Source organism: Adiantum capillus-veneris, chromosome 7 (genome assembly GCF_014529385.1).
Source record: "Adiantum capillus-veneris isolate H3 chromosome 7, ASM1452938v2, whole genome shotgun sequence".
Taxonomy (NCBI): domain Eukaryota; kingdom Viridiplantae; phylum Streptophyta; class Polypodiopsida; order Polypodiales; family Pteridaceae; genus Adiantum; species Adiantum capillus-veneris.
This window is the reverse complement of record NC_140937.1, coordinates 4,213,238-4,285,326: the sequence shown is the minus strand read 5'-3', so window position 1 is coordinate 4,285,326 and position 72,089 is coordinate 4,213,238. Positions and strand designations below refer to the sequence as shown.

At 44.6% G+C, this 72,089-nt stretch overlaps 1 protein-coding gene across 1 annotated transcript; it reads left to right on the top strand.

Moving 5' to 3' along the window:
• The first annotated feature begins 12,657 nt into the window (after window positions 1-12,657).
• LOC147453370 (uncharacterized) lies at window positions 12,658-65,608 on the top strand. The gene is made up of 5 exons (XM_086515567.1): window positions 12,658-12,814; window positions 13,181-14,018; window positions 14,129-14,834; window positions 14,981-16,946; window positions 65,282-65,608. The coding sequence occupies exons 2-5, from the start codon at window positions 13,229-13,231 to the stop codon at window positions 65,309-65,311; spliced, it is 3,492 nt and encodes a 1,163-aa protein (XP_086371693.1). The 5' UTR covers window positions 12,658-12,814; window positions 13,181-13,228; the 3' UTR covers window positions 65,312-65,608.
• Window positions 65,609-72,089: the final 6,481 nt, after the last annotated feature.

Sequence of the window (72,089 nt, the reverse complement as noted above, 5' to 3'; positions counted from 1 at the left end):
AAGCATACACACTTGCAATACACCCTTCTCTCAAGCTTGGGAATGTCCCTCAACTTCCATAAGCACATATCTGGTGGTTGCTCACCGATCTCAAGCTTCCACCGAAAGCAAGCTCACCATAGCCGAAAGCTCACTTCTCTGTAGCACTCCATCCGTCGCGAAGCCAAAGCTCTGATACCAGTTGAAGTGCACGAGCGGGAGCATGTGTGAGTGTGTGCAGCAATGGAGAACAGAGGAGAAGAGGAGACCTTGTGTTTGCAGGGGCTAAAACTCACTCTCTACATGTGAGCCCCCTTATTCTATTATGTACATAATGAATAAGTATAGTGGGCAGCTTCACCGGCCACATGGGGCTTTACCCCAACACTAATTAGACAAAAATTAAACCATGAGGGTCTCAATAATAGCAACCAAAGAGTGCACAAAAATATATTAGGCCAACATTCTCACTACTTAAGCATATGATCTTTGTAATCACACTAGCAGGGTAGTGACTCAAGGCATACACCAAGAACATGCCCAAAAACTAGTGTAATTAGCAAATAGATTAGCATTAAACTAAATAAATTTAATCAATTCATGAGAAAGAAGGAGACTCACAAAATCTAGCATAAACAAGATAAATAGATGTGGATCAATCAAAGGAATTAGGAAATGTTAATCACCCTAACGAGCTCTGATACCAATGAAAGGTTATGTTGGATAGGATAATGAACCATTCATGTTGATAACACGATTAAAAAACTAAGAATGTTATTCGCACTTAGATAATCAATACACACAAGAGCATAACATAGGCATACAATGATTATTGATTGATTGTTGAGTGTATACACAAACTCAATTTACAGCCTTGAACTAAGCAAATATGCACACAGAGGTGATGATTTCATAAGGATTGCCAAGTAGGTTGCACACTAGGATTCCACATAGGATTTATCACATGTCATAAGTTGACTAGGCATCCACGTGTAAGAGGGTGTTCACACACATCAAGTGCTACAAAACCCACACCCTAACATGCTATTTCAAAGGGAGTATAAAAATTCTCACTTACACAAGAGAGCAGTCAAACATAATGGCAAGTGTGTCTTGACATGAAAGGATCTTTAAAGTAACATTGTGTAGCCTTCAAGGCTCACTAAGGGTGTCAAGCTTCAACTTTTAAAGTCTTGATTAACAACCTACCGAAGGGTATACTCTCTTTCTCCCTCTATATCTATTATTTCATTACCAAAGGAGATTTTTTTGCATCCAAGAACAATTCTCGAAATGTACATATGTCAACTATAGGGATAATTTAATTATTGTGCTTTTGTAACGATGTAGACATTGAACTTCAAATACCTACAAGTGTTAAGATCCCTCTACTAGCATAGTGGGAAGAAAGGGGTTTGAGACATTCAATGGCAAGGGGTTTCATACGTGGCAAAAAAATCTATGAGGGCATCTCATGAAGAAAGAGTGATGGTCCATAGTTAAGCCAAGAGCACCAAGTAATCCTGAAGGCATTCAAACTAGAGCATAAACTGCACAAGCTCAAGCCAAGGATTGGCAAGCCTGAGTAGTAATTATCACAACATTTTGTGATAATTATCTGCACTTCATTGATTCTTGCACCACAACGGTACAAGCATAAGATATTCTAAAAGAAAAATTTGGTGTGCAAAGACTAAGCAAAGTAAAATCAATCTCAAGTAAAATTACACAAGTTAGATTTCCCTCATTGGGAGGATAATTCTAGTCTAGTCGATACACTAATGAGTACCATCACTAAACTCACCTTCATTGAGTGTGAGGTACTCAAAGAAGACAAGATATTTGAAAGGCCACCTACCTTTGGGGGTGATGAGAACTCCTCCCAACCAAACCCCCTAGCTTTATAGCCCTTGGTCTACGGAGAGCCCCCATGCAGTCATCCTGGGCCGTGCCCACTAGCCAAAACTCTTACTTGACAATACTCCCCCCTTATAGAAGAGTTTTCGTCCTCAAAAATGTCAAAAATAAAGGCATGGAACCGCTTCTTAAGCACACTAATGTTCTCCCAAGTGGAACCTTTGTAAGAAAATTCCAAAATTGATAGATGGTCTTCCCAATCTGTTTGCTCTTTACTCACATAAGCTATGAGCATAGCTTTTAGTACCTGATTTACTAGAGGATGATTAGTTGTACTCAAGTTAAGAGTAGTTTTGAGCTTACGGAATACTACTCTCCAAAATTGGCCATCAAATTTCATGTCTTTGTCGCTAGCAATATTGTACGCAAGGCCATATAAGTCATACACATTTTCCACAAATAGCCTTGACCATTGTTTTTTAAGGAATAAACCTATCCATCTTGGTCAAGCAGTTTGCATAATATGTCATAAGTAGACCAACAATAAAATCCATTGAGATGCTTCCCCATTTCTCGTTTGGCATCTCTAATGGCTATTAGAGCCTACCTACCTTGAGATGCTTAGCTTTTGTCACTTGACATTTTTGGCAATTCATCACGTACAGGGGTACATCCTTATGTAAAACTGGTTAGTAAAATTTCCTTCTAGCTAATGCATATATCTTCCAAATACCATGATGACCCACAGTTGGACTATCATGACACTCAAAAAGAATTTAGTGTGTACTGTTTAAGTCCCTAAGTACACATACTCTCCCCTTGTGGAGCAGATACCCATCCTTGATATAAAAATTAGAGTTAGTTGGTGCACTCACATTAGAGCACGAAGCGTCCCTTGTTTCTACATGATTCTACACCATACAGAAGTATCCATGTGTGGATGGTGCCGGTCTCACCTCCATCTTGTACTATGCTAGGTAGTTTTCATGCGCTGCCTCTCCTTGATATAACTCACCATGAAAGTTGTCAGAGAGAGAGCATGCACGCCATGCAAACCCCGTTCAAACTTCATGCAAACTCCAAACATCTCTCCCTCCTCCCAAACTTAACTTTCTCTAATACCAGTGAAAGGCCAATGGCCTTTGGGGTGATGAAGAGAGTTCCTCCCAACCCCCCCCCCCCCCCCCCCCACACACACACACAAATTTATAACCCTTGGCCTAGGGAGGGCGATTGAGCAGTCACCATGGGCCCTTCCCACTAGCCAGGAATCTTGTCCTGGAAATATCTGTTCTCTGAAGTGCCTTACCTCCATCATACCAAATTGTCACAATTTTGGAGAAGAAGAACCCTATGCCACCCTTGCAACATGGTGTTAGCTCATTGTAGGAGAAAGAGAGAAAGCAAATGAACAAGTTAGGATCAAGTGAAGGAGCTTCAACCGCACCTTCATCACCATCAAGTGCATTGTCATCTAGTTCAACCAATAAAAAGTTACAAGTGTGTTAAGCTTGGACACCACTTTGAGGATTATTATGAAAATAAATATTGTAGCAATTGCGGCAAAAAGGGACGTCCACCATTCAAGTGTCAAAGTAAAGGTAGCAACAACAATAACAAGAAGCTTAAGAAGAAAGGACATGTCAAATTTGGAGAGTGTAAGGAAGACAAAGACAAGGAGGAAGTAGGGAGCAATCTCCATGTCTACACCATGCATAGTGATTATAGTGACAATGATATATTGTAGCGGATCTGGGTGATCCTTAGCCTCTTCATTGAGTTTACTTTTTTGCAATAGCTTGATAGCTTTGTCTTAGGTGATTTAATGTTTGACAGGAGAAATGTTTATTGTATGTGATACCATGATCTATTGAGACTTCTTTAGTAGCATGTGTGGTGTAGTATGTGGGACTTTAGAAGCTTGTGTGGCATTATGGTATCTATGTAGTTTCTTCACTAGCCCAAAGCCCAAGTCGTAGTCTATGTGGCATCTTGGTCTCTATGCAGTTTCTTCACTAGCCCAAGGGGCGGTTTGTTGGACATCTGGTCTTTGAACTATGCACCAACATGTGGTGCATATCCTTTCTAGAATAGTCATTAGCCTATATGGCACCTTCCATGTGACCTTCATGTGAGTTGTTTGAGGTGTACATACTTCCGTGTGAGTTGTAAAAGCTTCCTTACTACTCTTCCTTAGCTTCATGGATCAATCTCCCTTTGTAGGGGATGATTTAGAGAGATTCTTGGAGCCATTTGCATTATACTACACCTTGCTACTTCTACTTAAGTTGCCTACTCTTGTACACACTTCTAGTGTGTTGTTTCATTATCAATAATCTAATTCATTTGATCTTGATTATCTATTGTGTATTGTGCCATTGGTTATTTATATAATCATCATCCTACATGCTTCATTAATAGGCTTCCTTACAACAACAATTACCTCATAGAAATTGTCACCTAGAGAGGCAGGTGAGTAGTTTTTACGACTATGACTAGGAGGCAACAAATTATATTTCTTAGCTACATTTCATAGGTTTCCCAACCATGAATAGAGATATATGCACTATATTTTATTACCATCAATTATTAAGAGAACTTATAGCTTTATTAGTTAGTTATATCAAAACTTATAGCTCTATAGCAACCTAGCTTGTTGTCCATAGGGTGAAAATAAGCTTTTGTTAGTAATTTGGATACTCTTTTTGAGTAGGTAGTGCCATTTTGATAGCTCATGTGTGTAAAACCACACATAGATAGCAAAATCGCATATATAATGCATAAAAATTGTTTAGGCATCTATATCGAAAATATTGTGTAGATACTAGTTGTGAGGAACTTTAAGTTTTTTGAAAGTTTGAGATTTAATCTTAGACATGTAACACTAGAACATAGATTGCCAAGTACCTGTATTTATGAGGACAAAAAGATTCCCTTGAAAGTGAGAAGAAAATGTAAATTCTTAACTCATCCCTAACTACCCACGGTATTCATACATAGCGGTGAGAGATCTTCAATCTTCATTGGATATCTCTGTATGCTACATGGCTTACCCATAGATGTGGCGGATGAGATACATAGAAAATTAATGCATACTTTCATGCAATGCTTGTGAATGCCATCGTAGTCTAACGGTCAACGATGTGTTTGTTCCTTGTTTGTTCAAGGATATATTCCTTTTCTTCTACATAAAGTTCTGTTATTTATTAAAGATTTTGTGTAGTTAAGATACATAAGGTAGAAAGAGCTCTCAAGTCCATTCATTGTTGCATAATAACAAGTTGATCAATAACTACTTTGTGAGAAGAATCTAGTTTCTTCGAAGGCCATGGAAGAGCTTGTTGAGCCCCCCCCCCCCCCCCCCCCCAATCCGCAATCCACATGAACCTTAAAGGATCCTTCACTATACTGATCATCATACAAGGCTAATATTCAACTTATGTGGAAGGGCATGAACCTTAAAGGATCCGTAACTATAGTGATCATCATACATGGCATGAGATTTAACTTATGTGGAAGGACATAAAAAGGAATGCATCTACTTGGGAACATTGTTATGCTATTGCCAAGAAATTTCCCTAATATGTTTTCGGGCACAAAAACTTATTTGAGGGGGGTAATGTCATGTAGGGCATAAAAATGCTCATGGACCACTCATAGCGGTGGTAGAGCTTGAGTAAGCACCAAGAGCATGCCACCAATGAATGGATATCAAAAGTGTCTAGGGTTCAAGGTTGCGGGCGTTGAAGGTCGTAGTGATCGTGTGTGGTTGGGCTAGTGTGAATAGGTAGGCCACCACTATATAGCTATGCTTTGAGGTGTTATTATCGTACCATAAGGAACATATCATGTGTGGTGCTTAGAGCACTCTCTATCCCTCTTCAGTTGGGTGGTGAACTTGGGCACTTTACTTCTACCTGGATCATGGTATAGCCCATGGTGGTGTTATGGCCATGCGAACAATCACCCAAGACACATTGTAGCCATATAAGCTCCTCACTTGCTTTTGTAGCTGCTGTACACTGCCTTTCTAGTGAATGCAACCCCATTTTGCGCTTAGAAATCAAGCTAACATAAGTATCACCAATCGTGAAGACCTAATCAGTGGTGGCTCCCCTACCATCAATATCTCTAGCCATGTTAGCATCAACATGTCCTAGCAAGGTAGTGTTAGTGCCACCATAACATAAGAATTTACCTGCCATCCCTTTCAAATACTTTGGAATCCATTTTATAGCATACTGTTAGGTAAAGGTGGTGTGCCTCACCGTGCTTTGCCCGTGTCCACCGGCTAGTAGTGTCTGGCCGTCCACATTTATCTCCTTATTCTTTATACATACAAAGAATAAAGAGCTCTCACTCATTCTCAAATTGTGCTCATACAGTGAGATTTGGGAGCTATACCCACATCTTGTGTACTCTCTCTCTCTCTCTCTCTCTCTCTCTCTCTCTCTCTCTCTCTCTCTCTCTCTCTCTCTCTCTCTCTCTCTCTCTCTCTCTCTCTCTCTCTCTCTCTCTCTCTCTCTCTCTCTGTGCGTTTGCCCTAGCTCTGTGTTTATCCGAACTCCCCACCAGGCTGCAAGGCAGCGCTTGGATGGGGGGGTTAATCTACAAGCTCTGCCTCCCTCTGCCAAGCACACTAAGGTCTCGTCAGATCTCGTCACCTGTGCCACTTGTGGCCCTACACCCTGCTGTCGACTTGCGACACCTGCGGCCCTGCGCACTGCTTAAGCCTGCCGAATCTGTGCTCTACTAACCCTGTTGAATCTGCGACCACACTGCAGGTGACCACGTTGCAGCAGGCGACTGTCCAACGTCCCACAGTAGAACCATGTCTAGTGTTTTTCTTTTTTGTCATTGAAAAGCTTGGACCGAGTCCCACAGTTGAAGGTTCCGAAGGTTCCGATGCCTTGCAAGGGACGGCCCCACAGTAAAAAATCTGACAGTCCCACAGAGAGTGCCATAATGCCCAAGGTCTCAAACCAACCTCAACGAGCCTCAGCCACACAACCCGCAGACAATATGTCCACCTTTGGCACGCCGACACCTCGCCCACGGATTTTCCTTGCTGCGGCTGTTGCCCCCCAGAAGGATCCCTCCGCCCGCCAAGAATCAAGAATCTCCACCCTCGAGGCTCAGGTCCAAGCCCTCATAGAGGAGAACGCAACTCTCAAACAACGGGTACACAAGCTCGAGAGCTTGCAAGAAACAGGGAGTCAAGCTATTCTCGCAAAGGCATGCGACGTTGAAGCCTCCCTCACCGAAGTCACACTTGCTCAAGAGAAAGTTCATGAGGTAATGCATGAGATCACAAAGAAGATCGACACCAAAATACAGGCAGCCTTTCAAGAACGCAAACTACGAGAATCTCTCAGTCTTAAAGTGAGAATTGGGGGACTTCCATCACCTTGGTGCACGGACGAGGACACACTAGAGGATGCGATCGCCAAGCTCAATGACACCCTCCAATCAATCACCATCGAACCCGACACAATATCTTGGATCAACGACACAAATAGACGCGTGACACTTGAGCACTGCGTCATCACCTTCAAGACAAAGGAGGAGCAAATGACGCTTTTGCGCCAATCCCGCCTCCTCAAGGGAACCAAGTTCTGGATAGCAAAGGAATTGACTACCAACCAGTTGAAAACTCAAAGCAAATGGGATCAAGAAGATACATGAAGCCCGCAAACAAGGTAAATGGGCGGTCTACCGAGATGGTAAAGCGGTCATCCAAGAGTTTCGGACTCCCAAACCGACACCTCCATCCCTTAACTCTCCTTAGTTTTAGTTCTAGTTGTGTTTTTCTTTTTTCATCTTCTTTTACTCTATCGATGGTCCCTCAGACCTTAACTGATATGTACCCCATACCTTCATGCGAGATTTACCTTGTATTGTTTTTGCTTTGGTCCCAGAGGTCATATCTGATCTCTCTCTCTCTCTCTCTCTCTGCACACGCACTCACAATTGGTATCAGAGCTCAGGGATTAGGAGCACCATTGGAGCTCAGCGGGAAAGTAAGCGGAGAAGCAGCAAAAACTGCAGCACATTTTTTGCAGATCTGTTTTGACCTATCGAAACGTCTTCATTCATGCCGATTTTCTAGAGAGCTGACCCATTTTTCATCCTCTTCAACTTTGTAGAAGAAAGTTTTCTCAAAATCTTTACCAATTTTGGGATACGTCACTCAGACTACCTGCACGTCTAGGGTACACAGTTGCAAATTTTTATAGATCTATTTGGCTTGTAAAAACAACACATTTTAGGTCCATTTTCACATAGTCTACAACTTTGTAGAAGGAAGTTTTTGCAAATTTTGAACGGTTTGGGAGATATGGATTGACTGGCTGCAAGGTATTCGGAAAGTTGAGGATATAATGTATGCCTTATGTGGTTTGATGCTCATGGAGAGTCATGTGATTGCAGTAGCTCGACAATGTATGCCTCGAGTATGTTTTTTGGCAGTCACAGGTAGAGCAAGTATTTGTGTACTAGATTTGCAGGTGTTTGAATGATGTATGCAAAGTGTGGAGATTGGTGCATACATTTGGAGTGCGGTTTGATGCGCTTTGTTTGCTCATGGTTTTGAGCATGCAGTCACTTTGGTTACTAGTTTTGTAGCCGTTTTGCTGACAAAACTCTGGTGACATTTTCCCAACAGTTTTATGCGCATCGTTGGTGCGATCAATATTGCGATTGCTTGTAGCACTCAGGATTTGCGTGTAGTGTTTTCCCTTTTGGATGGTGCATCGCTAGCGTGTTTCGATCTGCATTTTTTTTTCTTGAGTTGTGAGTGCTCGACCATTTGGAGCTTCTAGTTTTGACTCCCAGCTACTACAGGTTGAGTCTAGGACTCCCACACGTGTTGCCATTTGCAGTTGAGGACATCTTCTGCAGTGTTTTGGCTTGCATACCGATTTCGACACAACAAGTGTCTTGAGATTTTGCTTTGTGTATGCTTTTGTGGGATAGTGGCTTGAGTTTACTCGCCATAGTTTGTGATCAAGCTTAGCTCTCACATTGACAGGTTTTGTCAGTTTGGACACGGTTTGGTGTTCTTGTACCCACTCTCATAGGAGTGAGGAGTTGTGTATGCTACGATTTTCTGGCACATTGTTCATTCATTGACACATTTTGGCAGCAATTTTTCACTCACATATGTATGTCATTTGTGGCACCGTTGAGTGATACTCTGGCTAGAGCGGTTTGGCTCTGTGTATGACTTTGTGAGAGGTGATTCCGGACGAGTACATTCCCAGATTGGCCATTTTAGCATTTGTTGTTGTCTCCATTGCGATTTACTGTTGAGTTTTTTGCTCCAGTTCAGGGGAGACTCTGCCGAAATTTTGCCAGAAATGTATGCCTATTGCAGAGGCTAGTGAACTTGATCGTTTGCTCACCTTTTTTGCTTGCTCTCGGGTGGGAGAGTCTTGTGATCTCGAGCATTGTTTGCCATAGTTTTGGCATGGATATGGAGACACTTCAGGTTAAAGGTGGTTCTCAATCACGATCGTGATTGACATGTTGGCACTGTGGCCACGATGGGCATATTAGGCGTCGTTGCTTTAGGCGTATGAGGCAATGGAAGAGGCAGATGCATGGTGCTACTATGAGGACAGATGCTAGAGAGTATGCATATGACGGGCATGTCACTTTTGAGTCTAGCTTGCCTTCAGACTACTTTGTGTCTTGGGATAGCACATTGTCTACGCGTTTTCTACTAGACGAGCATGCAGTTTTTCACGTGACGCCACGTCATGATTTGTTTTGCTCTTTCTCTAGTGGGAGATTTGGTTGTGTGAAGTTTGCTGATGGTTCAACATATGACATAGATGGTGCTGAAGATGTATGCATGTCTTTACCTAGCAGTGCATTGCTTACGCTATGAGATGTACGTTATGTACCAGGACTCATCGAGAGTCTCATTTCAGTGTGTCAGTTGTTGCAGAGTAGTGGACATTGTGTACTGCTCGGAGAGCCGTCATTTCAAAGGCATAGGGGATCACTGGTGATAGTCAGAGGTGCTCGGAGTGGTATGGTATACCCTTTGCATATTTTTGACACACGGGGTGGTGTAGTCTCTGTGTATTTGCAGCCACGTTTGGAGCGAGAGACAAGGCGTGTCTCTTTTGCGGATGTGCTGCATGGAGAGCAGGTTGTGCATTTGTCTTGTGGTGACGTTCACGCAGACAGTGGTATCTCTGGGGATGCACAACTTGGTCAGTCATCACTTGAGGTGACATCAATTGAGCCAAAGATCGATGCATTGTTCTATGATGTATTTGATACGTTTGAGGGCGACAGTGTCCTTCAGACAGCTATGTGTTGTTGTGGTGATGATTTTTTGATTTTGTAGTCATTCATAGCAGATATGCCTTTGCCAGACGATACTGACATGGTGATGCATAGTCAGGTGGTTCCTGATGATGATGCATATGGCACTGAGGTTACTGACAGGGATAGGTTGGCACACATAGTGCATGTTTTTTCAGCTTTCGAGTCTCTCATGTCTGACATTTTGGTCTCAAAACCTGATTTTGCTTTTGCGGTTGGTGCATTTGCAGTGGGAGTTGTCAGTCATGCGATGACTGATGCTGGCATTGTGCATTGTGGAGCCATACAGGTCGTCACTTGATACTTGCATCAGGAGTGTCATTGTAGCTCTAGCCCTAGTGGTATGCATGTTGCATCTACACTAGAGGGGTTACAGAGTGAGCCAATGGGCATAGGTTGAGAGCCGTCTTCTCTCACCTCTTGTATATACTAGTTGTAGGCTAGTCTTCTCGCCACTTATCGGCACACAACCTTTAGTGGGAGAATGTTAGGTAAAGGCGGTGTGCCTCAGTGTGCTTTTCCCGTGTGCGCCGACCAGTGTCCTCCGACTGCCAACATTTATCTCCTTATTCTTTATACATACAAAGAATAAGGAGCTCTCACTCATTCTCACATTGTGCTCATACAATGAGATTTGGGAGCTCCACCCACATCCCGTGTACTCTCTCTCTCTCTCTCCGCACACGCATCGCATTCGCGCACTCACACATACTAATGTGCCTTACCCAGATTGCTTATGAACGTGCTCACGATTCCTGCTACATGGGCAAGGTCATGCATAATGCATACCATAGCATACATAAGAGATCCAACAAAAGCAACATAATGCACATGTACCATGTGGTCCTTTTCTTCTTCTCCTTGCTTATCATGAATGATTGGACAAGGGGGTACTCATTGGCTTTCCATCTTGCATGTGGAACCTTTTCAACACTTTCTTGATCTGATCCTCTTGAGGAAGATTCAAGGTTTGATTCTTTCAAATTTGCATACGAACGATATGGTTTGCAAACCCAAGTCCTTCATTGCAAACGAGTTTGCAAGATTTTTCAGGAATTGAATATCGTGTATATTAGGTCCAACAACAAGCATGTCATCTACATAGAGCAACAAAATGATGTAACCCCCATTCAATTTGGATATTCTTTTGAAATAGACGTAGTAATCAACATAACACCTAATAAAGTCCTACTATACCAAGAACTTATCAAATTAAATACCATACAAGATTTTCTTTAGCATGCATACCATTTTCTTCTTATCTTTCTTACCTTGTAACCTTTTGGTTGTTCCATGTTGATCTCTTCCTTGAAGTCTCCATGAAGGAAGGTTAATTTACATATAGCCGTTTAAGATGCAAATCTTCAACTGCTACCAAGCTTCAAAACGTCCTTATTGAGGTCATTTGAACAATCAAGAATATATCTCATTGAAGTCAATTCCTTCTTTTATGCAAGTCTTTGGACAACTAACCTTGCTTTGTCCCCTTGTATGACAGTCTCCTTCATCCTTTAATTTGTACACCCAATTGCCTTTCAAAGCTTTCTTGTCCTTTGGAATCTCAGCAAGCTGCTATGTCTTGTTCTTAGCGAATGACCACATCTCATTATCCATGGCTTGCTCCCATCTCTTCTACCTCTTCATAACATTCTGTTGTACCATCATCAATTAAAAAAATAATACAATGGACAGTATCTTACGAGTGGTATACTCTCCCTTGTTGGCCTTTCTCAAAGCATGTGGAGACGTTTGAGGTACTTGCTCCTGTTGTAACCCTGGTTATTCATGTTGGTTGTGAACCTCATTTTTAGATTTTGCACTGATGCCCTCATCTAAGGACACATCCTCAAAGTCCTCTTGTCTACTTTCCCTTTTTGTATGCTGTCTATACATTACTCGCTCATTAAATGTGACATCCTCGCTTCTAACTATTTTGCTTCCAAAAAAGTCAGATAGTCGATAACCAAACTCACCCAAACCATAACCAATGGAGATACACTTGTTAGATATTGCTTCAATTTTGGTTCGTTTGTCCTTGTCAATGAGTGCACAACCAAACATTTCCATGCGGGGACACTTTACCTTCTTCTTTGTCTAAGCCTATTCCAGAATCTTGCCATCAAGTGTGTTGTTGAAGCTCATTTGTTTTAAAGTAAAGTGCCATATCTATCGCTTCAAGCTAGAGTTGTAGAGGTGAAATTGCATGTAGCCTCATACTCCTTGCATGATCCATAATGGTCATCCCATCGGAGGGTGCATGTTAGGGAGACGGGGCATCTCCCTTTTGTGGGAGGGTGCGAGCTATCAGTCTTCCACAGCTTTTGGGCGGGATCTCTCATCCTCGCTCTTCAAGTGCCCTTTTAATTTATGCTATAAGGGGAGTTTTTTAAATTTCAGGGATATTTTTGGGAATCCCCACCACATGAGGGGTATTTAGTTTAGTACTTTGGCCTTAAATTAAAAGGTTGTACCTCATCACGCTCTTAAGGTAATGAGCAATATAATTTGTCGCAGTTCTTAAGAGAGTGCAAGATATGGGCTAGTGCTTCTTTATCGCTGTCGGACCTTCTGAGACGAATGACGACGACATAGCTGCTGCGGAGAGGAGCTCACTTCTCACCACTGTCGATTCTGCTTTCAGGTTTTTCTTTCTGCTTCCTTCTTGTTTTTTCTGCGACTCTGGGCTCTTTTGATTTACGATTCCGGAATTAGCGCTTCTACCTGCACAGCTATCCAATGATTTGAGGATGCTGTACTGCGTCCTGTTGTTAAGATTTGGTCATCATCAATCAAATGAGCATAATCAATATACGCATTGCAAGGCCACTCGGCATGCCAAGCCTGCTGTGATCGCATTTTTTTTGTTAAGTTTTTTATTTGGGGGATTGGGTAGGTTTGCATCGTTGCCATCATCAGTATAGCAACCAGTTTTTGGCTCATGTTCCTTGTTTGAGGGTGAAAGCTTTAAAACCCTAGAAAGACATGTGATGTTTCTAAACTTGAACAGGGTCTCTTTGACTTCAACTGTTTGGGAAAGAGGTGTCTTTGGACTGAAATGTTGAGGCCCAGCAGAGACTATTCTCAATTTAGGCCAAGGCTACAACCTGCAGCCCCTCCGCCTTTGAATGGGCCAATGGGGGCAGGTATGAATGTGCCCCCAATGAATGCACCTGTGAATGTACCTATGAACATGCCCCCCCCACATTATGCTCCTCCTCCGGGTTTTATGAGGCCTCCTGTATCTGGAGGACATTTTTCATACCCCCCTCCCCCGCCCACTCCGGTTCCATCTCCTCATCTTGGCCCTTTCCTTCCCACACTACAAGCTCCACCCTTTATTCCCCCTCTTCCACCGACCCCCCCTGTAGAGGCCCCCCCCCCTCCACCGCCACCACCACCTCCTCCTCCTGCTTCTGAACACTCATCTCCTTTGCATTCACACCCAGAGCAAATAAATCCTTGTAAGCAAGCCACCCTGCCTCTCCCAGCCCAACCCTCAAAACCTCATGATCTTGAGATTCTTAAGAATATTGAGGGCATGGCAGAGTTTGTTGTGAAAAATGGTCCCAGGTATGAAAGCATGGCCCGCGCTAAACACGCTGGAGATCCGAAATTTGCCTTTCTGTTCGAGAATGATTCTGGCCCAGAGGCTGTTACCAATAGAGACTATTACGAATGGAAGAAGGAAGTTGTGAAACTGCAGTCGGAAGCAGCTTCTGAATCAAAGTCAATTGAGCTTTTAGATTCAGACAATGATCCTTCCTGGAATAGCCGGACAAGCTTAAAAGCTCGGCAGCGAGGAGAGGTTCCTGGGTCTCCATCAGTGTCAGATATGGAGATGGAAGGTGTGTATTTTGAAGAGTTTTATACTGGGCTTTGAGGATCTAGCTATAATAAAATTTATGTTCTTTGTTGGCACGTTTTGATTTTTCCTCGCTGTCCCATCTGTCAACAGATGATCTTGACGCACCATCTCCAAGAAGGGACTCAACAACATTGTTGTCAATGGCTTCAGGAGGGGAGCTAGCTAGAAAGCCATTAAGCCCACCAGATACATTGGAGAAAGAGGTTTTGCAGCCAGTGGAGCAGTCAGACAGTCTGAATAAGGGTAAGCAGGCACAGTGCAGGTTGACTGGTGATTATACGGGCGCTCTTATTGATAACTATATGAGTGATATCAGTGAAGATTCTGAGGATTTAGAATCATCGAGGGACGCAGGAATGACTGAGGGTAGAGAAGCCACCGCTCAAGCGAGCAAAGAGGAATTAAATTTGTCTGAACAGGAGTCTTCAGAGCCAATATGCCATCCTGAGGCAAGCTCCCCTGAAACTACTCAACATCTTAGTGTAAGTGAGGCTAGCGAACAGAAAGTTTTGGAGCCAGAAGGGAGTGAGGACAAATGTGAAAAGCAAGGTGACATGGGTCATGTGGGGAGCTTTGAGAAAGGTGTTCTTCCAAGCACATTCGTGGAGAATGAAGTTCAACAAAGCAGAAAGAGAAGCCGGAGTCGTAGTAGGAGCAGAAGCAAAAGTCCATCAAGAAGCCACAGTCAGAGTCCGAGGAGAATGAGAAGCAGCAGTAGGAGTGCAAGTCGGTCATATGAAGACAGAAGTAAAAGTCCTTCACCTGCAAGAAGCGCCCTGCACAACATGTTCAGCAGGTCAGTAAAACACAGTGATGCATATGAAGATTTATCTTGCAAAGTGCTGGATTTACTTCGTATGTTTTTGAGAAACATTACTTTTTACATTTGTCTACACACTTTTTATCGTTTTTGTTTTTTGATACTATCAACTCGACGACTAGGTCACCGCAAAACGATTTATCAAGTAAATATGCTGAAAGGGGTGACGTTGAACTTGCAACAAGACCAAAGAGAGGGGTAAAAGGAGGTGCCAACGTTTGCTTGAACTTCGTTAGAGGTAGATGCTTTCGTGGTGATTCATGCCGATTGCAGCATCAAAGTTCTGACAAACTGTTACAAGGGGTTGATAGAGTACTTGAGCCAGAAGAAAGCGACACTCCAATGCTTACGGCGTCCTCTCAGAATCTGGAAAAAGAGTCAGCACTGGAGGTGGCTAACAATGAGGGTCCCAGTGCGGAAGTGGCTGCTACTAAGAAGGTAAAACGCAAGGCTGCAGATGAGAAACTGGAATCAAGTCCAGAACGAGAGGAAGCCAAGAGATTGGAGTCAAAAAAAGAAACAGCTAAAATGTCTGGAGTGCCATCCCACAAAGATGGTACAGTAACACAAAACCTTACCATGCAATCAGATGCAGGACGGCTTTCTCCATCAGGTGAAGGTAGATCTGCAGCACATTCTACTCCAGTAGCTGACCCGCTACAACTTAAAGCATCTCATGCCTCTGAAGGAGTCCAGTCACCTCGCATGCCATCAGAAACAAGCGTGCAGGCAACTGGAAACTATGGATCTTCCAGTGAACCTTTTCGGTTTCACAATCATGGTGCTGTGCAATTTCCTGCATTTGCTGGAGTGAGTCCATCTCTGAGGCCATCTGTCACCACCCCTACTAGTAATGCTTACTTGAATAGTAACAGTGAGGCAGATAGAACCTATGGAAACAACTTTCCCGGGCGTCCAGGTCAGTTTTCCAGTTCAGCGCTTGGTGACAAAACAGGGTTTCATAATTCTTCTCATGGAAATCCAGGAATGATTCATTCAGCTCCTTCACGGAATCCGACGCATGAATATACTGACCTTGCCCGAAATTATACACCTTCATATTCTCAAGAGTATGGGTTGCCTATGCCAGTTCAGCCAGAAACCGCTCAAAATACACTAGGCCCTCCTCCTGTCTATCCTCCAATTAGGCAGCAGCATGACTTTTCAAGTGACACAGCAAGAGGATATACACCTCTGCAACATGGATATACCTCGCCTTTTGCCTTACCAGTACAACAACACGAGTCTCTTCGTCATCCTCCATTTCCTGGAGACTCATCACAACAGTCTGCTTTTCCAGATGTAGCCAGTCATGATCGGTATGGTATTTACCCCAGGTCTTCTTTTACGTTTACTTCTCAATCGAGTTACACACCATGGGTAACCTCAGGATCTTCAGGCATTTCTTCTTCCAAAGTTTCACAAGTGCAGTCTGTATTAGGGAAGTCCTCTTCATATTCGTATGCACTCACAACAATACCTCCTCTTCCAAGCATAATTGAGCTGCCTGGAGCTGCCAAGCCTTCAAATCCCAGTGATCAGTATGATCCTCTTTCAGATAGTCTTGAGCCCAGTGCGAGTGGTGGTTCAAAGTCAACCTCGTTTGGTGTCCTAAAGACTGTTGAAGATGGGAAATCGTTTGGTGCTTTTGCAAGCACACTAGCATCTCAGCTAGAGAATGTCAGTCCAGGATTTGATGTTGGGAAAGGGGACCCTGCTGAGGCCGCTGGAGACCCAGCAGTTGGTATAGTTGAGAATGTGAGTCCTCCTGAGGACAATAGGGACTGGAGTCCTGGGCAACCGGTGGAAGCCGTTGAGGCAAAGCAGGGTCAACTTCCCCTCAAGAACAAAAAGAACAATTCTCGTGGGTTAAAGTTGCTTAGGTCTGCAGTAGCAGATCATGTGAAGGAGGTACTAAAGCCAACTTGGAAAGAAGGTCATATGAGTAAGGATGCCTTCAAAAACATTGTAAAGAAGGCAGTAGACAAGGTTACTGCAGCTCTTCCTCCTCATCACATACCAAAATCTCAAGAAAAGGTTGACCAATTTATGTCCTCATCTCGATCCAAAATTTCCAAGCTTGTGCAGGTATTTTTAAACCTTTGTGCTATCTGGTTTGTTATTTGAAATCAGGATCATAACTATGGAAGTTTAAGTGGTACTGGCAAATTTTTTAATCAAAGCATATTTGAAGGATTCAATTCAAGTCGAGTTCACTTGAACAACCTTGTAAGGGGTCTTACTTGCCACAAGAAATCTAGAGAGAGTTTTAACAGTGAGGCTCCTACAATAAATCCATTAAAAGTGTGTTTTTAAACATATAAAATCTTTAATGCATTATTGTAAAATAATTATGCTTGTACTTTCATAGTGGTTAAGCTCAAAGGCATCCTTGGTGTTATCACCATAGTTACATGGAACGCAAAATCCGAATGAGGGACATGAACAGCCATGAACTGCATAACCTATGAACACGGACTCGCAATTGTGACATGGAGTAGGGACTGGAACAGGAAATGGAAATGGGGAACATGGAATGTGGACCCAAAAAATTGCCATTCCCAGTGACTATGCTTATCACTCTGAAATTGCGGGAGTGAGGCAGCATGAGAGAGAAGAGAAAGAAAAAGACAGAGTGTCAGATGCAGCGGAATTGAGATAATAGGTAGTGTTGAAAATTAACACTTCCACAATCCTTTATTTTTTCCTTGCGTTAGTGAATGCAAATTTGTGCTATTGATGGTTCGCTTTAGGTTTTTGAGAGAGACAGCCAGAGATGAGGTAGAGATGCAGTGAAATCGAGAGAGGAGAAAGATGCACTGATGGGGTTCTAACCAACCCTCTCAAGGTCCCCCCACACTGTTATCGATGTGGTATTTTCTTTAGCTTGCATAAATGGAATGTACATGATGCACTACTTCAATGTAAGACTCCACTCGACTTGAATGGACGATGAAGCTGCGAGAACTTTTCCATTTCTGGTGCTGATGTGATGGCAAATTGATGCAGCTTTGTGATTTGGCTCGAGGTGTGTTGTGGATGGCCACCACGATGAAGGTCTCCGGTTGATTTGCACTCCCGATCTGAAGGATTTAAGGGCTGAATGCTGGCTGCCAAAAATGCAGACCTGTGTCGCGAATAGGCTATATATCTCGTGAGGGAAACTGGCTGGGAAATCGCTGCGGATGTGGTGGCAAAAGATGGGCAGAAGGTGAGGCCCAACCCAAGGGCAGTGGGGCGCCAGGAGGGAGGGTTCGACGGCTGCCAACGTGCTTCAGAACTCCAGCAGTCGGGAGCTTTTAGTAGGCTGAAAATGCTGATGCACCAAGGGTCAGCGACCTAGAAAAAAAATGATGGCTAAGGGGTGGATCTTGCAATCTCAATAGGAGAACGCTAGAGAGAGATTGAGTGATCGTGTGCCCTTTATAATTCCCACCTATGCTAAGTACCTTTAAAGGCTGGGTCGGGCAAGTGACTTTGACATGACATTATTTATAAATATTGAAGTCATTTATTATTGTTTTATATGGAGGGAGAGTTTTTGGGTGAAATTGTTGCGCAACCCCAAACTCAGGAATATCGAGTGCCGCGGAAATTGGTAGGATAGGTTCCTCTAACTGAAATCTACATGTCCGTAATGTGAGATGCTCACCGAAGTGTAATAACATCTGTCAAACATGTGTACAAACCAGTTATGCAAGAAGGTTCCAAAATGAGAAAACCTAAGCTAATGGACTTGTCCGAGCGTCCAAGTCTTGCGAAGTTCAAAAGGCTCACAAAATTGCTGGTACTAAATCGCTAGGCTCTAAGACAATGCCATGGAGAGGATTGGCTTTGGAAGTCGATGTAGCATGTCTACGTGGCACACAGAGCCATGTGCATGTGACATCCCCTCCTGTTTAAAGTTGAGGTATGGGTATTGAGCTGCATGAGGCTAGCAAATCTGGGTAGTCGACGAAAAATTCCTCATCCACCCTAGCAACTACTCTTGTTTCTTCGCATCATAGTTGAATCGATGCAAGAGGATCTGTTCTGGCTTCATAACTTTGACTTTACAAACTATCTCTGGTGGCTTCTCTTCGTGAATGCTTCGTGGATGGTCATTTTGAAACAATCTAAGCCAAGAGTCATGTAAAACATTATGCATTGTCCCCTTTTGATGATTGGAAACGGACTGCATATACGAAAAGAGAGTTTTGGATGCTTCTAACCATTTTAAAAGAGACACCTTGACGATGCTTGCTAGCATGTCTTGAGTATCATCACTGCTAGTATGAGTTTTGAGCCTTACCGAGTTGAAGCTTAACACTCTCCGCATAGGCCTAACTAACAAGGTTAACATCATGAAATTTTGATATCGAAGTAGTCAAGAGAGATTGAAAAGGTGGACCAAAAGTTGCCTTGTAAGGAACACGAGCAATGGCTATTAAGAGTTTTGCCATCTCTCTGGATTCATCTAGTGGGTCGCAGTAAGGACAGGTGTTAGGGAGTGAGGGCTGTTTTGTGACTATGCCTGCAGTGTGAGGTTGTTTTAACTTTTTCATGTCGGGATGTGTTTAGCCATGTTTAGCTCAGGATTTTGGCTTGGTTCCAAGGTCATTAGGCGTAAGGTGCAGCGGAAGTGGATGTTGAACTTTGCTCAAGATGAGTGCTCCGAACTGTGCTCAAGGGTTCCTTTTACTTATGGAGAGGAGAGCCTTCCGTTCTTTTAGTGAGAGAGTGCAATGGACACAAACAAAGCGGTTGAATGAAGGTACTATAAGGTGTAGCGGAAGTGAATGTTGAACTTTGCTCAAGATGTGCTCCGACGTGTGCTCAAGGTTCCTTTTACTTACAGAAGGGAGAGCCTTCCGTTCCTTTAGTGTGAGAGTGCAATGGACACAAACAAAGTGAATGGACACTGTGAATGGAAGTGCATGAGACTGAGAGATAGAGAAGAGAATACGACACCAGAGACGTTGTAAACCCTCCTCCAAGGGCCCCATTCTCGATGGCGAGAGTGGTCTACTATTGATTGCACAATCTGATACAATGATGTTGATGAAAGTCTAATGGCTGTGTCGATGCCGACGGAGTGGACGATGACGACGAGACTAGGCTGAAATCTGAAAATAAATGACTGTTGTAATGGCTGAAAACTGATCACTGCAAGTCCGGTTACGGCAAGCTCTCACGGCGAGGATCTGTTGCGGGTTCGAGTCGGTTTGTAGAGGCTATATGCTGAATTCAGAAAACGCTGGCAGATTTGCGGGTAAATGCAAAAACGCTAGGGCTATCCGGGGGTTCTTCGCGATGGTACCGATGTGGCAGGGATCTGCATCAAAGGGGCAATCGCGGGCTGATCTGCAAGGCAGTATGGCTGAACCAAAAACGCCGGCAGCAGATTGTCTAAATGTGAAAACGCTAGCACAAATGCTGAGTGCAGGCCTTGGGAAAAACGCTAGGCTAAGGCTGATAAAAAACGCTGGTGTGTTACTGAAATTCGCCAAGGCTGAAGGTCTGAAAACGCTGATGCTTGCTCACCAAAACACTGATGGGTTATGGTTCAAAAATGCTGAAGCTACTGTCCTCTTGCTGGCTGAAATCGCCCAAGGCAATGGTGAGGGTCGTCTTGCTGAGAAGGGTCTCCAGAGGGCCTGCTGCACTTGAGTGCCCGATGCTCTCCTTCTTGTGCTAGATAGTGCTAGCTTTGGTTTGCTTATATATTATGCACTTAAACAAGTCAAGAACAAATAAATATCATATTATCGGGAATTCTAGTTCATAAAGTCATTACAACAGAATACTGTCAGCTCATAGTATCCCTGAAACTCAAAAGAGACATCAGTGACTTTAATATCAAAAATTGGGGCAATCTATTGACAAAGGAGTGGAGCGACTCCCCTCTTGTGCATACCCGTTGCACCAAATTCCGCCTAAGCTGAGTTTGGGGTTCGATTCGGAATAAACTATGCTAAACCAAATGCTTCAAGGTAAAGATTCACAATCTGAGGAGTATCTGCTAGGTCCTCCCCCTCCATCCACTTCGCATCCAATGCGGGATAGTTCTTGAATTTAACCAAGAACCTTCTTATCGCTTTACCCTTATCTTTCTGTCTTTATGTGCCAACATTTGTTCTGGTAGCAAAATTGCCCTACCTAGTTTCCAACAAAAGTCACTTAATAAATAAGTGAAAAATGTCAAAAATAGGGAAAATAGGTTTAATGCATTGGAAAATTCCCACGATGGATTCTGATGAATTCTGATGGGAATGCTGATGATCATGCTGTGCGCAACCGGAGGATATGCATCTAATCTAAGTGACTGGTCATGCACGGTCTGCGAACAGACTCACAAAAGTGCCAGATCACTTCCTATTCTAGACTGACTTGAGTGAACTGAACCCTGGTCATGCTATAGCTTGTCCACGGACACATAGGGTTGGATGTGTCACGTGACAGGTATTGAGATTGAGAGATAGAGAGAGAAGAATACGACACCAGAATGTTGTCGAACCCTCCTCCGAAGGCCCCACTCTCTATGGCGAGAGCGGTCTACTATTGATTGCACAAATCTCTACAATGCTTTGGACTTGCCGACGATGTCGATGACGATGAGGATGACGACGAGACGGGCTGAATTTGAAAACACTAAGGGTTGAAATCTGCAAATCTTTATCTGCTGAATTCTGACTGTATGTCGGTGACGATGTCGATGGCGATGATGTGACGACGACGCACTGAAAACGCAGATGCTGAAATCTGCGTTTTCCGGGCTGAAACTGCAAACTTTGCGGATCTGACCTTGCGGCGAGGAACTACTGCGGGAAGGTGAGATCTGCGAGGTTCGGGACTTCTTCAGTGGGTGCTAACTGCTGAAAACTGAAAACGTTGGTCTTCTTGTTGCCTTGTCACGCCGGAACTGCAAAAACGCTGAGGTCCACGCCGATCCAAAAACGCTACGGGCTGGTCTGGGTTCTTGTTGCAAAAACGCTGGGCATTTTGCTGTTCTGCTGCTGCCGGTGTTGGTGCAAGTGCAAAACGCTGGCTGGTTATGCTCTTGAAGAAAATGCTGGCTGGTTATGCTCTTGAAGAAAACGCTGGCTGGATCTGAGGTGAAAACACTGGCCTTGCTGTGGGAAGGAAACGCCAGGCTCTTGGGGGTAGTCTTGCTTGAGAAAGTGCCTGTTGAGCAATGCTCCTGCTGCCTCTTCTGCCAGAAAGTGCTAACTCTGGTTTGCTTATATATTATCTTAGCAAAATTGCCCTACCTATTTCCCAACAAAAGTCACTTAATAAATAAGTGAAAAATGTCAAAAATAGGGAAAATAGGTTTAATGCACTGGAAAATTCCCCTGATGGATTTTGATGGTAATGTTGATGATCATGCTGTGTGCAACCGGAGGATATGCATCTATCTAAGTGTCTGGACATGCACGGTTTGCGAACAAACTCACAAAAGTGCCAGAACACTTCCTATTCTAGACTGACTTGACTGAACCGAACCCTGGTCATGCTGTAGCTTGTCCACGGACACATAAGGTTGGATGTGTCACGTGACATCCCCTCCTTTTCAAAGTGAGGTACTGGTACCGAACTGTATGGCGTCGAGGGAGATCGCCAATAACATCCGGAATCCTGGAAAGGACTCTTCACTGGCCACTCTGATGTGTGGATCGTGCGATACTTGAACTTCATAAAGGTCTGCAACGCTTGCTTCTTTGGGCCGCGCCGAAAGCGACACAAAGTCATTGGTAGCTCCTTCAACGCTTCAACTTTGTCTATGGACGTAGGTCCACCTTCTTCAAGGATCTCCATGGCTAAAAATTCCTGAAACCACTTCCAACACAAACACATGAACATAGCTACTCCATGTAAAGTGACTGGAAAAAATCTCGTCTTCCTAAAAGACTGTGCATGCAATGTAGATGAACAAATAGACAGAGTGCCAAACCGTTCACCACACACACGCAAATAATGAGATTGAATCTTTCTCTTATGATCTAAATCAATCAACTGTGGCAATTCACAATGGAAATGCCCATGCTTGGTGCTCATACTTTCTTGTGCTCTTGCTACGAATGTGTCATGCCAAGGAAGAGACATGGAATGTGACTTCCTTGAATGAAAACAGTTCATCTTTTCATGAGAAATCCGCATACATCCGTGCTCATCCATGAGTGAAATGTGCTCAACGTACAATATGTCATGCCTAGGAGAAGGGATCACATAAAGACGCTGACTAAAATACAGGAAACGATCACGAATGAAACAGTCGAACAATGCGTGCTGACTAATCATGCGAACACATAATACTTCCTGTGAGGGTTCTTTGGACCTAAGCTCGAGAGCCAAGATCGGTTCTTCGGGTTTGATCGAATCTTCTTGTGGGGTTCTGTGGACCTCGACTCGAGAGCCAAGATCGGTTCGTCGTGATTGATCGAATCTGCAATGAGGTTAGTTCCACTAGAAACAGTATCAACCAACACATCATCGTTGTGAACAATCACATCTCTTCATGCAAATCATCATGCTTGTGAGAAATCACATCTTGATCATCGTGCTTGTCCTTATCATCCAAATCATCATGCTCATCATTATCATGCAAATCATCATGCTCATTATTATCATGCAAATCATGTGTGACATGCTTTGGAGAAGAAGAGACTGAGAGAGTCTCCTTTTCTCGAATCTCTTGCATCGGTGCCTGAACTTGAGAAAAGAGTCGCAACATTTCTTGCATTCTTGCTTTGTTCTCGTGATCAAATCTTGCTTCTCTTTCTTTGCTCTCATGTGCTATGGTTGCCATTCTGTCTTTGTATTTACGTTCTATGCTACCATTATTTCGTCGCTTTCCAACTTCCTGTCCATCATCCTCTTGACGAAAGCCTCCATAGGAGTTAGTGCAATCCTTGGCGTAGATGGGGAAGGGGGAGGATCGGAAAAACCTCCTGGTGGGGAAAACTCTTCTTCGCCACTCCCATGCTCACCACCTCCATGCGAAGTATCCATTCCGCGTCGGGTGATGACCATCCACTGAAGTCGTGGGTTCTTGTGGTCTTGGGTTCTTAAGTTCACGAGGAACTTGGGTTCCTTCGGGTCTTGGTTCTTGGGGTTCTTGAGGGTCTTGAGGTTCTTGAGGTTCTTGAGTTCTTGCGGTTCTTCTTTCGCTTGCAATTTGTGTTAGAGAAGGATTTTCTCTTTACCCGAATTCTGCTCTTTTCCGCGGGCGCACCCCTTGGCGGCCTTGCGCTCACACCAAGGTTGCTTTTTCCCACCTCACGTCGATTGGCCGTCCGCTAAGTGCACGGTCCGCTCTCAATGAGTGAAAAGAGGCACAAGGGGAGGCTGGACAAGCCCTTCTTTCTTGGGTTTCCTGTCACTCTTCAAAAACACGATTAGGAATCGACACGCCCAAGAGGACTTGGGTTACGTCCGACCACAAGAAGCAAAAAAATTCGTGTGGTTCTTTCTTGAGTGATACAGAACATTGCCAAAGCTCTGATACCAATGTAAGGTGCAGCGGAAGTGAATGTTGAACTTTGCTCAAGATGAGTGCACCAAACTGTGCTCAAGGGTTCCTTTTACTTACGGAAGGGAGAGCCTTTCGTTCCTATAGTGAGAGAGTGCAATGGACACAAACAAAGTGGTGGACACTGTGAATGAAGGTACTGAGACTGAGAGATAGAGAGAGAAGAATACGACACCAGAATGTTGTCGAACCCTCCTCCGAAGGCCCCACTCTCTATGGCGAGAGCGGTCTACTATTGATTGCACAAATCTCTACAATGCTTTGGACTTGCTGACGATGTCGATGACGATGAGGACCTCTGACAAGCTGGGAGTATTTTTCCTGGCCTTGCCGGTATTCTTTCCCTAGGGCCTAGAGGGCTTCTGGCACCTCTTTTCCTATTTTTTTGCTATTTATGAGGTCGTTGGGCTGGTGGACAGTTGCCCGACCTAGACTCTTGAGGGTATATAGGAGACGGTAGGGGTACTTGGAGAGAGCAGTGTGTGCACAGACCCTTGGGGGGTAGGGGTGTCACAAGTTGGTGATGTGGCATGCCCAAACCGAGAGGACGAGGCCGAGTTGAGGACAAGAACTGAATCCAAAAAGTGTGGCCGAGGGGCTTAAACTGAAGGGGTGAGGGTTAAAAAAAAGAAACCTAAGCCTATTGACTCATGGACACCGGCTCAGGGCCCTAAACCCTAAAAATGTCAAAAGTGAAGGGTTGGTTGAATTTTCGCATTTTGCGCTGACATGTTGACGTGGCAGGTTGTACAGATTTCCGCCAATTGCGCGGGTTGAGGCAGGGCAAGATTGAAATGAACACGTGGAGAGGATCTCTCGGCTACACGAATCGCCTATAGGCACGTCGGACAAACCATCTGACCATAGCCACCATCCGGTAGCACCCCTCGGGCTGGGGCCAGCGTCCAAGGACGTAGGCATGCACTTGTAAGACCGAGGGTCCCATACCACCCGGCCTCACCTCCTCAAGGTGACCTCGCGCACTCCTAGCCTCACAGGCTAACCATTGGCACTCTGCCAGTGGGGGTTGATAACTACAAATGAAACCTTGGCCTCCCTTTTATAATAATGACTGGCCACTGGCCGGTTTCACTCTACGTCCTCCCGGACACTACACGCCCATCCCGATGGCGTCTATGCTAGATCCCCTCTCTTGTAAGCGGGACATAACATACTTCCCCCCTTACCATTGATGTCCTCATCAGTGAAGTGGAGATACTGTGCTTTTAAAGCTCTACTTGATTCCCAAGCAGCAAACCTTTTCGGTTGACCCTTCCATTTAATTAAGTACTCATCATAAGCTTTTTGGCGCGAATGACGGGTAGGATGATCTAGAACAGCCTCTAGTTCTCGAGGAATATATTCAATTTGAATATCTTGCTATGCATTTTTCTCGATAGGCACAACAACGTTGGCTTTGCCTTATTTTTCTTTAAGGCAATTGACATGAAATATTGGATGTACACTAACATCCGAGGGAAGAGCTAATTTATAGGCAACTTGGCCAATTTTTATTGTGATCAAGAACGGACCACAATATCTAGCTGAAAGCTTATAATGCTTTCCAGTTCACATAGTCTTGGAATCCGTGGGTATCTTCAGATAGACCCATTGTCCCACCTGTAGTCCTTAGAGATTGTATGGTGCAGCGGAAGTGAATGTTGAAACTTTGCTCAAGATGAGTGCTCCGAACTGTGCTCAAGGTTCCTTTTACTTACGGAAGGGAGAGCTTTCCGTGCCTTTAATGAGAGAGTGCAAGTGATCACAAACAAAGTGGATAAACACTGTGAATGAAGGTGCTGAGACTGAGAGAGAAGAATCGGACACCAGACAAGTTGTCAAACCCTCTTCCAAGGGCCCCTCTCTCGATGGCGAGAGAGGTCTATGCTATTGATTGCACAAATCTGGTACAAGACACTGATGCAAGTCGTGAGGCTATGATGCAATGTGAATCTAAGTCTGTAGACAACGGTGACGACGAGAGCGGCTACGACAACTGTTGAAAATGCTATCTTCTGGCTGATCCTCTATCTGCGGAATTGCTCTTGGAATTGTTGAGTTCTGCTGCTGCTAAACGCCGAGTTCTGCTGCTGCAAAACGCTGGCCTTGCTGGTTTTAAAAACGCTGGTTTTGTTGGTTTAAAAACGCTGGTTTTGCTGGTTAAAAAACGCTGGTTTTGCTGGTTTAAAAACGCTGATCTGAGGGTCTTCAATCGTTGATCTCTGCTGGATATGAAAACGCTGATCTGCTGGGCTTGGAAACGCAGAGGTGCTGCCTTTACAAACGCTGGAAAGATGCCTTGAGCTGCCTTGAAACGCTGAAGTGCAGAAAACGCTGGTTTTAACTTGTTAGAAAAACGCCAGCCTTAAGGGATCTTGCTTGAGAGAGAAGAGAGACGCCTGCTGCAAATCACTTGCCTGTGCACTTCTTGCTCTTCTGCCAGATTGCACTAGCGCTAGGTTTTCTTTTATACTGCCTTGGCTCATTTGCCCTACCCAGTTCCCAACAAAAGTCACTTAAAAATAATAAGTGAAAAATGGCTAAAATAGGGAAAATAGGTTTAATGCATTGGAAAATGCTCCTGATGGATTTTGATGGTAATGCTGATCATCATGCTGTGTCCAACCAGAGGATATGCATCTACTCTAAGTGCCTAGGCATGCACGGTCTGCGAACAGACTCACGAAAGTGTCAGAACACTTCCTAAGCTACTTGTCATGAAGTAGCTTGTCCATGTACACATAGGGTTAGATGTGTCACGTGACATCCCCTCCTTTTTAAAGTGAGGTACTGGTACTGAGCTGCATGGCTTCCTTGTAGTCTGCCAACAACTCTGGGTAATCTTTGAAAAACTCTTCGTCGACCCACACTGCTTCGTGGGTTCCTCGATCTTTGAACTTCAAAAAGTATTGTCTCACTTGCTTCTTTGAACCATGTCGAAACCGATGCAACAACACTTGCTCCGGCTCCATGACTTCTGCTTCATCGATGATCTCTGGTTCCGAAATGTCCTTTGGAGGTGTTCCTTGAAACACTTTCAACCAAGAAACACGGAAAACGTTGTGCTTTGACCATGAGTTAGGCAATTGCAATTTGATTGAAACCTCATTTATCTTTTTAATGACAAGAAATGGACCATACATTCGAAAAGACAACTTGGGACACTTCTTTCCAACTTGCTTAAGACGTTGCTTCATGATTCTAAAATACACTCAGATCTCTTTCCTTGTTCGAAACATCCTGACGATGCTTATTAGCCTGCTGTGAGTAAGACTCCTAAGCCTTGCTTAGCCGAAGCTTCACACTCTCAGAAATCTCATCCAATGACTGACTTTCAGCATTGGCATCAGACATTTGACTGACCGAGCGAGTCAAAAGTGACCAGAACGGATGGCCAGAAGCTACCTCATACGGAGTTCGATCAATGGCAGAGGAAAAAGAGTCATTCAAAATAGCCTGCACCAATGGGAGATAGAGCTCCCAATGAGACTGCTGATCATGCACATATGACGTTAAAACATCAAAAGCCAACTGATTGTAAATCTCTGTCTGACCATCTGACTGTGGATGAAAAGCTGATGAAAAATTCAACTTAATGCCAAAATTTTCAAAGAGTGCATGTCAAAAATTGGATGCGAACTTAACATCCTATCTGAAACAATCGATTTTGGCAAACCAGAGGGGGTACCAATGCTTTATGAACAACTGTACCACATCTTGTACAGCGACCGTGGCCTTACAAGGAATTAACATGCAAAACTTGCTGAAACGATCAACAATTGTCAAACATTGAGTGTTCCTTGAATGCAAACTAGGTGGAAGGTTGGTCACAAAATCTATGGAAATATCTTGAAAAGGTCCATCGGGAATAGGCAGCAGAAGCAAGAGGCTTGGTTGCTTATCGTGAGGAGCTTTTACCTTTTGACATATAGTGCATTGTGTGACATAACGAAACACATCTTTTCGCATTTTAGGCCAATAAAAGAATCTTTCTATTTTTTCCAAAGTGGTGTTCATTCCCCTGTGCCCACCCGTGAGAGAATCATGTGCATCATGCAATATGGTTGGCCTGAGAGAGGGCAACACACATAGATGTTGACGAAAATACAACAAACCATCACGAATGAGATAGTTGCTTGGCCCTTGGGAAGTAGGAGCCTGCAACCATTACTTACCAAACTCGGAATCCGCATACTGGTTCTTCATGTTGTCGAAAGACACACCTTGAATAGAAACTGTGGATCTTGACTCAAGAGCCAAAATCTCTGCTTTGCGACTCAACGCATCTGCAATAGGGTTAGCTTTTCCAGACACATACTCATACCTCCAAATTGCTCAAAAAATTGTGACCATCGTGCTTGGCTATCACTCCAATGTGCACTAGGCATAGACTGGAGCCACTTGAGGGCTTGGTGATCTGTGCGAACTGTGAACTCTTTGCCATAAAGAAAGTGCTTCCAATGCTTAAGAGAGTGAATGACAAACAAAAGTTCTTTATCATAAACTGATTAGTTCTTTTCTGCACTATTGAGCTTCCGACTAAGGAAAGCTACGGGACGACCATGTTGCTGAAGCACAGCGCCTATGACGACATTGCTCGCATCCGTCCATACCTCAAAGGGGTCATCCCAAGAGGCAAGGATAAGACACGGTGCTTCTGTCACCGCAACCTTGAGAGTTGCGAAAGCCTCAACGACTGCTTCGGGCAAGTCTACGCGCTGACGGCGAGTCTTTACCCCTTTCAAAACATCATTCATAGGTGCGGCAATGCGTGCAAAATTCTCTATTTGCGAACTATATGCTTGACATAAACCAAGAAAAGAACGCACATCATATGCAGTTTTGGGCAAATCCCAATTATGTACCTGTTCCACCTTCGCGGGGTCTAGCTTGACGCCTTCTGCCGAAATGATATAACCTAGATAAGTAATTTTAGTGAGAAAAAACTCAGATTTCTTAGCTGCAATGTACGACCCTTATCCAAACGGGTTAGTACCCTTTCGACATCCTTTCATGTTGTTCCCACGATGCAGAAAAAATGAGAATATCATCAAGAAAGATGATCACACATACACCAACCATATCGCCGAAACGGCCTACTATGAGACGATTAAACGTACCCACAACACCTGTCAATCCATAAGGCATAACCATATATTCCCATTGCCCTCGCTCAGTGCGAAAAGTAGTTTTGAAGATGTCGTCTTTGAATACCCGTACCTGATGGTATCCACTCTTGAGATCGACCTTATTGAAAACCTTTGCCCCATTGAGCCTATCAAGGATATACTCTATGCGAGGCATCGGAAACTTGTTCTTGACGGTCATCTTGTTCAATGCCCTGTAATCAACACATAAACGAGACGAACCATCTTTCTTGCGGACAAACAAAATAGGAGCAACAAAAGGACTTACACTCGGACGTATGAATCCTCGAGCCACCAACTCTGTGAGTTGCCGCTCTAACTCTTCCTCGTGTGTCTTGTTCAAACGGTAGGGAGCCTTACTGACAGGCTGTGCCCCCTCCATAAGCTCGATGCGATGGTCCTCCGGCCGCTTGGGTGGGAGACAGGGTGGAAGATCATCCTGCAAAAAGAGATGCTTAAACTTGGTAAACAAAGATGAATACCTGTCTGGAGCCTGAATGCTCTAGGAAACTGGAGCAACATAGATGAATGTCGCTTGTGCTCCTCCTCGTAATTCACGCTTTACCTGCATATGAGAAATGAGAGGCAAAGAATGCAGACCCTACTCAACACGAATGATCATGGGAGAGTCACTCTTGGCATTTAATGTGAGAGTATTGGCCTCCCAATCAATGAGAGGGGTATGCTCCCAAAACCATCTAATGCCCAAAAGCATATCCCATCTTGAAAGAGGAGACACGAGAAATTTCCTACGAAAAGTGTCACAAAAATACGGAAGCGAAAACTGACTGTTAAATGCAATTTATATACTCAAGAGACTTTGGAGAGAAAGAGAGAAAGCTTGACACATCATTGGGGACCAGAAGATGGGCTGGTCCCCCCCCCATAAAGAGAATATCTTTATTACTAAGGGAGAATTCTTTACAAGCACAGGAACGGGGCGAAAGCCCGTCCTCTATTCTTTCTTGTCCTCCTTCTTCTTCTGACTGAGAGAGTAGAAGAACTGCTCTCTTGACTACTAAGAGGATCTTTCCTCTTCTGTGAGATTTTGGGAAGCTCTCGTAGATGAGAGTTTATCTTCCACAAAACTCATCGGAAGCTCTAAAAAACGAGAGTCTATCTTACGCTAACTATGTCTCTTCGGACATGATCATTCCTGCAGTCAACCCACGAAGGAAACATGCAAAATACACGCACACACGCTCGCTGTAATTTTCTGCACATAACCAGAAATTGTTACCTGAGCGCATTCCAATGCCGAAACGGAGGTCCTTTTCGCGACGGAAATGCTCCAAACTTTGTGTGTGTGTATAGTAGGTAGAGAGGAATAGTTTCCTACTAAAGCTTTGCTGAAATTCACCCTAATAGAGGTGATTAGGGGCTGAAAACATAGAATTTGCAGCAGCTAGTAGAGAGAGAAAAAGAGTTTTCTACTACTTTACGCGATGAAACTTCTCTCTATGACCATGAGAGGCCTTGTTCTAGGTGATGGGTGCACAGAGGCTCCACATACACCACAAGGTGCTGCTCTCAAGCTTCAATGGAGAGCTTCACTGCGTAGAGGACGTTCAACTTAGGGGGGGTAGTGCATTGCCAACCTGGCAAGAGGGGGAGAGGCTGCTCTCTTATAGCCTCCCAGAAGAGAGGGCGCTAGCATGAAGAGAGGGAGTGAGAGAGAGAGAGATTGCATGGGAAAGTGTGCCAAGTGGCACACTTACTTTAAAATTTAAAAACCATTCAACTTTTGACTTTAAAAATCCTATGCTAGTTAATGAAATGTGCAATTAAGTGCACAACTGCACACATAGATGCAACCAATTAAATTGTTAGCTGCTCCCCAGCGCAATGCCGTACCGACACTGCTCTGGCATTACCTGTTCACACTTGTCCGGCCATTTGGTCCAGCGCAAATCATTTAAGAATACTTTAACTAACTTATCCCAAGGCTGTAAAATAATCAGGCCTTAGGGTTATTATTCTAAGGACCCCATCTCATTCCTTTGCTTACACTAGCGCGCGTAATTTTCTGAGCTTGAAATCTGAGGCTACTATCTACCCCTTCATTGAAGACCCGATTTCCCAATCGCTAGGGCTTCAGGGTATTTTCTGCTAGGGTCTCCCTGAGGTGCACTGGCCCAAACTTGGGTGCACCTGAGGCCCCAGAACGGCTAAATCTATTCTGATGTGCACACAACTAATTAGATAATTCTTTTCTCGTAAATAAATTAATTATTTACAAAGTCTCACTTAGTTACAGAAAGCAGCCTGTTGAACTGTAAACAACACATCAAGGCACTCTTTTGTGATGAGAGAGTCCATACCAGGAGCGAAGCCAGAGACCTTGAGAGGAGATTTCTGACTAACCTATAGGCGGGCTCTCTCAACAAGAGAGGCACTAATCACATCATGCATACTGCCTGGATCAAACATTATGATAAAACGCTAACCCTTACATGACCATAACACTTCATGAGAGACTCATCAATGTGTGTCAGAGACATGAGAAGATTCACCTTGGTTTATTAAAGTGCTTGTGATTGCTGTGGGTGCCTTAGGTTCTTTAGGTGGGGCTGTCTTAGGACAAGCCTTCTTAATGTGACTCTTGAGGTGACATTGATAACATCTACCTTCCTTAGCATAAATCACTTGTTCTTCAACCGTTATGTATCTTGATTCTTCCTATAATTCCTTGTGCGGCTTTTTCATCCGGGGTTAGCTTAGGTTTTGCAGGTGCTTTAGCTTTACCCTTAGATTCATTTTGAGAGTTCTTTTCCAAAGGATTAGAGGAAGATGGGCTAGAAGAGTTACCATTCTTACCGTTCTGTGGGTTCTGAGAAGTCTCAGAGGTTCCTTGAGAAGTCTTGTTCTCCTTAGGCTTTCCCTTATTGTGCTTCATCTCCTGTGCGAGAGCAATTGCTACCGCTTTGTTGAGATTGATTGGATAAAGTACCTCCACATCAAACTTGATATACTCGTCCAATCCATAAAGGAATGTCTCTTTGCGCGCCGCATCTGATTTGCATAATTGAGTGCCGAGTTGCAAAACACGATTAGAGAAAGACATAACTGGCATACCATTTTGCTTGAGACCACACCAATCGTCCTTCAATCGTAAAGCGTGCCTTGAGCTTGTCTTGGAAGTCGGCCCAATTGAAAGAAAGGGGCACGCCGTCCTTGGTTTCCTCTAGGTGCGCGGTCAATTGTGTCACGTGACACATCCAACCCTATGTGTCCGTAGACAAGCTACAACATGATCAGGGTTCAGTCAGTCCAGTCAAGTCTAGACTAGCAGTGATCTGGCACTTTTGTGAGTCTATTCGTAGATCGTGCATGCCCAGTCACTTAGCAATAGATGCATATCCTCTGGTTGCACACAGCATGATCATCAATATTCCCTTCAGAATCCATCAGATTCAATCAGGGGAATTTTCCAGTGCATTTAGCCTATTTTTCCTATTTTTGGTATTTTTCACTTATTATTTTTAAGTGACTTTCCAACAAAAGTAGGCAGGGCAATTTTGCTAAGTTAATATGTAAGCAAACCCAAGTTAGCACTTTCTGGCAGAAGAGGCAGCAGGAGCACCGCTCAACAGGCACCTTCTCAGCAGGACCCCAAAGGCTTCTAGCGTTTTTGCTCCACAGCAGCTTGGCTAGCGTTTTTGGACAAGACACAGCAGATCAGCCAGCGTTTTGCCCTTGCAGATCCCTGGCGACAAGACCCCAGCAGATCAGCCTAGCGTTTTTGCATTTGCAGAACCGCGGCGACAGAACACCATTTTCAGCCCTAGCGTTTTTGCATCTGCCAGCAACCTCAGCGTTTTGCAGATCTATCGCGACAGAATCAGCCCTAGGACCGGCGTTTTCAGTTTTCAGCAGTTAGACATCGCAGATCAAGTCCCGAACCTCGTAGATCTCACCTTCCCGCAGCAGTTCCTCGCCGCACGGTCAGTTTCTGCAAGGTTTACAGCTTCAGCCCGGAAAACGCAGATTTCAGCATCTGCGTTTTCAGCGCGTCGTCGTCGCATCGTCGTCATCGACATCGTCACCGACATAGAGTCAGAATTCAGCAGATACAAGATTTGCAGATTTCAGCCCATAGCGTTTTTGGACAGCAGTAGAAAGATTGCAGATTTCAGCCTTAGGTCGACTTCGTCATCACCGTCGTCATCATCGACATAGCCTAGACTTGCATCAGTCTCATACATCACCATTGTACCACTTTGTGCAATCATAAGTAGACCACTCTCGCCGACGAGAGTGGGGCCTTCGGAGGAGGGTTTTACAACGTCTCTTGTGTCGTATCTCTCTTCTCTCTCTATCTCTCAGTCTCATACACTTGCACGCACAGTGTCCATTCACTTGTTTGTGATCATAGCATTCTCTCATTAAGAACGGAAGGCTCTCCCTACCATAAGAACAAAAGGAACCTTGAGCATAGTTCGGAGCACTCATCTTGAGCAAAGCGCAAACATTCATTCCGCTGCACCTAACAAATTATGCCTCTTGCCATGCGTGGTACCAATTTATGGTATCATCGGCAAGGTACATAGTTACTGTCAAAACCTTTCTATTTCTTGGCTTCTTAGTTGTCGCAAAATAAGCATTAAATTAATGTAACCAAGAATGAATAATAGTAGCGTCCATCTTACCATCATACTTATTGAAAGTCAACTTCTCTGTGACGGGGTTGTTGGAGTCCGAATCTAGGCTTGCGTCACTTGATGAACTACCAACATCTTTGGCTAGCTCGGACTTCGAGGTGAGAACCTATCGGATCAACTCTTGCATGCGTAGTTCTCTCTGTGCCTCACCCTCTACCTGTCTTTCTTCGGCCACCAAGCATGCTTGCTCACGCTCAGGCTCCATGGCTTCCTGTCGTGCTGCTTTTCTTTCTTTTTGTTCGTGCGCTTCGCGAGCCAAGGTTTCCTATCTGTTTTGGCGGTCATGCTCCTCGGCTTTTTGTCGATCTGCTTTTCTTTCTTTCTGTTCCTCGGCTGCCAAGCGCGCTTCGCGGTCCCAAGGCTTCTTGTCTTTTTTGGCGGTCACGCTCCACGGCAACGCGATTCGCTTCTTGTTGTGCCATCGCAATGCGATTTGCTTCTTGTTGTTGTGCCATCATGTCCATCATCGACTTGACCAAAGCCTACATAGAAGTTGGTGCAAGCCGTGGCGTAGATGGGGACGAGGGAGGGTTAGAAAAAGCTCCTGGTGGGGAAAATTCTTCTTCGCCACTGCCATACTCATCACCTCCATGCGAAGTATCCATTTCGCTTCGGGTAATGACCATACATTGAAGTCGTGGGTTCTAAAGTTCACGAGGAACTTTGGTTCTTGGGGGTCTTGGTTCTTGGGTTCTTGAGGTTCTTGAGGTTTGAGGTTGATCTTTAGCTTGTAATCTGTGTCTTCTCTTCACCCGAGCGATACTCTTCCCTGCGGGCGCACCCCTTGGCGGCCTTGCGCTTACACCAAGGTTGCTTTTTCCCACCTCACGTTGATTGGCCGGCCGCTAAGTGCACGGTTCGCTCGCAATGAGTGAGAAGAGAGCAAGGGGAGGCTAGACAAGCCCTTCTTTCTTGGGTTTCCTGTCACTCTTCAAAAACACGATTAGGACTTGACACGCCCAAGAGAACTTGGGTTACGTGCGACTGCAACAAGCAAAAAAAAATTCTATGGTTCTTGTGGTTCTTTCCTTAAGTGATATAGAACACTGCCAAAGCTCTGATACCAATGTAAGGTGCAGCGGAAGTGAATGTTGAACTTAGCTCAAGATGAGTGCTCCTAACTTAGAGAGCCTTCCGTGCCTTTAATGAGAGAGTGCAACTGATCTCAAACAAAGTGGATAAACACTGTGAATAAAGGTGCTGAAACTGAGAGATAGAGAGAGAAGAATACGACACCAGACAAGTTGTCAAACCCTCCTCCAAGTGCCCCTGTCTTGATGGCGAGAGAGGTCTATGCTATTGATTGAAAAAATCTGGTACAAGACACTGATGCAAGTCGTGAGGCTATGATGCAATGTGAGTCTTAAGTCTGTAGACGACGGTGACGACGAGAGCGGTGACGACGACTGCTGAAAATGCTATCTTCTGGCTGATCCTCTATCTGCAGAAACGCCGAGTTCTGCTGCTGCAAAACGCTGCCCTTGCTGGTTTTAAAAACTCTGGTTTTGTTGGTTAAAAAACACTGGTTTTGCTGGTTTAAAAACGCTGGTTTTGCTGCATCAAAAGCGCTGATCTGAGGGTCCTCAGTCGTTGATCTCTGCTGGATATGAAAACGCTGATCTGCTGGGCTTGGAAACGCAGAGGTGCTGCCTTTACAAACGCTGGAAAGCTGCCTTGAAACGCTGAAGTGCTGAAAACACTGGTTTTAACGTGTTGGAAAAACGCCAGCTTTAAGGGATCTTGCTAGAGAGAGAGAGAGAGATGCCTGTTGCAAATCACTTGCATGTGCACTTCCTGCTCTTCTGCTAGATTGCACTAGCTCTAGGCTTTCTTTTATACTGCCTTGGCTCATTTGCCCTACCCAGTTCCTAACAAAAGTCACTTAAAAATAATAAGTGAAAAGTGGCTAAAATAGGAAAAATAGGTTTAATGCACTGGAAAATGCTCCTGATGGATTTTGATGGTAATGTTGATGATCATGCTGTGTGCAACCAGAGGATATGCATCTACTCGAAGTGCTTGGGCATGCACGGTCTGCGAACAGACTCACAAAAGTGCCAGAACACTTCCTAAGCTAGAATGACTGGACTGAATTGAACCCTTGGGGCCTTGTCATGAAGTAGCTTGTCCATGTACACCTAGGGTTAGATGTGTCACGTGACAGAGATCTCTTTTGATTAGCATAAGTAGTGACTCGATCACGAGCTGTCCTTATACTGTCCTTAGCCAATTCGAGCATTTCTTGCATGTCATACAAGAAATTTCGAGCTTGGCGATCCTTGACTTTCGCTAAGCCTATAGCAATCGGGGATTTAGGCTCAAAGGCAAAATCTAGTAGCAGAATGCTTGCTACTATTTTAAGCAAATTCCAATTGTGAAAGATACCTTTCCCAATCAGACTGCCTGTGAGAGACGTAAGCCCTCAACATGTCCTCTAACATTTGATTCATCCTTTCAGTCTGTCCGTTGGACTTAGGATGATCGGAGGACAACATACTCAACTTCGTCTGAGGTGAGCAAACACTCTTTGCCAAAATCGCCCAGTGAACTTGGTATCTGGATCACTGACAGTATCCTGTGGCAAACCGTACAGCTTGTAAAGCTGATCGACAAATAAAACTGCCAACTCATGGCTCTTTACTGTCGACTTCATTGGTATAAACTTTGCCATTTTTGTGATTCTATCGACCACAACCTTGATGGCGTCATTGCCCCGACTAGTATTTGGCAAACCAACGATGAAATCCATCAAAAAGCTCTGCCACTTGGCATCAGGGATTTCTAATGGATGTAGCAAGCTAGGTTTCCTAAGGCGCTCTGCCTTATTGACCCGACACTGAGTGCATCTCTTCACGTAGCTCTCTATGTAAGAGCGCATCCTTGGCCAATAGAAATCTCACTTGGCCAATGCTAAAGTTCTCTTGATGCCTCGGTGCCCAGCGCTAGGAACATCGTGGCATTCGAACAAAATCCTTTGTCGAACCTCATCGATTTCTGGTACGTAGACTTTTCCATTTCTAAACAATAGTCCACCTCTAATGGAATATTGTCGTTGTCTCGTCTCTCCAGCACGACTCACTTGGGTCTCCTGTCCACCCAAGCCTGTACACGAGTCATGCCCCGCTTCGATCTCGTTCCATATCTTGCCAAAATAGCTATCGGAACGACATAGCCCTATGAGAGAGAGAGAGAAATCTGTCGAGATTTCAGCTATAGACAAGGCATTAATTAACTTCATGAATCCGGTTGAGTGCGTGAATAACTCGATTGTTGGATCCTATTCTGTAACGGATCTCAAAGTCAAACTCTTGCATAAGTTCAACCCATCTAGCCTTCTGGCGTGTGAGATCACCTTGATTATAGACAGCTCAAGGAGTGATGGTCAGTCCATGCAAGAAAGGTAGACATAGCTCAAGGAGTGATGGTCTGTCCATGCAAGAAAGGTAGAGGCATACAAATAGTGCCGCCATTTCCTCATGGTGTGAACTACGGCGTAAAGCTCTGTTTCATTCGTTGGGTAACGCATCTCAACGTTAGAAAGTTTCTTACTTTCAAACGCAAATGGATGTCCATCCTAATACAACGCCTCACGAATTGCATAATCACTAGCATCCGTTTCAACCACAAACGGTTTGCTAGGATCCACAATGTGCAATATTGGCGCGGTGGTCACCAAGTGCCATAGTGTTCTAAAGCTCTCGTCGAGACGCTCATTCCAGACAATCGAGGGACTTCTTCTATGGTGAGGTCTCCAAGTCTTCGGTCCTTTCAACCCTCCTTTTAGAAGTTGCGTAAGCGGAGCAACAACTTTAGAAAAATCCTTGATAAATTTGCGAAAGAATCCTTTAAAGCCTAGAACGGACTTTACTTGGTGCACATTCTATAGAATGGGCCAATTTCGCAGTTTATCCACTTTTCAGGATCAATGTGAATTCCATCGTGAGTAATAATGTGATCCAAATACAGAAGCTCTTCTTAAAGAATTCACACTTAGAAGCCTTAGCGTAAAGCTTCTTAGTTCTCAGTACCTCGAGAACAATGTGTATATGCGTTAAATGCTTAGACAAGCTTCGACTGTAGATCAAGATGTTATTGAGAAATACAACAACGAAGTTGCCTAGGAATGGCCTCTACAGATCGTTTATCATGTGTTGAAATGTAGTTGGAGTGTTGGTCAAACCAAAAAGCAAGACCAAAAATTCATAATGACCTTAACACGTATGGAAGCCTGTTTTGGGAACATCTTCTAGTTCGATCCGTATCTGTGATGAGCACGCGGCGGTGTGTGCAAGTGAAAGAGCACGCGAGGAAGTGCAGTGTGTGTGCAGAGAGGGGAGGCGAAGAGCAGCAGGAGAGGAAGCGCTAGCAGAAGAAGAGGGAGGAGAGAGAGCTCCCGTTTTTGGGGAAAACTCAATAAGTGAGTTTTGGGTTTTCCCACTTTTATTATAAGTGACCTTTAAAAAATGTGTCCAATATTGAACGTGGACAAAGTATAAAAATGTACAAAAAGGGGTTATTTAGGCCTTTAACCCAACAACCTCCCACTTAAAGGCATAAATGGCGCCTTTAAGCTACGTGACTCCCACCATCTCTATGCATAGATGATGTTGTGCTTTGGGTAAGCACTTAGTGAGAGCATCGGCTGGATTTTGTGATGTATGGACCTTAACCAATGTAATAAGGCCATCCTCAAGCACTTCTCGTATGAAGTGATACCGCACATCAATATGCTTTATGCGTGCATGAAACATGGCGTTCTTTGCCAGACATATGGCACTCTGGCTATCACAACCAAGCATAGGTGCCTTGGCAGGCAAACCAAACTCACTGCATAGGCGTGCTAACCAAATAGCTTCTTTGGAAGCTTCAGTGGCTGAAATATATTTAGCCTCTGTCGTAGACAATGCAACAATCTTTTGCAATCTAGAACACCATGAAACAACACCTCCCGCAAGAGTAAATACATAGCCACTTGTGGATTTCTGTGTATCCACATCACCAACCATGTCAGAGTCACAAAATCCTTTCAATTCCATTGGTCCTTTACCATAGGAGAGGCATTTGTTTTTAGTCCCTTTCAAGTACCTCATAATGGACTTCACTGCATCCCAATGCAACCTGCCTGGATTAGCCATAAACCGGCTCACAACTCCCTCTGCATGGGCTATGTTAGGCCTAGTAGCAACCATAGCATACATAAGTGACCCACAAGCTGAAGCATAAGGCACGCTTTGCATGTCATTGGTTTCTTCCTTTGACTTGGGACAATCATCCTTGGAGATTTTAACATATGGTTGTAATGGCACACCAAGAGGCTTTGCTTCAGCCATGTTAAATCTGTCCAGCACCTTTTCAATGTACTTTTCTTGCGACAAATACAATAGGTGCTTGTCTCTTTGCCGTGTAACACGCACTCCAAGTATATGTTCAGCTGCCCCAAGGTCTTTCATGGAAAACGCAGATTTCAGTTGCCCTTTAAGAGCATCAACAGTGCTTCTTTTCTTTGCAGCTATCAACATATCGTCTACATAGAGCACAAGAATGATAGGGCTGCCATCCTCATCACGTTTGGTATACAAACAATGGTCTGCATGGCTTCTTTTGTAACCATGTTTAAGCATGAAGCGATCAAACTTCTTGTACCATTGTCTACATGATTGTTTCAGCCCATACAAGCTTCTCTTGAGCATACATACCAAATGTTCCTTGGCAGGGATGACAAAACCCTCTGGTTGCTTCATGTAAAGCTCTTCTTCCACATCACCATGCAAAAAAGCGGCATGTATATCCATTTGGTCCATTTCCAAATCAAGAGCAGCCACAATGGCAAACAATACACGCAAAGTGGTCATCTTCACAACAGGAGAGAACACTTCCTGAAAGTCTATGCCCTTGGTTTGAACATATCCCTTTGCCACAAGCCTTGCCTTATACTTGGGTTTTGCATCAATAGTTTTGATTTTATACACCCATTTGTTAGGAATAGCCTTCCTTCCTTTGGGCAATTCAACCAAATCCCAAGTATGATTAGCATGCAAAGCTTTAATCTCTTCTTGCATAGCAAGCTCCCACTTGTCGCTGTGCTCACATGTCTTTACCTCTTTATACGTAAGAGGCTCTCCCTCATCTGTCAACATAATGTAATGCAAAGAGGGGTCATATCGACTCACAGGCCGTCTTTGACGAGTAGACCGCCTCACCCAATGATCCACATTATTAGGCAATGGGTTTACATCAGGTGGCACTACAAAATCATCAACAATGGGCTGCTGTACATCATTTTCAGCATTGTTTCTTGGCTGCAAATGCCCTTCAAGAGCCTCAATTTGCTGTCCAACATCATCTGGCTCAAACACCACTAGATCATCTACATTTTCAACCATTTGTGGTGCATCCTGAGGGTCAAAAATAGGCCTAACAGGTGGTTGGTCATGCTGAAATTTCACCCTTTTATGGTCATGCTTTGAGGCACAATTGTTTTGAAGCAGCCTTGCCTCATTAAAAACAACATCCCGGCTGCGCACAACCCTTTTGAGCTGAGGTAACCAAATCCTGTAACCCATTTCGCCTTCTTCACCATATCCCATGAAGAGGCCTTTAATGGACTTCGCATCTAGTATACTCCTCAACTCAGGTCTTACATGCACAAAAGCTTCGCAACCAAAAATGCGTAAGTGATTAAATGAGGCAGGCTTGCCAGACCAAACCTCTTCAAGGATGTCACCTTTCAAAGACATGTGAGGAGATCGATTGCATATATGCATTGCAGTTTTCAAAGCTTCTCCCCAAAATCCATGAGAGAGATTAGCTGTGGACAGCATGTATCTCACCCTCTCACAAAGTGTCCTATTGAATCTTTCAGCCACACCATTAGAAGAGGGGCTGTATGGTACAGTAAGCTCCCTCTTAATGCCCAAATTTTCACAAAACTTGTTAAATTCAGCACTTGTGTACTCCCCCCCATTGTCTGTATGCAAGCATTTTATCTTTCTACAAATTTGGGTGGTCACAAATGCATGAAATCTCTTAAACGCAGCAAAGGCTTCATCCTTAGACTTAAGCAAATAAACCCAAATTTTCCTAGAATGATCATCAACAAAGGAGACAAAATAACATGCACCAACCATAGACTTAGTAGGCATGCTACATACGTCGGAATGTACAAGATCAAGCACACAAGATTTACGAGAGACACCAGAGTAATAAGAACGCTTTACTTGCTTGCCATATTGACATTCATTACAAAAGTCAAGCTTTGTGCCTTTAGCATCAAGCTTGTTCAAAGTACAAAGCTTAGAAAGGCCCTTTTGGCTCATATTGCCAAGCCTCTTGTGCCACAACTCCATGTGTGAGTTAATTTCAGCCAATGCAATAAACTTGCCCAACACTGCCTTTCCATGCATGCAGTAAAGTGTCCCTTTCTTTGTGCCCTTTACAATCAGCCTTGAGCCTTTAGTCATTTTCCATGACCCTCTCTCAAACAAGATGCTGTAACCATGCATATCCATTTGACCAACAGAAAGCAGACTCTTCTTGATTCCTGGCACAGGTCGAACATCATGCAAGACAAGCTCATTTGTGCCATCTATGGAGAGATGCACAGTGCCAATACCCTCAATGGAACATGCATGATTGTTTCCAAGGTATACATGGCCACGCTTGCCTGCATCAAAAGTAGAGAAACACTCCTTGATAGGAGTCACATGAAATGAAGCACCGGAATCAACAATCCAAGTCTGGGACAATGCATCATTGACAATCAACAAAGCATCAATAAGATTACTCTTGGTGATCTGCATGTCCTGTGAATGAACATTTAGAGAGACATCAAAGTCATAAGCATCATCATCATCTGACAAAGTGGCACACAAGATGTCCTCTACATTTGACAGCTCCTTAATCACGACACTAGAAGCCACATTGGCCTTCTCTTTGTCCTTTGAGCTATCCTGTGCATCTGCCTTGACTTCCTTCTTCTCTTTCTTTTTGTCTCCACCATTCTTTTTTCTTTCTAACTCAGCTTTATAGTACCTACAATCGGGTTTCTTGTGACCCTTCCTGCCACATTGATAGCAAGTCACATCACCCTTGCCTTTGCTTGCATTTCCCCTTTCTTTACTCTTACTCTTACTCCTTTGTGCATAAGCATTCTTCTTTTCTGTCCTGCCTCTAACCATGTTGGCAGAGCTGCCTCCCTCTCCACTTGCTTTCCTCCTGATTTCTTCATTCAAGATAGAACCCCTAACACCATCAAAGGTCAAATTGGGGTTATTGGACAACGAAACCACCAAAGTTTCCCATGACTCAGGTAAGGTCAAGGTCATAAGCAAGAAGATAGCTTTCAGCTTATCATCAAAAGGGGGCAAGCCAGAATCCTGTAACTGCGACAAAGTACCTGCGAACAATGACAAGTGCTCTGCCGCGCTCTTGGACTCATCTAGTTGCATGCCAACAAGCTTTCGCATCAAGTGTACCTGGTTGACAGGCGTTGTATTTTCATACATTCCCTTTAACTTCTCCCACACATCAAAAGCAGTCGTGAGACCTTTTACATCAATGACGGTCTCATCTGTCATGGCCATTTTAATGTATGTAACGGCCTTCCTGTTCATGCTAACCCATGCTTCATCCGTCATATTCTGTGGCTTCACCTGTTCAAGTGCCCCTTCGCAATCCTTAAGAAATAGGATTCCTTGAATCCTGTCTTTCCAAAGATCAAAACTTGTACCATCGAACCTCCTAATCTCAAAGAGGTTCTTCACATCCGAAGAAGATGAGGCCATAGTTGCATGAAATAAGAGGGATGATACGCTGAATTTTTGGGCAAAATATGCAAAAATCGGAGTATAGCCTCACAGAGATGTGCACTACAGCTCCAAATGGTGACAGGAGCAATTTGGGGCAAAATAGGTCGACTTGGGCACAAAATTCAATTTCTGAAATTTATGCGCAGGAAATTTCAGCGAGCGAATTTGTGCTCGAAAACAACAAATTTAGTTGTTTTTAGCCTCAGAAGACATACATAAGGCTAATACACAGCCTTTAGAAGCATGTAAGCACAAAAGCCCCAATTTGTAGCATCAAAATTTCATGAAATTGAGCCACAAATGGTCATACATCGACAAAATTTGTCAAATATGCGTAGATTGCATCAATTTGCACTTTCCCAATGTAATCGCACCATAAAAACACTTGCAAAAACCTGCGTAAATCTGAAATTTGCTTAAAACACCTGTTTTAGGGCTTGTTTTTCGGCAATTTCAGGGTTTTCCGGTAGCGGGGACTTAGCAAAAGTATGTCCACACCTTAATACATCATTTGCAAAACCTGTATTTTCACTGTCATAACCTGTAATTTCCTGTTTTTGACCTAATTTCAGTCTGTTTTAGGTCAATTTGGATTGCCGGGAGCTCTCTAGTGTCCGGGGACGAGTCCTTTGGCGATGAAATTGCAAAATCTCGCGAGAAAGTTGACCTTCTTGGCTGAAATTCAGCGTTTGCAGGTTTGTGGGCAAACCCTAATCGGGCTCTGGTACCAGTTGATGAGCGCACGGCGGTGTGTGCAAGTGAAAGAGCACGTGAGGAATTGCAGTGTGTGCAAAGAGGGGAGGCAAAGAGCAGCAGGAGAGGAAGCGCTAGCAGAAGAAGAGGGAGGAGAGAGAGCTCACGTTTTTGGGGAAAACTCAATTGGGGAAAACTCAATAAGTGAGTTTTGGGTTTTCCCACTTTTATTATAAGTGACCTTTAAAAAATGTGTTCAGGTTCTTATTGAACCTGGACAAAGTATAAAAATGTATTAAAAGGGGTTATCTAGGCCTTTAACCCAACAATCTGATGCTAGCCTGATCGCAGGTTTATCTTCGTAAAATACAACGCTCCATGGAGTCAATCTATCAGATCTTCCATACGTGGCAGCGAATACTTATTATTGACAGTGAGCTTATTCAAGCCCTTGTAATCCACGCAAAAGCGCATAGTGTTATCCTTCTTTTGAGAAAGTGACACAGGTGCTCCTCACGGGGTTTTACTTGGCGAGATAATCTTTCAGCTGTCGGTGAATCTTGTCCTACTTGGTTTTACTAAACCAGGGTTACTTTGAGAAAGGTTGACTATGAGCCACCAACTCAATGGCATGATCTACTCCTCTCGAAGGCGGCAAGGCAGGAGGTAGATTATCAGTGGAAACATCCTTGAAATCAGTCATAATTTCTCGGATAAGTTTGGATTCGTCGAAATCTTGGAGTTCAACAGAAGAACATGAAACATTTATACGAATTCAGTGATAGAAGTACCAAGCACTAATGAATCAAACCAAGCAGATAGTACACATTGATTATAGTCAACATCAAAATACTTCATATCCTTAAACATTCCAAAGCAGTAACAATTGGTATTGCAAAACCATTATTTACATAAATCTGATTACAAAGCGAAACAGATACATGAGGCATGCCTCGTTTGACAAAAACAAGAGAGTGATGTACATAGTCTATATACAATGTATCTTGTTTTTAATAAAACCGTGGAATTCCTAAAATAACATTTGCTCTGTCCAGGCGTATGATGTGGAAATCCAAGTTCTCTTTGTAATTAGCTAGCTCGAGCGACAAATCAAGAACCATTTGATTCCATTCATTCGTATCCTCGCCACTAGCCATCTTCACGCGATACTCATGGTCACTGTTGTGCGTCTGCAGGCATAGTTTCTGCACCAATTTTGCTTTCACAAAATTGTGTGAGCTTCCATTATCAAGGAGTACGGTCACGTCGTGGCCATTGATCTTTACGGGAAAACGGAGAAGATCGTGCTTATCAAACATCTTAGTGACAAAAGTGCAATTAATGCATGAACTATGCTCTAAGTGATGGATTTCAACTTGAATAACATTAGAGTTAACTGAGATCTCGTGAATCTGAACCGAAGGGCATTCTTGCGGTTTCTTGTGCTTCTTATTGGGGCAATCTTTGATTTGGTGGCCCGTCTGGCAACATCCGAAGCAAGCCCCCTTCCTCACTGTATTAGCAATAGCAGCATTCTTGGCTTTCTTCTTCTCCTGAGAAGGTCTCAATGGGGATTTGGATTTTTGATGGAATTGAGGTCGCTTCCTCGAAGTGTCCTCACCGGATTGATGGTCTGAACTTCTTTTCTTCTCATAGTTCGCTCCATTTATTAAATGGAACGTCATGGCCTTTGTCATTGCATCCTCGACGTCAGTTGGGACTTTATCTTTGATGAAGGGCCAACGATAGTCTTCATGTAGACCCAACAAATACATGTGCTGTTACAGACTTGGACACCCAAGTCGTAAATCTGACACGACACATGAGAGAATCACTGAAAATACTTCACAATCTTATCACACTTTTTAAAATAGAGTCGACACGGCCCGACGTAGTTCCGTGCCTGAAGGTATTGGCCCCAAAATTTGGCGCCCCTTTCGATATTTATTTTTATATTAACGCTTGAGCAAAGTTACAACTCCCGAGGGACCTTTGCTCTCAGACTCTGCGTCCATATGCTCTGCAGAGTGAGGCCCCAGGGCTCTATTTATTCTTACAAGGGATGCCCCAAAAGCAGAGCGCCTAAGAGTAATCCGTTCAAAAGTAGTCAATCCCAAAAGCATCTGGTCAAAAAACTGCCTCCGAAAGCAGCCAGTGGAAATCACGAAAATCCATACAACCTGCCACGCGGCATGTCAGCGCAATTCACGGGATTCCGTACAATTTTTGCCACGTCATTTGGTCCGGGCAATATTGCCACGTTATCATTTTGTGACATACCCCCCTATTGAAAGAATTGTAATCGCCCTCGATTACACCTGCAAAATTAGACATAAGCCATAAACAAGTTCAATAAACATTGACTCTTAAGTATCGATGCACTAGATGACACAGATCCATCACTTGTACAAAGACGACAGTCACATCACATCACGTTCGAGTCATATCACATAAAATCCATCCAAATCTAGGACCATGATTCTTGGCAACGTATTTAGCAACCGCATCTAGATCCTCACCAAACCTCATTGATGTCGGATTAGCTAATTCTTATTGCGATCATGTCCATAGATTTCTCTAGACCGAAATACTATAGTCATTTCGTCAATCATTTTGTCTTTCAATCCAACACTCAAACACAATCACATGTGTGAGTAATCATTTCAGGTAATTCCAGTTCATCATCAGACACTGAGTTCATACTGAACAAGGTGTTTCAATCATTCCATCTAGTCATCTTATCGCTGTGTAGCCATCTCATCCCTCGGGAACTTGATGCGCTCACCACAGTCTCATTCAATCATTCATCATCAGCTGGGCTTATCCTGGATTCATCTAGGTATATTTTGTAGTGGTATAGCGGACATGCAGACTTCACATTGTGAAGTTTTCGTCCGAGTTACGACCAGTTGATAGTGTGCTAATTCTTTCTATCTTTTGTGGTGCGTATGCCCTATCAACTACCTTATTTTTGTGCTAATTCTTTCGATTTAATGCTTCTTTTAGTGCTAGGCTTCATTATGGCTGAGTCTGCCCTTGATCTCCGGAGTCATGACAGAAACTCAGTACGCTGAACTTTGTGTTGATGTATGCTCATGTGTGTGTGCGTTTGGTGTGTGTTGTGTTGGGGATCATATGTTAGTACCTAGTTCTACACCCACTATTGGGCACTGACGACGTTAGTGGGGATGTCGTGATATTTAGTCAATACTATGCATGATGGAGCTGATGGTTATATTGTCTTGTGGGTGACTACCATGGGTCTATAGCTTGCACTTCCCTTCAAGGGTGAATCTGGGCTTATCCTGGGACCTGGATTCATCTAGGTATATTCATCATCATCATTCATGATCTCGAATTGTGATCGGGTTCATTGTGGAGCTGTAATTGCTCCGAATTCGTCATTATCTCATTCTCGATTTCACCTGTTATCTGTTCACAAATAGCTGGGTCTTTTAGAAAACATCAATTTCATACACAAATGAAAGTTATCTTCGAAAAGTCCTGTTTCAAAATTATTTATTCATAGATTCTTAAAGCAAAATATTAACACTTTCTCATTTTGAGATATTCGTCTTTCTGTTCTTCAGTCGAGGTCGTGTATCTTTCTGTTTTCTACTTCTGCCATTACCTGTTAAGGGTTGATCTGATGGATAAGTCAAGTTACCCGAATGCATAGCAAAGCCTTGCTTAGCATGTCCCATCAACTGTTGTATGGATTCAGATTTTTGTAACAAGCAGTAATCGTGTATCTCTTTGGGCAGTCCACAACAAAATCGCTCGATTTGCTGCTTAAAACTGATCTTTTTAAAAGATGAGGCAGGTAGAAAAACATCCCAAAATCTCTCGCAATAAGGATCCAAAGTATGTTCCTTGGTCATCCGAAGATGATTCCAAGAGGTAATCACATCTCGTTTGTACTCCTGAGTGAGCCATGAGGAAATAAAAAGTCTCTTGAACTTTAATTACTTTGTCGGTGCTTCTTTTCGTAACAGAAGAGTGGACCTCCATGTCTGTGCATTTCCTTTCAAGTAGGATGCTGCCCTTCTAATCTTGGAGTCTTGTGAATAGCGCCCTTCAGAGTAAGCTATGTCAAACTGTTGAGTAAAAGCGAGGCCTTGTGCGCATATAAAAAACGTGAAAAGGTATCAATTTTTTTTGCTTGTCTACCCTCTTTGAATTCTTTGGTCTTCTTGCTCTTATCTTTGAGAAAGTCGTATTGATATGCTTTATAAAAGTGCTTCCTCTTTGAATAAAACATTTGTCATCAGAGTCTGAACTCTTCGAAGAGGATGAATCCTCCTCGGAACTGTCAGAAAATTTCCGAGATCTACGATGGGATCTGCTTTTCTTGGCCTTCATCTTGTGCTTTCCATGTCTTTGGTTCTTCTGTCGTTTCTTGCCCTTTATGTCCTTATCATTGGAATCAGAAGAGGAAGAGCTGTCGGAACCGTCGGAAGAGGATGCGGACGAATTGGACACACCCTCGAAGCGTACACACTTGTTCTATTTTCGTGCATTTGCAAAAGAAGTTTGTTGACCCAAATAACCGGGGTAATATGTTCCCTTGTTGCGTTTATTTGGAGGCTTTGTGGCCTTCAACATTTGGTTGACTCGTCGCTCGATCATATCATCAAGTTCATCTTTAGTGTACATCCGCGGAACATGTGAATTCTTCAATGCTGACTTCAATAATGACTTGATGGCCGTACGCCACCCGGAATGCACCTCTTCTGTTAGGTGCAGCGGAATGAATGTTTGCGCTTTGCTCAAGATGAGTGCTCCGAACTGTGCTCAAGGTTCCTTTTGTTCTTATGGAAGGGAGAGCCTTCCGTTCTTAATGAGAGAATGCTATGATCACAAACAAAGTGAATGGACACTGTGCGTGCAAGTGTATGAGACTGAGAGATAGAGAGAGAAGAGAGATACGACACCAGAGACGTTGTAAAACCCTCCTCCGAAGGCCCCACTCTCGTCGGCGAGAGTGGTTTACTATTGATTGCACAAACTGGTACAAACTGAATGCATGTGAGTGATGCAAGTCTAGGCTATGTCGACGATGACGACGGGGATGGCGACACCGACCTAAGGGCTGAAATGTGCAATCTTTTAGCTGCTGTCCAAAAATGCTATGGGCTGAAATCTGGCTTGCTTGAAAGCGCTAGGAAAAACGCTGATTTTGCGTGTCTTTAGGGCTGAAAATCTGCATCTACTGTAGGCTGAAAACTGAGGTTCGTGGGGCTGAATCTGCTACTCCTTTAGGGCTGAAACTGATGGTCTTTCATTGCTGAAAATCTGCAGGGCTGAAAGCTGTAAAGGCTGAAATCTGCAAACGCTGGAATCTCCCAAAAACGCTAGGGTGCAGATCTTCAAAAACGCTAGCTGCTGGGAAAAACGCTAGGGTTGCTGAAGCTTCTGCTGGCGATGGTTTGCTGATGCAAAACGCTAGGGCAAGGACTTGCTGACGGTGACTACTTGTTGGAGAAAACGCCAATGGGGGATGGTTCTTCTTGCTTGGAGGGGGAACCACCAAGGCCTTGCTTGAGAAGTTGCCTGTTGAGCTTGACTTCTGTTGCCTCTTCTGCCATTTAGTGCTAGTCTAGATTTGCCTATATACAAACTTACTCAATTTCCCTACCTACTTTCCAACAAAAGTCACTTAAAAATAATAAGTGAAAAATGTCAAAAATAGGTAAAATAGGCTAAATGCACTGGAAAATTCCCCTGAAGGATTTTGATGGATTCTGATGGGAATGCTTATGATCATGCTGTGTGCAACCAGAGGATATGCATCTAATCTAAGTGTTTGGACATGGACGGTTTGCGAACAGACTCACAAAAGTGCCAGATCACTTCCCATTCTAGACTGACTTGACTGAACTGAACCCTGATCATGATGTAGCTTGTCCACGAACAGATAGGGTTGGATGTGTCACGTGACATCATCAATCGGATGCCGGGTCGGAAAAATTTCACGTACTGGGGATTCTACATGAAGATTCTTTGATAGAATTTCCAGTAAGCACATGCCTGCTAAAGCTTTGATACCACTGTTACAGACTTAGGCACCCCAAGTCGTTAATCTGACACGACACACGAGAGAATCACTGAAAATACTTCACAATCTTATCACACTTTTTAAAATAGAGTTGACACGACCCTACGTAGTTCCGTGCCCAGAGGTATTGGCCCCAAATCTGGCGCCCCTTTCGGTATTTATTTTTATATTAACGCTTGAGCAAAGTTACAACTCCCGAGGGACCTCTGCTCTCAGACTCTGCGTCTAGATGCTTTGTAGAGTGAGGCCCCAAGGGCTCTATTTATTCTTACAAGGGATGCCCCAAAGCAATCAGTACAAAAGTAGTCAATCCCAAAAGCATCTGGTCCAAAAACTGTCCCCAAAAGTAGCCATCGAAAATCACGGAAATCCATACAGCCTGCAACGTGGCATGTCAGCGCAAAACGTGGAGATCTGTCCAGCTACCACGTCAACATACCAACGTAATTCATGGGATTCTGTACAATTTTGCCATGTCATTTTGTCCGGGCAGTACTACCATGTCATCATTTTGTGACATGTGCACAACACGTGTTGAGTCCACCTTGTAGAAGGTGAGTGCTTCGTTGAAAGGTGTCGTATATTTATCAAAAGAGAGTCTTCATCGAAAGCCTTTGCAATGTTGCGTAAACTTTCAAAGGATTTATCTTGGTGAAGTCTTTCTTGAGCTTCACACAAAAATCAGCCCACGTCGTAGGCTTTTTTGTCATGTCGTGCCACCAGGTAAGCACCTTACTGCGTAGATAGAGAGGAATTGTTTGAATCCTCTGTTCATCATGCTTCCCATGGAGATCAAAATACATGGTCCACTGGTGGAGCAAATTATTTACAGCCAGCTCCGTACACTCCTCTTCCCCAGAGAAGCTGGTGGTTTTGTACGGAATCATGATAGTAGGACCACCCTGAGAGCATCCAAAAGCAGCAATTTGCGTCCGCAATTGTTGGAGAGGGTATCGTTTTCGGAAATACGCACTATCATCTTATGACTCGTATTGTCTGAAGCGGTAAGCCGGGCGTTAAACCCTTGCACGGCCCCTTCGGAAGAGGTCAAACGAATGTTTGTTTGAACATTGTTTTGTAGAGTGGAAATTCGTTGGTCGAGGCTCTGGAAAGTGCATGTGATCCATGTGTACAGAGCATGCGTGAACGGAGTTTGAATGTTACCTGGTGCGTCGCCACGCTGGGCAGCCGAGCTTGAGGAATCCATGGCGAAATCCGGTAAAGAATTGGAAGTTCACGTGAAAACGGGTCTTTTCTGCACTTTTTGGTTCGAACCTTGAGGAGCTCTACGCATTGGTGTGATTGTCCGAAGGCGAGCAGGTGGTGGTGGGAGCGCGTCAACGCGAGGAGGTGGGAGAGGAGAGCGTTGGGAGAGGAGCAGGAAAGCCAAAATAAAAGAGGCCTTAAAAAATAAATCGGGCCTTTAAAAAAAATCAACGCAAGTTAAAAGGCCCGAAGCGTACAAAAAATCTTGACGAATGGCTCTCGAACAGCGTGCGACCTGTGCAGGCAACGCGTGGAAAAAAAGAAGGCGTTCGCTTGCTTGTGCTCACCCGTGCTCGACACACGAGGGAAATTCCACGCTGGATGCTAGCGCTATCCGGTCCCCCACGTTGGAGAGGCCAGTGCTGCCACTTCTCCCTCCTCGTTCCTCTGCAGATTCCAACGCTAACAAAGAGAGGTAATTCTCTCTCTCTCTCTCTCTCTCTCTCTCTCTCTCTCTCTCTCTCTCTGTGCCTCTTCGCTCCACAATGGAGGTGATAGAGAAGGAGAGCTAGTGCTCTTTCTTTTTCTCTCTCTCTCTCTATCACCCAAGTGTGGTAGATTGGTTAAGCCATTTCCCTCTTGAATAACAGGTCTTGAGTTCAACTTTCTTCGTCGGATAGATCTTTAAGGTCTCTTGGGATAGTTTCCTACCTCGTTAAAATACTCTTCTTCTTCTTCTTCTTCTCTGTGCTTCACACAAGATAAGTATACAAAGGGCACAAAAAGTACTATGTGCTTAATTTAATCATAAATCAACAAATTAATAAGGAACTCTCTGAGTAAAATTAATTAGAAAGCTTTGAATTTCTAGCACTCCCACCAGTTAAATTGCTGTTTTTTAAAAAAGTAAGCAAAAAAACGACAATTTTCACTTGCAAACATTCTCACGAGAAGAGAAACAAGGAATTTCAGCAATTAATCACTAAAAGTTAGGCAAAATCAAGGTTATCCGACTCTAACCGATCCATAGGTGTGCACATGGTCCTTCCTATAGCCAAGCTGGCTCTGATACCATGAAACGAACATGTGGAGAGGATCTCTCGGCTACACGGACCGCCACCTATAGACACATGTTGGAAAAACCACCCGACCATAGCCACCATCCGGCAGCATCCCCGTGCTGAGGCTAGTGTTCGAGGATGTAGATGTGTACCTGTAAGGCCTAGGGTCACATACCACCCAGCCTCACCTCCTCGAGGTGACCGCGCACACTCCTAGCCTCACGGGTTAACCACCGGCACTCTCCCAGTGGGGTCAATAACTATAAATGAGGCCTTGGCCTCCCTTTTATAATAATGGCCGGCCACACTAGTCGGGTTCACACTACGTCCGCTCGGACACTTGACGCCCATCCCGACGGCGTCTAGGCTAGATCCCCTCTCCTGTATGCGGGATGTAACACAGATGCTTTTGGTTCCATATGCTTCTAGAATCGATGCTTTTGGGGCTTTGCTTTTGGGCATCCCTTGTAAATTTATAAGTGCCCTGAGGACCACTCTTTTGAGGGGATCTGGACACAGATTCTCGGAGAGAGCTTGACCCTGGGGGAGTTGTGCCTTTATGAAGCAATAATAAAGAAATACCGGAAGGGGCCCTGTCACAAACGGGAGCGCATAGCACTATAAAATACACTCGGATAAATAAGATTTATCACTTATTATTGAAGCCAGAGTATATATATAGAGAGAAAATCGACACAATACTGGAGACCAGAAGATGGGCTGGTCTCCGCCGTCATAGTATCTTTATTATTAAGGAGAAGTCTATACAAGCACTTGAACCGAACGTATTACGACGTTCGTTCTAGATTAAGACTTGATGGTTCTTGGAAGCCTCGGCTTCCTATTCCTAGGGCAAAACCCTATTCCAAGGAACTTCCGTTCCTTGTTCCAAATCCTCAAGAATCAAGGTTCTCGCCTCTGGAGCTCACCTTCCAGACTCAGGGCATGGCATCCCTGCAACTCTTTTTGCCAACTCTGTTTCCAAAGTCCTCTTCCCGCAGAACAACTCCGCTTTCCTGAACACGAAGTCCTTACTTGGGAATTCCAACTTCCGGATCACAACTTGAGAGACTACCTCTCTCCGATCCTTGGATCTACTTTCGGGTGCGAAACCCTTGGGCTGATCTGGCTCTAGTTCCTCAGAGTGCTTTTCTCCTGCAAAGGCTCATGCCTTCCTCTGCTCCTACTCTCTCACTAAGAGGAAGTACACCTGCAAACAAATACTTAGAGATCATAACATGAAAATCGTTACCTTCAAAGTCTCAACGCTCGAAACGCAACTTGATTCTTGAAAAGCAATTTCCCATGGAAGAGATCTCGACATAGAAAATCCTCTCTTTCAATCCTACACACAAAAGAGTTGTGTTCTCGGGTTCCTTCTTGTAAATCGGCCCCGTCTACGACGTTTATGGACTGAAAACAGAGAAAAACAGTAGCTTGTCGCGATGGAAACACGCTCTGTAGGCACTTCTTCCCGAGGGAACTCGCGTACTTGGTCTTGGCGACATCTGGTACACTTGGGGCAGCCATGGGCATCACTGGCAACGTCTTCTTTTCGGCTGAAATCTGCAGCAACATCGTCTTCTTGCATTCTTAGGGAGAGGGCGTGTGATGCTTTTATAGCTCCCTGGCCACGGCAAAGATAGCAGAGCTCAAGCTGCTCGCGTAGAGATTGCGGCCGTTTTTTTTTTTTTTTGTGGTTCTTTTGCCCGAAAAAGAGAGAAAAATCGATGGCTGGTTTTTACTGCTTTATTTAACCATAGGCTGCCCACTTATTAAGTGGGCAGCCGGTCACCTTTTAAAAATGGTCTGAATTTGTTCAAAAACTCAATAAAACTAGTTAAAAACAATGCTTTCACAACACTTCCCAGGCGTCCCTGGATGCAATCACATGCATAGTTGCAATGCATACATAGACTTCCTCGCGGGAGACGGATACTTCTTCCCAATGCTCCCTGTCACCCATCCGATGTGACGCATCAAAAGTACCCGTTCCTGGTGGCCTTACAGATACCCCCTTTCAGTGCTCCCATCATTACTCTGAATGATGCACTAGGAATACTCTATACTCGGATGTCTCCAGTGAGAAAAACCCTCTCACTTAAAAATTCCAATAATTCATTTAGAATTATTTTTCCTTGGTGTTCCAAGCGAGAAAACCCTCTCACTCATAAATTCAATAATTCATTTAGAATTATTTTCCTGTCAGATAAAGCCAATGTAGCAACATCCCTCTCACTTATAAACAATTGTCCTCAACTGTAGAGATCCAACTGAACTGCCGGGGAGAAAGCGGAAAGATTCCAAATCTTGCTCAATAGTGAGTTGAGCTAGTCCTCTCAAAAGAGAACTTAAAAATTTAATTAAACAAAAATTCGATAATTTCAATACTTACCTTACCGGTTCATGTCGTTCCTCTAGTACCTCGAGGATATCCTTCACCAATCATCAAACTTACGAGCCATTAAAGAACTTGTCATTCGCGTCTTTCCAACAAATCGGAAATTTCCTTATCCGAAAATTTGTTACGTGAGTTCTGCCTTCTCATTCTCGAGGAGTTATCCTCCTAGAAGTCGAGCTAGGTGTATGTGCTTGCGCATAACCTTGCGCTATTAGTTTTGAGGATATTAAACCTCTTGTGTCCTCCCACATAGGGCATTAAGCTCATGTGAATCTTCGTGTGGTAGACAAAGTGTGTCATCTTACCAAAGTAAGTTCTTATTCTGGGCCTTTGCTTTGGGTAGGCCAATTGTTCTGATCCAAAGATCCCTTGTGCATTGCCGCACGTCTTTCCGCGTTTTTTCTCCAGCGGGTTGTTACCACCTGCAATGTTTTCTTTACGCTTGCTTGCGTCTATTTCTTGCGGAAATCGTCTTGAGGTTTTTGAGGTCCTTGATTCGTGAGAATCTAGGGTTCTTGGGTTCTTGGGGTTCGTTTTCTTTCGCTTGCCAATCGTGTTGAGAAGGATCTTCTCTTCACCCGAGTTCTACCCTTTTCTGCGGGCGCACCCCTTGGCGGCCTTGCGCTCACACCAAGGTTGCTTTTTCCCACCTCACGTCGATTGGCCGGCCGCTAAGTGCACGGTCCGCTCTCAATGAGTCAAAAGAGACACAAGGGGAGGCTGGACAAGCCCTTCTTTCTTGGGATTCCTGTCACTTCAACAAAACACGATTAGGAATCGCCACGCCCAAGTAAACTTGGGTTCATGCGATCGCAACAAGCAAAAAAAAATAAATCTTGTGGTTCTTGTGGTTCTTCCCTTGAGTAATGCAGAACACTTCCAAAGCTCTGATACCAATGTAAGGTGCAGCGGAATGAATGTTGTATTTTCTCAAGATTAGTGATCTTTACTGCTCAAGGTTTCTTTTAGTTCTTAGGGAAAGAGAGAACTTTCCGTCTGTAGAGTGCTGTGGTCACGAACAAAGTGAGTGGATATTGTGCGTGCAAGTGAATGAGACTGAGAGAAGGAGAGAGAAGAGATACGACACGGAGAGGTTGTAAAACCCTCCTCCGAAGGCCCCACTCTCGTCGGCGAGAGTGGTGTACTTGATTGCACAAGGGTGTACAATGCGTATGCAATGGGACTATGCCGATGACGACGACAGTGACAACGACGACGACTTGATGGCTGAAATCTGAGTTCTTCTATTCGCTGAATTTCGGGACTGTTTTGGTGGCTGAAAATGACTGTTTTGGCTGCATTTTTATGGCTGAAAATGGGGGAACATCTGCAACCATCTTGGGGTGAATCTGCTACTTTTTCATAGGCCGAAAACTGCGAGAATCCAACTGCTGAATTCTGCGTTTTTGCTACTGCTGAGCTGGCGTTTTTGATAGGGCTGAAAAAACGCTGAATCTGCAAGTGATGCTGGCGTTTTTGTCAAGGCTGAAAAACGCTAGCTGGGATGTATCTACTGAGGTTGGAAACGCCAGGCAAGAGGACTTGTAGGCGATGGCTTGCTGGGAGGAAACGCCAAAGGAAAAGAGTGGATGGCGAGGGTCTATTGCTGAGGGGGGGTACTGCTGAGAAGTTGCCTGTTGAGCGGGAAGCTGCTGCTGCCTCTTCTGCCAGAAAGTGTGAACTTTGGTTTGCTTATATATTAACTTAGCAAAATTGCCCTACCCACTTTTGTTGGAAAGTCACTTAAAAATAATAAGTGAAAACCCAATAAATAGGAAAATTGGCTAAATGCACTGGAAAATTTCCCTAACTTATGCTAATGGATTCTGATGGGAATTCCGATGATCATGCTGTGTGCAACCAGAGGATATGCATCTATGCTAAGTGACTCGGCATGCACGGTCTACGAATAGACTCACAAAAGTGCTAGATCATTGCTAATCTAAACTCGACTGGACTGACTGAACCCTTTTGTGGTGTAGCTTTTCCACGGACACATAGGGTTCGGATGTGTCACGTGACAACGATGTAGATCTGATGTAGTTGAGGGCTGAAGACAAAAACGCTGGCTGGTTCTGCCTATTGCCAAAAACGCCGGGTTGTTGGAGGTAAAAACGCTAATGGGTTGAATTAGCAAAACGCTACTGCTGATGAATTCTGGCGATGGATCCACAATCGGCTAACGCTAGGGTGTTGAGGGTGATGGCGAGGACTGCCCATGAGGAAAACGCCAGAGAAGGGGTTTTACTGCTGGGAACAGAAAACGCTAGAGGTCTTTGGGGGGTACTGCTGAGAAGTTGCCTGTTGAGCGGGAAGCTCATGCTGCCTCTTCTGCCAGAAAGTGCTAACTTGGGTTGGCTTATATATTAACTTAGCAAAATTGCCCTACCTACTTTTGTTGGAAAGTCACTTAAAAATAATAAGTGAAAATAACAAATAAATAGGAAAATAGGCTAAATGCACTGGAAAATTCCCCTAACTGATGCTAATGGATTCTGATGGGAATTTCGATGATCATGCTGTGTGCAACCGGAGGATATGCATCTATGCTAAGTGACTGGGTATGCACGGTCTACGAATAGACTCACAAAAGTGCCAGATCACTGCTAATCTAGACTTGACTGAGCTGATTGAACCTTGCTGTGGTGTAGCTTGTCCAGAGACACATAGGGTGGGATGTGTCACGTGACATCCCCTCCTTTTCAAAGTGAGGTACTGGTACCGAACTGTATGGCGTCGAGGGAGATCGCCAACAGCATCCGGAATCCTGGAAGGGACTCTTCGCCGGCCCACTCTGCTGTGTGGGTCGAGCGGTACTTGAACTTCATAAAGGTCTGCAACGCTTGCTTCTTTGGGCCGCATCGAAAGCGACACAAAGTCTTTTGTGGCTCCTTCCTTGCTTCAATTTCGTCTAGAGACCTGCTTCTTTGGTCTTCAAGAATCTCCATAGCTGAAAATTCCTAAAACCATCTCCAACACAAAATCATCAACATATCCATTCTATGTAAAGTGAAGGAAAAAAAATCTTGGCTTCTCTAAAGACTGTGCATGCAATGTAAATGAACAAATAGACGGAGTGACAACCCGTTCATCAAACACATGCAAACAATGAAGTCGAATCTTTTCTGGTTGATCGAAATCCATCAACTGTGGCAAATCACAATGGAAATGCCCATGTTTGGTGCTCATACAATCATGTGCTCTTTCGGAATCTGTGTCATGCCAAGGAAGAGACATAGAATGTGACTTCTTGACATACAGACTCGTCAACTTTTCATGAACAATCCGCATACATTCGTGCTCATCCATGATAGAAACGTGCTCAACATACAAGATGTCATGCCTAGGAAAAGGGATCACATAACGATGCTGACTAAAATACAAGAAACCTTCACGAATAAAACACTCGAACAATGTGTGCGTATCAATCATGCGAACACATAATACTTCCTGTGAGGGCCCTTTGGACCAAGGCTCGAGAGCCATGATCGGTTCGTCGTGAAGGATCGAATCGTCCTGTGGGGGTTCTTTGGGCCTCGACTCGAAAGCCAAGATCGGATGTTCGTGATTGATCGAATCTACAACGAGGTTAGCTTCGCTAGAAAAGGCATCCACTAACACATCATCCTTGTGAACAATCACATCTTCATGCAAATCATCATGCTTGTCTTTTTCATCCAAATCATCATGCAATCCATTATCATTCAAATCATTATGCTTCTCATAATCATGCAAATCCTGTGTGTCATGCTGTAAGGAAAAAGAGACTAAGAGAGTCTCTTTATCTCGAATCCTTTCAACCTTGTCCTGCATATTAGCAATGAGAGATGGTGAAGGAGCAATGTCCACTCCATGAAAGACAGTAGGAGAATCACTTTTGGCATTGAGAGTTAAAGTGCTAGCCTCCCAATCAACGATAGGGTTTATTTCACGAAACCATTTCATGCCTAAAATCATATCACATCCTGAGAGAGAAGAAACAACAAATCTTCTAGTGAAGGCAGTCTGTTGAATTGCAAACAACACATCAAGGCACTCCTTCGTGATGAGAGCGTCCATACCAGGACGAAAGCCAGAGACCTCGAAACGAGATCTCGGACTAACTTCGAGGCGGGCTCTCTCAACAAGAGAGGGATTGATCACATCATGCATACTACCTGGGTCAAACAATATGACAAAACGGTGCCCCGAAGTACTACCATAACATTTAATGAAAGAATCATCAATGGGAGGGTCCTGAGAAACTTTGGGCACAATCGTGTTATCATTCATTGCATTGACAGATGTAGTGGGTGCTGTGGGTTCTTTAGATTCATTCGATTCAAGCTTAGGACATGTTCGTTTTATGTGACCCTTAATATGACAATGAAAACAACGACCTTCCTTAGAATAAGTGCTTTGTTCTTCCGAAGTGATGTATCCTCCTACAATTCCTTGTGCTACCTTTTCATCTAGAGTAAGCATAGGTTTAGCAGTTGTGTTAGCCTTACCCTTAGATTCATTGGAAGAATTCTTTGATGAGATACTGTTGGAAGATTGGTTTGAAGAGTTATCATTCTTACCATTCTTACCGTTCTGAGGAGTCTGCGAGGTACTTGTGGAAGTTTTGTTCTCCTTAGGCTTTCCCTTGTGCTTCATCTCCTGTGCGAGAGCAATCGCTACCGCCTTGTTGAGATCGATTGGATCGAATACCTCGACATCGTACTTGATATACTCGTCCAATCCAAAGAGAAAAGCCTCTTTGCGCTCATCATCCGACATGCGTAGTAGGGTACCTAGCCTCAAAACACGATTAGAAAAAGACATAACAGGCATACCATTTTGCTTGAGAGCGCGCCAATCGTCCTTCAATCGTGCAAGGTACTGAGGTGGCATAAACTGCGCCTTGAGCTTGTCTTGGAAATCAGCCCAACTAAAAGAGAGGGGCGTGAAATCGTCGGTTGCCTCTAGGTGCGCGGCTAGCTGTGCCTCTTGCCATGCGTGGTACCAATTAATGGCATCACTGGCAAGGTACATAGCTGCCGTCAAAACTTTGCTGTTGTTTGTCTTCTTAGTTGTCGCAAAATAAGCATTAAATTGATGCAACCAAGAATGAATCACTGTAGCATCCATCTTACCGTCATACTTACTGAAAGTCAACTTTTCTGTGACTGGATGGTTGGAATTAGTGTCGTGGCTTGCGCCACTTGACGAACTCCCACGATCTTTGGGTGGTTCGGTCTTCGAGGCTAGGATTTTGGCAATAAATTCTTGATTGTGAAGCTCCCTTTGAGCTTCACGCTCGGCGTCCTTTTCTGCTTTTCGTGCATCTCGTTCATTGCGCTCACGTTCGAGAGCAAGTCGATTCTCTTCTTGCTTTGCGGCAAGAGCAATGCACTCACGTTCCTGAGCAAGTCGATTTTCTTCTTGTTGTGCGGCCAATCTTGCGTTTCTTTCGTCGTGCTCGCGATCCTTGGCTTCTTGTGCACGGTCCTTTGCTGCTTGTTCTTCTGCTTTGCTTGCGAGTTGTGCCAATGCAACTCGATTCGTTTCTTGTTGTTGTGCCATCATGTCCAAGATCGACTTGACCATCATCTCCATAGGAGTGAGGACAACTCGTGGCGTAGATGGTGAAGGGGGAGGGTTGGAAAAATCATCTCCAGGTGGGGACGAGTCTTCGTCGCCTCTCTCATGCTCATCACCTGTCTGCGAAGTATCCATTCCGCTTCGGGTGACGACCATGCACTATGATCTTGAGGTCTTAAGCTCCTGAGGAACTTGGGTTCTTGAGGGTCTTGAGGTTCTTGAGGTCCTTGATTCGTGAGAATCTTGGGTTCTTGAGGTTCTTGAGTCTTGAGGGTCTTGGGTTCTTGGGGTTTTTGAGGTTTTCTTTTGCTTGCAAATCGCGTTGAGAAGGATCTTCTCTTTACCCGAGTTCTACCCTTTTCTGCGGGCGCACCCCTTGGCGGCCTTGCGCTCACACCAAGGTTGCGTTTTCCCACCTCACGTCGATTGGCCGGCCGCTAAGTGCACGGTCCGCTCTCAATGAGTGAAAAGAGACACAAGGGGAGGCTGGACAAGCCCTTCTTTCTTGGGATTCCTGTCACTCTTCAACAAAACACAATTAGGAATCGCCACGCCTAAGTAAACTTGGGTTCGTGCGATCGCAACAAGCAAAAAAAAACTTGTGGTTCTTTCCTTGAGTAATGCAGAACACTTCCAAAGCTCTGATACCAATGTAAGGTGCAGCGGAATGAATGTTGTATTTTCTCAAGATTAGTGATCTTTATTGCTCAAGGTTGCTTTTAGTTCTTAGGGAAAGAGAGAGATTTTCCGTCTTGTAGAGTGCTGTGGTCACGAACAAAGTGAGTGGATATTGTGCGTGCAAGTGAATGAGACTGAGAGAAGGAGAGAGAAGTGATACGACACCCGAGAGGTTGTAAAACCCTCCTCCGAACGCCCCACTCTCGTCGGCGAGAGTGGTCTACTTTGATTGCACAAAGGTGTACAATGCGAATGCAATGGATTGATGCAATGGGACTATGCCGATGACGACGACGGTGATGACGACGACGACTCGATGGCTGAAAGCTGTAATCTTCTTTCTGCTGATTTTCATGGACTGTTTCGGGGCTGAAATGGACTGTTCTACCGTTGTGCTTATGGCTGAAAATGATGGTTCTGGCCGGGGATCATCTGCAACCAACTGGGGGGAATCTGCTACTGTGTCATAGGGCTGAAAACGATGTAGATCTGATGTAGTTGAGGGCTGAAGACAAAAACGCTGGCTGGTTCTGCCTATTGCCAAAAACGTTGGGCTGTTGGAGGTAAAAACGCTAATGGGCTGAATTAGCAAAACGCTATTGCTGATGAATTCTGGAGATGGATCTACAATTTGCTAACGCTAGGGTGTTGAGGGTGATGGCGAGGACTGCCCGTGAGGAAAACGCCAGAGAAGGGGTTTTATTGCTGGGAACAAAAAACGCTAGAGGTCTTTGGGGGGGTACTGCTGAGAAGTTTCCTGTTGAGCGGGAAGCTCTTGCTGCCTCTTTTGCCAGAAAGTGCTAACTTGGGTTTGCTTATATATTAACTTAGCAAAATTGCCCTACCTGCTTTTGTTGGAAAGTCACTTAAAAATAATAAGTGAAAATAACCAATAAATAGGAAAATAGTCTAAATGCATTGGAAAGTTCCCCTAACTGATGCTAATGGATTCTGATGGGAATTCCGATGATCATGCTGTGTGCAACCGGAGGATATGCATCTATGCTAAGTGACTGGGCATGCACGGTCTACGAATAGACTCACAAAAGTGCCAGATCACTGCTAATCTAGACTTGAATGAACTGACTGAACCTTGTTGTGGTGTAGCTTGTCCACGGACACATAGGGTTGGGATGTGTCACGTGACACATATGGTAATGCTCCACTAGTTGGGCTTCTCAGTTGACCATGTAGAGTTCTAGGGGTTTTATTCGCATTTGCCAAGGCAAGAGCCTTTTGAACAGGTACTAGATTAGTTAATTGCTAATCCCCCACAGGTACGCACAGTTCCATCGCGAATGATTGCGAAAACGGAGAGTTTCCTCGAGTGAAAACTGCGATTCAAAGGGGAACTGTCCCATTGCGTGTGGGAGCACTTGAGACATGCGTAGGTGTGTTCGCTCCGCTCAAAACGACAGCCTGTCGTGTTTTTCTGCAGGTTTAGAGTTTCGCACCTAAACTGCAACAAATCACCATGGGGACCTCGGGCAAGCCTTGGGATGCGTGTACAGTGTTTTGGGCACCCGACAGTGGAAAAACAGAGAACTACAACAGACTGAAATTGGCCTGCAGCTCATAGGAAAGCTTCCAAAATGCAAGGGAAAGTCTCCTTGACATGTACTTTTGTGCTACAGAGGTTTTGGTGCAATGCTGTCGAAATCAGGTCGGAAACCTACGATTGCAGCCCTTGATAGGTTTGGACAGCTTGGTGAGAGGTTTATTTAAGTGTTCGGATCGTCTATTTTCAATTGAATAAAGAAATACCGAAAGGGGTGCGAGTCTTTGGGGCCTACAGGTTGTCGTTCTTTGCGTGCGCAGTGATGGTCTACTCGTTGGACGCATCTGTGCTCTCTTTTCTTCTCAGTGTTCTGTGTAAAGTTAACAGGTAATTGAATAAGTACCGCCCTCTACTATGTACAAGCCGGTTATATGGTTCCAGTGACGGGATACACTTTTTCTTCAAAAAGTGCAGCGTGGATTGTTGTGGGTGAAAGCAACATAGAGCTTGTCAATTCGGCAGAGAAGAGCGACCCAGTACCTGAAGAGGGATCTTCCTCACATGGCACAAAGAAAGCTGCTTCAATTCTTCAAGAAGAGGACAGGTTGTTCAGAGCTCAACTGCGTAGCTGCATGGAAATGTTTCAGCAGTTGGCCAACAATCCAAGGATGCAAGAGGTCTTATAGGCTCCTACACAAGATTTACAGGCTCCCACACAGGGTGTGATTGAGTCGTTGCAGGAAAAGGAGATTTCCCATGCACAGAGGTCTCGTGATGCTCGAGGAAAAACCCATGTGATTGAGAAACCAACGGTGTCCATTGATCCCAAGCATCCTGCTTTACCTAGACAAGGATCGTTTGTGAAACAGGCTATACGTATGATCCTTCCGTTACCTACTTCATATCTTGGTTATTTTGGAGGTGGTTCAAATGTTTCAAGATATGGTTGGACCTTCCACAGGTAATATGTGAGGGAATGTGTTTGTGACAATGCAACCAGGCATGGTTAACCCTATGTATGGGAACATGGGTGTCCAACCAGGTCTTCAGGGTGCCTATGGTCAATTTTGAATGCTTGGAACACAGTTGGGTAAGGCTGGTTTTTTTCCAGCCATATATGCCCAAAATGCAGATATGACAGGTAAAACAGGTGATGTGAGTGCTGGAATGGACAATCCTGGAGCATCACTTTTACGGGCACCTATTTATGACAATTTGTCTCCTTTGAGTCAGCATAAGGATTACAAGGAAGGTGGCAGGGAGTGAAGTTTGAAACTTAAAGGGAATTGAGGATCAACTGAAGGCTTTGACCTTCATACAAGAGTTTGATGTAGCTTATGCTGGAGGAAACTACTTCACAGAATCAAGGTCAAGCCCCGACGACGTGGGTCCAATTCAAACAGCTTTTTGCACGTGCATGGCTTACAAACACTCTCGAAGTGGATGTGATGACAGAATGACAGGAGTTGAATGCTAAAAACTGTGCGAATCTTGAAGAGTACAACAAACAGTTGTGGGCCACACTCTTGCTAGTAACTTCCTATGTGTCATTGTCAAAACAGATTGAGAAGTACTGTTGTGGATTGCCCAATAAAATCAAGGACTACTGCACAAAGACTACTATCATGAATATGGCGCAATTGATTGAGAATGCGAGAGTGGCCAACAATCTGTCGAAAGGAGATTCCGATGGATTTAATAGCAGCAACAAGAGAGGGTCCCAGGGCAAACAGTTTCCAGCCAAGGGCAATGCTGCAACAAAGTCTTTTGTGGCTCCCACAAAGAAACCCTCCACTGATGAAGTTGACATGTCCAAGAAGCAGTCTATGCCTTCTTCGGGGCGAGGACAGGTGGGAGAGCATTCGTAGAGGGAAGGTGCTTGAATGAACTCCTCGAGGACACGCGAACAAGGCTGCCCATCTCATTTTCACTCGAGTAGGACGATCTAGGTCAGGAGGATGTAGCAGGACTCTGCTGTTGGTTGGCCAGCCCTAAGGAACACCCCACGACACCATAATTGGGAAAATGGGTTAAACCCCTATAATGTGGGAAAAGGGCCAATTGTGTCCAGCCAGCCAAAATGGCCCGGCCTGGACCGGATGCAGCCTAGCAATGCCAATGCAAGTGGGTGGCCAGCCCGGGAGCACACTAGCCATACAAGCATGCCCCAACCCTAAGTGAAGCAGCATAGTGATGTAACTCTTAACACTATGCACATGCGCTAATAATACTGGCCTTGCTTTTATATGGGCTGATTCGCAGTGCCCTAATTCCCATTCGATTGAGACTTCACATGTACAGTACATCCAAGGATGGTAAAGTTTTGATGCACATCTCATGCTCTCCTACGCCTACTCCAAACAGCATGAGATCGAAAACATGAGAGCTGTCACCTACATGCTCTTATCTACATGAAAACGGTAGTTAATAGCCACGTGTGTAACGACGTCCTTCCATGGCTTGCACAATCATCTAAGACGTTGCCCAAATCCCATGCCAACTTAGATAAACTACCTCCAGATTATGTAGTAGAATAAATGGTCTAAATAATGTGCGTACATATGAGAGAACCAACCCACCCCCACCCCCACCCCCACCCCACACAGTCACACACACACACACACACACACACACACACACACACACACACACACACACACACACACACAGACAAGACACACCTGCCTTCCTTGTGCTTCCCATTTTCCTTTAATTCAATGTTCTGGATGATTACTTCCATAGTCGACATCTTTTCGTTCCCTTCTCTCTAGGAGGTGCTCAATTGAGGAGATCTCTCTTCATTCAAACCTAGATAATTGCTGCATCTGTTGTGATTCTAGGTAATTGGCAGTAGAAATTGATGCCATTAACTAAGCTTCACCTCACGATTAAGCTGGACCTCTGGTCTGTGCTGGTTCTCGTTCCCGCTTAGAATGGTTTGTGTTAGAAAACTTTTCGTGAAGAGAAGCGGTGGGGTTGGCCAACTGTGGCCTAGGACCCATGTTTGACTAGATGATTGGTGTGAGAGTCACTCTGTTCTTTATAAAATTCTTTTCAAACTGTGAGTGACTGTGGCTTGTAGTATGTTTTATGGAATGGAGCAATGGAGTTCTCATGGTTCTGATATTGTTTCTCAGGGTTATATTGACAAATACCAGAAGACCTGATTCCAGTGGACTTAAATGCCAAGTCGGTCACTTTAGGTGGTTGGAGAACTGCCTTATTCTTGATGGTAATGCTTGTGTTTTCAACCGAGCTTCATTTTCTACAAGGAGTGGCATCCTGAGCTGCTACACTCCCTTGGTCCTCGTTTGTCTTTGTTTAAGGACTCTTGCAAAGGTCTTGGTTATCTTCCTGTATGGAGAAAGAAGTGTTATGTTTGAGAGAGGAGCCAAGAGTTCTTATTGAGAACCTGTTAAAAGATGCTTTACATATCTTTGACAGTTAAAAACTTTTCTGGAGTATGGGCTGCCCATAAAGTGAGTGTTGCTAAATTCTGATTCTTTGCTCTGTTTTCTGGCATCAAAACAGCTCATCTCAGATGCATGTGCTGATCAGCATTACTTACATGATGCTTAGAGAAGTAATTATATCGCTAACCACAAAATTTTTACTGTTCAGCTTTATGTGATTGTCGTGTGCGTCGGACTGGGTGTTGCCCTGGGTGGGGTTGGGGGGGGGGGGGGGGGGGGGGTGTTCTTGAAACGAAATGTTTGAAGAAGTAGAGAACCAGATAGCCATTGTTTGCTCATGTGAGTATGCGTGTGGTTTGGGAGCATATGTTAGTACCTAGTTCTACACCCACCTAGTTCTACACCCACTATTGGGCACCGATGACGTTAGTGGGGATGTCGTGGTATTTAATCAATACTATGCATGATGGGGCTGATGGTTATATTGTCTTGTGGGTGACTACCATGGGTCTATACCTTGCACTTTCCTTTAAGGGTGAATCTGGGCTTATCCTGAATTCATCTAGGTATATATATATTTGTTTGCATGGATTTTCGGCTAGCCTTTTGCAACTTTGCCAGGAATTATTAGGTCTCATAGGCCTGATCCTCCACATGGCAAGAGCGAAGGTAAACCTCAATGAAGAAGGCTGAAGTATGTGATCCTTGCTGTAATGTTCACTTTTTGTATGAGGTTAGAAGAACGAGGATGCCTGCTAAGACAGACACGTCACGCAAGAAATATCTGCATTTGGTTTTTTCTTTAAGAATTGTTTCGCTATAAGAATGCCTTGAGGGAAAGAAACGTTTTCTTGTACAAGTTTATATGTTGAGATGTGCGAGCCCGTTCAATCCTGGCATTGCTGTGGATTGCTGAGACTTTTCCCATGGCTTTTTAGCATTTAAAGATCTCTCTCTCTCTCTCTCTCTCTCTCTCTCTCAGCTGACGGGCTCGCACAGGTGTAACAACAGCAGCGCAGCACTGCAGAGTAGGGCAGTTCGGCAGCAGCAGGTGCAACTGCAGGAGAACGCGCAGGCGCAGCAGCAGGGGGGCGTGTAGGTGCAACAGCAGAGGGGCACGCAGGTGCAGCAGCAACAGCAAGACGACCAGCGCGAGCTGCTGTCACCTGCGTGTGAACTCACCTCAGCGTGCGAAACCTGCAAAGTTGCTGCCGCGACCTGTTCTCTCACCCAGGGCTGCACTCCGCCTGCTTTCTACATTCGCTGGCTGTTGCCGCGAAGCCCTCTACACAGCCCGTCAACTACAAGGTTACTGGTTCTGCAATTTTCTCGAAGGCATAGAATTTCCAGAACTTCCAGAATTGCCTCTCTATCAGCAGACAGATTTCCAGCTATATTATGTATGCATAATTGAGGACATCAAATATATTCACATGGTGTAGGTATCGTGAATAAACAAAAATGGGGCTGAGCCTCTGGATATTTGGCAGAGCAGACTGAGTGTCCCGCAGTGGGCTGTGGTAGTGCATATACCCGCATTCGGGTTGTGGTTATTACTTCTCCGCCTGGACTCAGCCGAGCCAGAGCGTCGAGCTATACCCGCATCGTCAATGGAGGCCATGAGCGCTTCGTCAGTGGAGGCCATGAACGTTTTGCCAGTATGTAAGCCCCATACGAAGGCAACCTTTTTGCTTACAAACAAGCGGATAACACAAATGGAAAGGGAGATGAAAGAATGGAAAGCAGAGACGGAGGGATGGTGGAAAGAGAAGGCCAACCTTCTTCAAATGTTCCTCAACGAAGGCGCGCAATGGAAGGAGAAAGAGGACTTGCACGCAGAGCTAGAAGCACTTAAGGCAGATTCACAAGCACTTAGAGTAGAGATCACAGCCCTCAAGCGAGAGCTTGCGGATAGAGTAAGCAGTGGACTGGAAGAAGGGGAATTCCAGCCCTCGGTGATAGAGGAGATCAAGGTCATCAAGGAGCAGGTACGGATGATCACAGAGGAGGAGAAACAGAAGGTGGTAAAGACGTTCTCGTGGATGGATGTGATTACGAAGACGCAAAAGAAGGCGGATGAGGCCGAGAAGTGGATAGAAGTCGCTAAGAAAGGGAAAGGGAAAGAAACCACATCCGTCCCCACTCGTACAATCATCAACATGACTCTAGAAGAAGAGCAGCGAAGGAAAACTAGAGCCTTGCATATAAGAGTAACCAGTCTAAAAGACCGAGATGATGTGGAAGGGGAAGTCGAAGAACTTCTCCGCATGATGGGTAGTGAGGCTACTCATACAAAGGCATGGAGGGTAGGGAAGAAGACACAAGGCAATGGGGAGACTTCAAACAGGAGAGCTTTAATCATCCGTTTCCCATCCATGGAGGCAAAGGACTTCTTGAAGAAGTGCCCTACACTAAAGAAAACGGGCATACTCCTTGGAGATGACCTCACTCTCATACAGATTGTGCATATGATGGAGGTAATGCCAGAGATTCAAGCGCAAGGGAGAAGGGAAAGACAACCTTCTATAGAGATGGCCGGGTGGTGATTGTAGAGCGGCGCTCCACATGATGGTGCGAGACCTATGTGACCACACTCAAAGTTGCCACCTGGAATTGTAATGGATCTATGCGCCTTGATGTGGGTGCTTTTGAGAATAGTTTTACGGGAAGAGACATCGTTTTCTACTCTGAGACACATCAGGCCCCGGGGCAATCTATGCCTCACATTAATGGATATAGATGGGAGACAGCCTGTAGTAGACAGGAGACACGATCAGAGCACAGAAGGCGGGGCTCAAGAGGAGTTGCAGTGTTATTCAGGGAGGAGTTGCAGCCATTGATACATATAGCCCGCAGGGATGAGCAAGCTAGGTACGTGTGGGTGAGATTGAGAGCAGAGACAGGCAGATATCTTTACATTGCTATTTGCTACTTTCCGCCGAGTACGTCAGTTTATGCACCACCCAGAGGACAATCCCCCTTCTCTATTTTGGATGATGACATATGGGAGTTCTCTAGAGATGGTGACATCATCATTCTAGGGGATTTCAATGCTAGGACTGCCCATCATCAGACAGTATTTTATGATACTTCAGAGGAGATGCTGAGAGAGTTGGATGTTGCAGAGAAGGGCCTATCCAGACTATCACAGGATGGAGAACACACTGAGTATGGACGACACTTGATAGACATGGGGACTGGACATGGATTGGCCATCTTGAATGGCCTATGTAGATTTCTCGTTGCGGGGGATTTTACATGCTTTCCACACAAACATGGAGCCAGCACAGTGGATTATGTCATGGCACAACCGAGCCTCATCTCCAGTATCCAGGATCTCACAGATGGACCCAGATCTGTTGGTGTGGCAATGGACCATGCTCTTGTGTCGCTGACCATCTCTTTTCAGTTTAGTGTAGCACATCGGATACCGGCAGCAGCCCCTACTCGCTACACCTTCACACGGAAGACGGACTGTGTATACATAGATGGGATCTACAGACGCTTGTGCACAGAGGAGCCAAGGCGACCTCTGGAAGAGCTTACTACTATACTGACACAGACACTACATGACGCAGCAGTAGAGGCATACCCACATACCCAGCGTGAGCAGAGACACACTTCGGGGAGCATGCCCCAGAACAGTTGGTATGACGAGGAATGCCGAGACACTAGAGCTAGACTTTAGAGGGAGGTGCTTTTGGGGGACATCACTCACAGACAGTCACAGATTGACTTCCGACGCCTAGTGCGACGGAAGAAGAGGGCATTGTTGGCTCGCCTAGAACAGGATCTATACCAGCTATTCTTGAGTTAGGACTCACGTGAGGCATGGCGGCTCTTTCATGAGCACCCCCCACCCCCCCCGCCATCACTTCTACAGAGGCCTGGGCCAGTATGCATCATCTCTGTACACAGTTCCTGAGTAGCCCCCCCCTTCTCGACCCCCCCGTTCCATGCCCACACACATGTGCTTTTTTCACCGCTGAGATGGTGAGGAAGGCCATTGACAGGATGAGGACTGGGAGAGCATATGATCATGATGGCTTAGTGGCTGAGCATTTCACGCATGCCAGAGATTTACTAGCAGAGCTTCTAGCAGTTATGTTTAACCGTGCCATGTGTGAGGGCTTGCTTGATACTTGGAACCTATCTAGTATTGTACCTATCTTCAAGGCAGGAGACCTTATGGAGCCTGGGAATTATCGCACTATCATGATTGGACACGCATTGGCACGGTTGTACGCATCTATTCTTGAGCAGCAGCTGAGTAGATGGGCAGAGAGGGAGGGGATACGTGCAACCGGGCAGGCAGGTTTCAGGAGGGGTTTTTCTACTCTTGACCATATCTTGACACTCAGAGCCATCATTGAGGAGGGTAGATCGCGTGGGAGACGGATCTATTGTAGCTTTGTGGATTTCCGCAAAGCATTTGACACAGTGCCCAGAGCTAGATTGATGCCCAGATTATAGCAGATGGGAGTACCCACAGAGCTCGTTTGGGGGGTCATGGCATTATACAGGTCAGCAGTAGGGCATGTACGCATCCCAGAGGGTCTATCCACACCGGTTTACTCCACTATTGGGGTGAAGCAGGGCTGCCCGCTCTCTCCTACTCTATTTGGTATGTATGTGGATGAGGTTTCTGACTACATTGGGAGAGATGGTGATAGAGGTGCACAGCTCGCAGGGACATGGATTCCACTATTGTTATATGCTGATGATATTGTGTTGATCTCCGACTCTCCGGAGGGGATGCAACGTCACTTGGATGCTTTGCATAGGTTTGCCCAGAAAAGTGGTTTGTCCGTCAACCTTGGTAAAACCAAGGTCATGGTATTTAATACCACCCCACAGTGGATCAGGAGGTCAGCGCCAGCATTCACATACGGCCAGCAGAAGGTGGAGTATACAGATGCTTACACTTACCTTGGAGTGGTATTCAGTGGGCCAACATTTTCATTGAGGAGGGCAGTAGAGACTAGATTGACAATAGCCCATGCAACATTGGGTAGATTGGAAAGGATGTGTTCAGAGGTTCAGTTTCAGGAGCCTCGGACGAAGCTCTGGTTCTTTGACACTCTGGTGGCTTTTGCATTGCTTTATGGAGCTGAGATTTGGGGACCTTCACTGGATCATCACGGGAGGACAGGCCGCAGTGATGGCTGGGGGGACATGGAGAAGCCTCTGGTCACTATGATCTCGCGGCTCATTAGAGCCAAGGCTTCAGTACCACGTGCTATTGTACGAGCAGAGCTAGCTGTCTCCCCACTAGTGGTTGAGGCGCTCACCAGATCTGTCTCCTTCATACACCGCATTTGGGAACTTCCCAGAGACAGATACGCACGCCTTGCACTTGAGTCCTCTCGACAGTTAGCCATGCAAGGAGATACAGCATGCTGGTATGGGGAGATGACATCATGGTTTCAGGCACATGGGTTCAGCATAGACAGATTGCCTCCCTTCCAATACTCACTGGATGTGCCCTCTCTGACTCTTACACAGTCCGAGATCACCAGGCTCATTCGCGAGGACTTGACTCAGCTAGACACCAAGAGGACATGGATACAGTGTTAGGTGCAGCGGAATGAATGTTGTTTTTTTCTCAAGATTAGTGATCTTTATTGCTTAAGGTTCCTTTTAGTTCTTAGGGAAAGAGAGAGCTTTCCGTCTTATGGAGAGTGATATGATCACGAACAAAGTGAGTGGATATTGTGCGTGCAAGTGAATGAGACTGAGAGAAGGAGAGAGAAGAGATACGACACCGAGAGGTTGTAAAACCCTCCTCCGAAGGCCCCACTCTCGTCGGCGAGAGTGGTCTATTCTTTGATTGCACAAAGGTGTACAATGCGTATGCAATGGACATGCAACTTGGTCTATGCCGATGACAACGACGACGACGACGGCTGAAATCTGAGATCTTCTAATCGCTGAATTTCGGGACTGTTTTGGTGGCTGAAAATGACTGTTTTGGTTGCGTTTTCTTGGCTGAAAAATGAGGTTTCTTAGGGCTGAAAACTGATGGTCTTTATGGGCTGAATCTGCTACACTTTAGGTGAATAATGCCGGTCTTAATTTGCTGCTGAAATCCAAAAACGCCAGGGGCTGAAATTGGTCCTTCTGTCGCCGGGGTTCTGCAAATGCAAAAACGCTAGGCTGATCTGTTGTGTCGTGATGACGTCGGGGCTGATCTGCTGTGCACAAATCGCCAAGGCTGATCTGATGCAAAAACGCTAGGTCTTCTGTGGAGAAAACGCCAGAGTAGTCGCGGGGGTTGGTCTTGCTGAGAAGTTGCCTGTTGAGCAAGGTGCTCCTGCTGCCTCTTCTGCCATTTAGTGCTAACTTGGGTTTGCTTATATATTAACGTAGCAAAATTGCCCTACCTACTTTTGTTGCAAAGTCACTTAAAAATAATAAGTGAAAATACCAATAAATAGGAAAATAGGCTACATGCACTGGAAAATTCCCCTAACCGATGCTGATGGATTCTGATGGGAATTCCGATGATCATGCTGTGTGCAACCGGAGGATA

Bases quoted from the DNA above. Each gene is read 5' to 3' on its own strand.
- LOC147453370 (XM_086515567.1), top strand. From the start codon at position 13,229: ATGTTGAGGCCCAGCAGAGACTATTCTCAATTTAGGCCAAGGCTACAA. The intron at 14,019-14,128 runs GTGTGTATTTTG...ATCTGTCAACAG, and splicing joins GTCAGATATGGAGATGGAAG to ATGATCTTGACGCACCATCT. The intron at 14,835-14,980 runs GTCAGTAAAACA...CTCGACGACTAG, and splicing joins CTGCACAACATGTTCAGCAG to GTCACCGCAAAACGATTTAT.